General features: G+C 43.8%; 2 protein-coding genes across 4 annotated transcripts; both read left to right on the top strand.

Moving 5' to 3' along the window:
- Positions 1–3,516: 3,516 nt before the first annotated feature.
- LOC308256312 (uncharacterized protein C20orf96) lies at positions 3,517–28,245 on the top strand. Of its 3 annotated transcripts, XM_080684553.1 has the most exons (11): positions 3,526–3,683; positions 3,954–3,987; positions 5,006–5,123; positions 16,002–16,105; positions 22,227–22,385; positions 24,694–24,793; positions 25,718–25,875; positions 25,957–26,058; positions 26,198–26,284; positions 26,956–27,074; positions 27,669–28,236. In XM_080684553.1, the coding sequence occupies exons 1-11, from the start codon at positions 3,664–3,666 to the stop codon at positions 27,727–27,729; spliced, it is 1,062 nt and encodes a 353-aa protein (XP_080540679.1). In that variant the 5' UTR covers positions 3,526–3,663; the 3' UTR covers positions 27,730–28,236. The 3 variants fall into 3 exon arrangements, with proteins under 3 accessions (XP_080540681.1, XP_080540679.1, XP_080540680.1); XM_080684554.1 differs by lacking the exon at positions 24,694–24,793 and having other exon boundaries at positions 3,561–3,683; positions 16,002–16,127; XM_080684555.1 differs by lacking the exons at positions 16,002–16,105; positions 24,694–24,793 and having other exon boundaries at positions 3,517–3,683; positions 27,669–28,245.
- Positions 28,246–37,343: 9,098 nt separating this feature from the next.
- On the top strand, positions 37,344–41,832 carry LOC308257368 (small ribosomal subunit protein eS12-like; the record flags this gene model as incomplete). Its single annotated transcript, XM_080686867.1, has 1 exon — positions 37,344–41,832. Exon 1 carries the CDS (start codon positions 41,434–41,436, stop codon positions 41,830–41,832), a length of 399 nt encoding a protein of 132 aa, XP_080542993.1. The 5' UTR covers positions 37,344–41,433.
- Positions 41,833–63,504: the final 21,672 nt, after the last annotated feature.

The raw sequence follows: 63,504 nt of genomic DNA, 5'->3' as shown, positions 1-63,504 counted from the left end.
ATTTCAGAGAGGAAGGGAGAGGGAGAGAGAGAGAAACATCAATGATGAGAGAGAATCACCTGTCCCCCCACCGCCCAATCGGGATCAACTGCGACGCAGGCCAGACCAAACACATAGGTCGAAGCTCAACCACTGAGCCACTGGCCTGGCTGTAACGTCTATTTTTTTTTAAGTGTGATGAAAATCTTTCCCAAAAGTCTCTAAGTAGACTTCTCACCCTATTCTTTGGCCCGACTTTTATCAGATGCCTATGACTAAACCTAAAACTGGCAAGAGAAATGGACCCACCAAACCTAGCTCAGACCAATCATGACTTCTGGAGAGGGAGCTGGGACTAGGGCTGGGGCCTGCCTCCTCTAAAGACAGTGCCTATCTGAGTAAGAGCAAGCTGAGATGCACCGGGAGATGGCGGTTGGGTAGGCAGCCACCCAGATTTGCCACATATTGCTACCTCCTACTTTTTAACTGTTTGTGGTACAGAGCTTCTCAGCTGGAGTTGTGGTCCAGTGGGCTTTGTAAATGGGGGTGCCTGACAGTGACTCCTTCAGCCCTAGGGGCAGCCAAGAAGATCCTGGATGGCCGGAGTACCCAGCTGATTGCTTTTACCATAGCAGTCTCTTCTGTTTACCATAGTGTGCAGTGCAATTTAAAACATTTTCCTGTGATTTTTAACAGGGGGAGAAAGTGGGGAGCTCTGGCCTAGTATTCTTTAGTAACATTCCCCTATTCAAGTTTAGGTGATTTCAAATTATTTGCTCCCTCCAAATTATTTTTTAAACTGGAATGTACTTTTATTTTATTTATTTTTTAAATATTTCATGCATTGATTTGAGAGAGAGAGAGAGAGAGAGAGAGAGAGAGAGAGAGAGAGAGAGAGATTTGTTGTTCCATTCATCCATGCATTCATTGGTTGATTCTTATATGTGCCCTGACCAGGGATCAAACTCTCAACCTTGGCCCTAGCCGGTTTGGCTCAGTGGATAGAGCATCAGCCCATGGACTGAAGACTGAAGGGTCCTGGGTTCAATCCCTGTCAAGGGCACATACCTGGTTTGCAGGCTCTATCCCTGGCCCTGGTCAGGTGCGTGCGGGAGGCACCCAGTTGGTGTGTTTCTCTCACATGGATGTCTCTCTCTCTGTCTCTCCCCTGCCTTCCATTGTCTCTAAAAATCAATGGAAAAATATCCTCAGGTGAAGATTAACGAACAAACAAGGAAGACACATTCACAACCTTGGCTTATTGGGACAATGTTCTAACCAACTGAGCTACCTGGCCAGGGCTGGAATGCATTTTTAAATTTATGTTATATAGCCCTAACCAGTTTGTCTAGGTGGATAGCGGACTGAAGGGTCCCAGGTTTGATTCTGGTCAAGGGCACACGCCTAGGTTGCAGGCTTGATCCCCAGTGGGGGGCGTGCAGGAGGCAGCTGATGGATGATTCTCTCTCATCATTGATGTTTCTTTCTCTCTCTTCCTCTTCCTTCCTCTCTGAAATCAATAAAAATATATTAAAAAATAAATAAATTTATGCTATATATAGCAAATCTGGAGTGTGGAGAGAGAATTGGAGTGGGGCAAGAGTGGACTGTAGTCCAGGCATGAGAGGAAAGCAGGGTATATGTATGGGTGACAGTAGTAAGTGGCCTGATTCCAGATATACTTTAAAGGTATTGCTGACAGATTTGGATGTGGGATGAAAGATGAGTCAAGGATGACTTCAGGGAGAGCTGTCATTTTGAGTTGGGTGAAAATGTTTCTGGGGAGAGAATGCATGCTAGTTGCCTAATGGTGTCCAAATGGAGATATTGAGTAGACAATTGGCTGTATGTGACAGGAATTCAGGGAAGAGGCTGAAGATATGAGGCTGGGAAGCATCTGGGTAGATATGGGATCTGAAGTCATAAGACTGGAAGGGAGCACATGGAGTGAAAGCAGATATTACTGGGGCAATCCAGTAAAAAAGGGAGAAGAGGAGGGGCCAGCAAAAGAGAAGAAAAGGAGGTAGGAAGGAACTCCAAAGAGTGGTTTCCTGGATGCCAAGTTTAGAAAGTGTGTCAAGGAAGGAGTGACCCATTGTACCAAATGCTGCACATAGTCCAGGTAAGATGAGGTAAGAGGAGATTTAGCAAAGTGGAGGTCACTAGTGGTATTGATTGACAAGGGGAGTTTCCAGAGGGGGACAGTGAAAGCCTGGCAGAAGAGGCAGAAGGGAATGGTAAACAGAGTAGGCAAACCTCTGTAGGAGTTTTGCTGTGAAGTGATGCAGAAATGGGAGGGGAGCTGGATGGAAGTGGTCACTTTAAAAAAATTTTTTTAAAAATATATTTTATTGATATTTTACAGAGAGGAAGGGAGAGGGATAGAGAGCTAGAAACATTGATGAGAGAGAAACATCGATCAGCTGCCTCCTGCACACCTCCCACCAGGGATGTGCCCGCAACCAATGTACATGCCCTTGACCGGAATCGAACCCGGGACCCTTGAGTCCGCAGGCCGACGCTCTATCCACTGAGCCAAACCGGTTTCGGCTAAAAATTTTTTTAAAAAATATATTTTTATTGATTTCAGAGAGGAAGGGAGAAGGAGAGATAGAAACATCAATGATGTAAGAGTATCATTGATCGGCTGCCTCCTGCATGTCCCACACTGAGGACTGAGCCTGAAACCGGGGCATATGCCCTGACTGGGAATTGAACCATGACCTCCTGCCATAGATTGACACTCAACCACTGGGCCATGCTGGCTGGGCATGTTCACTTTTTTTTCCTTTAATATTTTATTGATATTTTACAGAGAGGAAGGGAGAGGGATAGAGAGCTAGAAACATCGATGAGAGAGAAACATCGATCAGCTGCCTCCTGCACACCTCCCAGTGGGGATGTGCCCGCAACCAAGGTACATGCCCTCGACCTGAATCAACCCGGGACCCTTGAGTCCGCAGGCTGACGCTCTATCCACTGAGCCAAACCGGTTTCGGCCACTTTTTTTTCAATAGAAGAAATTAAAATATGTTGGTATGACAATGAGAATAATACAGAGAAAAGAGTGATGGGAGAAAATGGGGTGAATTGCTGGGGAAATATCTTAGAGAAAGTAAGAGAGAATAGGATTCAGTGCATAATTGTAGGAATTGGTCTCAGTAGGCAATTTATACAGTCACAGGAAAGAGGCAAGCAGGTGAGTAAATAAGGTGATGTGAACTTTTGAGTTTACTGATCCCAAGATTTTCTTGAAATAGAAAGCAAATTCAAGAGTAAGGATTTGTTCCTTCCTTTCTTTCTTCCTTCCCTTCCCTTCCATTCCCTTAAAAAAAAAAAGTAAGGAAGGGGAAGGAAGTAATGGAGGTTTGATGAGAGTAAAAATATGACATAATTTTTTAGGCTGTTGGGAGAAGCCAGCTGAGGGATATTTGAAACCAAGTTGAATGTGTAGAGAGCTACATTTTGCCCTGCGAGATTAGTCCCTCTAGGCACCCCGTAGTCTGCGTCCGTTTCCTTGGAGACGTAGACCCAGATGAAGCGTCTGGTCTCTAAGGGAAGTTTGAGTGGCCTGAGTTACCACGCGATCCACGCTGAGACTAGGAAGTTGGAGAAGACGAACAAATAGGCATCCCAAGAGATCGGTGCCCCGGGGACTCCCCCGAGTTTTCTTCCGTTTCTCCAATGGCGCATGTCTTTCCAAAGTAGGTAAAAGGAGTAACGCGAGGTGGTGAAGTGCGCATGAATTTGCCTCCCGCCCACGCTGGGGGGTTCTCCGCGGTCTTTTGGCCCCCCTCTCTTCGCCCACATCTCCCTAGCCCCGCCTCTCCCCGGGTTCTGGCTTGGCTGCGCCCCTAGGGAACTGCGGTTTTGGATTCGAGACCCCACGCCTGTTTCATGTTTGCTGCTTGCATCCCATGGGTTGAAATGATGGAAGGTCTTTCCCGCCCTCTTTTCTGACCTACCTACTCTAGGAGTCGCTCTACAACCCACAAGTACCAGACTCTGGTGAGTACGAGGTGGGTGGGGGTGGGGGAGGAAAGGGCTGGGGGTGGGGTGGAGAGGAGGGGAGGCGGGAGGTTCTCTGATCCTGAGCCTGCAGCCCTCCTGCTCTCCATTCCGCTGAAGCGACAGTCTTAGGTGGTAGAGTCCTGAGATCTGAATTCCAGGCCCTGCTGTGTCACACATTTGCTGTGGGACCGCGGCATGCCTTTGAACCTCAGTTTTCTTACCACCTTATCAGAATGTAAGGGTGTGGGTATATTAAGCTGCTCTCTTTTTAATCTGTGATTCTATTCTGGTTCCCTTTGGGTCTTTTTCATGCCTTCTGTTTCTCACAGTTCTTAGCACCTCACAGCCTGGGTGTGCTTAGTAAATTCAGGCTGGCCGATAAAAGAGTGATAGCTGACATTTATGGAGCACTTACCACCTGCTTTACAAATATCTCTCAGAATTCTCACACCAACCTATGGAGGTAGGTTTATAATTAGATCCAGGTTACAGATGAGAAAATTGAGGCTCAGAGAGGTAAAGTCACTTGCTCAAGGTCACTGATATCTGTAAGGAGTGAAGCTGGAATTATTATTATTTTTTTGGGTTGATACTTTTTTCCAGTTAGAATAACTTGTCTGGCTGTTGAAATCAGCTAATCTCATTACTGCAAAAGGCTCCCTTAAATTTTGTTTTAGGAACAAACACATAAAAGCACATCAAGATGTTCTTCTGACCAGAATCCTCTCCCATTGGAATTTTTTTTTAAGATATATATTTTTATTGATTTCATAGAGGAAGGGAGAGGGAGAGAGAGAGAAACATCAATGATGAAAGAGAATTACTGATCAGTTGCCTCCTGCATGCCCCCTACTGGGGATTGAGCCCACAACCCGGGCATGTACCTTGACCAGAATCGAACCTGTTACCCTTAAATCTGCAGGCCAACTCTCTATCCACTGAGCCAAACCGGTTAGGGCTGAAGCTGGAATTTGAACCCATAAGGCTGTGTGACTGATTTTGTTTTGTCTGGTAGGATTATGTTCCATGGCAGCGGTCCAAACATAAAATCAAGCCATCCCCTGTGCTTCCAGTCCTACATACCAGTGGCGGTAAGAAAAGCAAAATGAAGACTTGGATTAGTGACCAGCCAGGTGAGCAGAGGCACTTTGGGCTGGTATGGGAGTTGGGGATCAGATAGAGTGAATGCCCTTGGCCCTTGGTGACTCCATTTATTTTAGGGGAGGCTCACTGCTTTAATACAGAAGCTTATATGTAATATATGTCAAAGGACATTTGTGCATCTGGGCAGGAGGAGGTAATCATTTCTACATGATTATTTAGGGACCTAGACTCCTTTAGCCTTGTGGCTATAACATTTTGTAAGGCCTTAAAGTTCTCTGCTGGATACTTCTGCATCCAGCTGGCAGAGCAGGAACAGAGAGAAAGCAAGAATATGGATGATTTTGTGGGCATTTTATTTTCCAGGGCCCAGATTTGAAGTGACACAGTATCACTTCCAGTCAGTAGCCATAACTCAGTAATCTGACCACTCCTAACTACAAAGGAAGAGGGAAATGTAGCCCAGCTGTGTGTTCAGGAGGAAAAGAAAATAGGGTTTGGTGAATTCAGGGTCATCTCTGCTACATCATTGTCATGCCTTCCAGGGGAGTTCTGAGGCCTTGGGCAGACAGACATGGCTTCAGATCTTGGCTCTGCCTTTTACTCTCTCGGGAAAATCATTTGTTCCTCCATGCTTACCTGATAGGATTGTTGTGAGAATTAAGTGAGATGATCTCTTTAAAGCATTGTTGCTCAACCTTGCCAGACTCAAAACTCCTTTTAATAACAAATATTTTGTAATATTCCTTTAGTCTCCTGAAATAAATTTCATAGATAATATAACCTACCTACATATATAACAAATAATATAATACCCTAACTATAAAGAAAAAGTAAAAGTTTTTTATAGTTTAATAATGTATTTCGCCCTAACTGGTTTGGCTCAGTGGATAGAACGTCGGCCTGTGGACTGAAAGGTCCCAGGTTCGATTCTGGTCAAGGGCATGTACCTTGGTTGCTGGCACATCCCTAGCAGGAGGCGTGCAAGAGGCAGCTGATCGATGTTTCTCTCTCATCGATGTTTCTAGCTATCCCTCTCCCTTCCTCTACGTAAATCAGTAAAATATATTTAAAAAATAATGTATTTCAATATGTAAATGCTCAGGTTGGACTCCACTAGAAGATATGATAAAGTCATCAGAAGCTTACTTATAGATATACAGCAAGCATGTCAAACCCAAAGGCTAACATGGGCCAAATAAACAAGGTTTAAGTTTATGTGGGCCGCAAAAAAACAGAAGCTTCAATTTTTGTAGAAACGTAGGATTATTTCGATAGAGACATGCTGAATACAAAGGGCTGAAATAAATGAGTAATCGTTAATGTAAGATAATAGTACATTTTAATAAAAATTAATATTTTTTCTTGAACATTAACTTACCAGACACTGAATAACTGCACAAATTAATAAGCGTAGTGCAAATAAACCTATTCTTGTTCCCCGAAAGGGAAATATTTCCTGTTGCGCACACCAAATAAGTTAGTCCAAGACTAATGACGTGGCAATCAGCTGCTAAAATATTCGCTGCTAGTATTAGTGGAGAGAAATGGTGTGCCTGCGCATAAGGCACATAAGGGAAATGAATGCAACACGATTATAGTAATCAGTCATCAGTGAACGTTGTAGTTCGTTATTAATAATTATGTATAACAGGATATTGTAAAAATTAAGTTATGAAATATTTATTAAAACGGTTACTGGCTGGTCCACAAAAATACTCGTTGTGGGCCACATGCGGCCCATGGGCTGTAAGTTTGACATGCTTGATGTAGAGAGTCCTGGTGAATGTAACAGTTGCAAAGGAAGGCAGACTGACATGTGGTAGGATACTGGAACTCTAATACGAGGGGGATTTTTCATTGCTGCCATGATTTACAAAGTGGTACCCATCTTTTGATAAATTCCAAACAAAACAAAGCATGATCTTTCTCTTGATTGTAGCTGCTTTCTTGAAAAATTCTGTATTATAGTAAACCTATGCAAAATATTCTCTCTCTTTTTTTTTTGGTCAATCCTCACCCGAGGATATTTTCCATTGATTTTTAGAGAGAATGGAAGGGAGGGGGAGAAACAGAGAAACATTGATGTGAAAGAGGCACATTGATTGGTTGCCTCTGGCTTGTGCTCAGATTGGGGTTAGGGATCAAGCCTGCAACCGAGGTACATGCTCTTGACTGGAATTAAACCTGGGACCCTTCAGTCTGCAGACCACTACTTTATCCAGTGAGCCAAACCGGCCTGGGTGCAAAATATTCTTTGTGTTTATATGTGACCCACAGTCAGGTTCTGGGATCAAACCATTATAAATAGCGTTTTCACCTACATCAATATCTGTTAGGACTTTGGAAAGTCAGGTAGAACATAGGAGAATTCTGTGTTCTATGGGGCTGTCCTGTTTGGGGGATGTCTAGCATCCCTGGCTCCCACCCACAGATGCCAGTTGGGCCGCCCGATATTTGTGAAAACTCTGCCAAGGTACCTAAAACACCACTTTTGAGAGTCATTGATGTAAAGTGATGAGCTTAAGGCCTGGTAGTGGTGATAGAATTTTTGTCTAGAGCCCTAGACTCTATTCAGACAGCATCTTTATTTTATTTTTATTTTTTTTAAAAAAATGTATTTTTACTGATTTCAGAGGGGAAGGGAGAGGGAAAGAGAGATAGAAACATCAATGATGAGAGGGAATCACTGATTGGCTGCCTCCTGCACGCCCCCTACTGGGGGTCGAGCCCGCAACCCAGGCATGTGCCCTTGGCTGGAGTCGAACCTGGGACCATTCAGTCCATAGGCCGACGCTCTATCCACTGAGCCAAACCAGCTAGGGCTCAAACAGCATCTTTAATGAAACTCTTGCCCTTTTCCTTTACTGAGAAGCCAGTGAGGTATATAACAGACACAACCACAACAAGAACAAGAGTAATTAACATATGTCAGGCACTTACTACATGTCAGATACTGTTCTCAGCACTTTATAAGTATCACTTCATTTAATCTTCCAAACAAACCTGTGAGGAGGGTGCTGTTATTTTCATCTCTTACAGATGAGGCACAGACAGGTGTAACTCCCAAGATCACTCAGTTAGGAGGGGCATAGCCAGGCTGTGACATTTGACAATTTAGCTTTAGGATCCACAGCCTTTTTTTCTTTTTTTTGTTAATCCTCACCCGAGGATATTTTTCCATTGATTTTTAGGGAGAGTGGAAGGGAGAGGGAAAGACAGAGAGAAACATCAATGTGAGAGAGACACATTGATTGGTTGCCTCCTGCATGTGCCCCGACCAGGGCTCGGGGTGGGGAGGAGCCTGCAACCAAGGTATGTGTCCTTGACCGGAACTGAACCTGGGACCTTTCAGTCTGCAATCCGATGCTCTATCCACTGAACCAAACCGGCCAGGGCAGGACCCCCAGTCTTAACCATACATATATAGCTGGAGAGGGTGTGGGCACTGGAGAAATATAGACCTGAGTTGGTGTTCCAGTTTCCCTTCTTGCTGGCAATTCCATCTAAGTTACCTGTCACAACCTCAGTTTCCTTCCCTGTGGAAATGGGCACAAATATTCCTGTCCTATGCAAGTGAAATAAACTGTATAAATAACACTAAAAATAGCTACCATTTGCTGAGGATTTATTTTGTGTCAGGCTCTGTAGTAGAGGCCTCATTCATTCATTCATTCATTCATTCATATGTTCATTCCGCAGCAGTTTTTCAGAGCCCCCATGTGCCTGGCATTGTTTTGAGTGTTGTTGACTCCTGGTGAAGAAGACAGATTGGGTTTCTAGTCACTAAGAGCTCATGGTTCCAATCTCAAACATGTAACTACACAAACACTTTATACTTGAGATAGAAGGAGATCATCATCTCGTTCACTCCTTACAATGACAGGAGATGATGCTATCACCATTTTACAGATGAGGAAACTCAAGCTTAGGTTGGTAACATGTTCTGTGCAAAGTTGTGTCCTTGACGACAGTTTTGTGTATTCAAGAGAAATCAATCATCTCTACCAAGATGGAGTAGCCCTGTTCCTTTCTATTCCTCCCCTTTACAACTAAAACATGTTGGATATAACACACAAACAGAAAGACTCTGAAAACTGGAAAGAAGAAGGTGGGCTGTTAGGGGGGTGAGTGTACACAATCATCTGGCGTAACAATGAATATGTGGAAACCAAATTTAAAACAACACCTTTACAATCACTCTAAAGAAAATGATTGGCCCAGCCTGCATAGGCATCGCTCAGTGGTTGAGCGTTGACCTATGAGCCAGGAGGTCACATTTCGATTCCTGGTCAGGCCATATGCCCGGGGTTGCAGGCTCACTTCCCAGTGTGGGGCATGCAGAAGGCAGCTGATCAATGATCCTCTCTCATTATTGGTGTTTCTATCTCTCTCTCCCTCTCTGAAATCAATTTAAAAAACAAAGGAAAAAAATGATATTTAGGTATAAAATTAACAAAACATATATAGGATCTGTATGCTGAAAATTACATAATGCTGGTGAAAGAAATCAAAGAACTAAGTGAATAGAGAGACATACCCTGTTCATGGATTGGAAGACTCAACATAGCAAAGATGTCAAATTGATGTATATGTTTAATACAGTTCCTATCAAAATTCCAGCCATGTTTTATAGACAAAGACAGGTTTATTTTAAAATTTATATAGGAAAGCAAGGCCTTAGAATAGATAAGACAATTTTGAAAAAGGAAGAATAGCATGGGAAGAATCAGTTTACATGATTTTAAGGCCAACTATATAGCTATAATAATAAAGACAGCATATTATTGGCAGAGAGACACATAGGTCAATGGAACAGAATAGAGAAACCAGAAATAGAGGCACACAAATATGCCCAACTGATTTTATTGGTTTGTTTTGTTAATCCTCACCTGAGGTTATTTTTTCTATTGATTTTTAGAGAGAGTGGAAGGGAGGGAGTAAGTGGGAGGGTGGGAAGAGAGAGAGAAAGAGAGAGAAAGGGAGAGAGAGAAATATTGATGAGAGAGAGACATCAATTGTTGCTTTCCACATGAGCCCTGACCAGGATCAGGGATTGAACCTGCAACCCAGGTACTGCCCTTGACCAGGAACCCTTGACCTTTCAGTGCATGGGCAGACATTCCAACCATTGAGCCACATTGGCCAGGACCCAAATGATTTTTGACAAAGGTGCAAAAGCAATTCAGTGGAGGAAAGAAAGCCTTTTCCACAAATGGTGCTAGAGCAATTGGACATCCGTAGACAAAAAAGGAACCTCAATTTAAGTCTCACAACTTACACAAAAATTAACTCGAAATGTGAATGTAAAATGAAATGAAAATTAAATGTAAAAGTGTAAAGCTTTTAGAAAAAATCATAGTTAGAAAAATCTTTGAGCCCTAACTGGTTTGGCTCAGTGGATAGAGCGTCGGCCTGCGAACTGATGGGTCCCAGGTTCGATTCCCGTCAAGGGCATGTACCTTGGTTGCGGGCACATCCCCAGTTAGGGGGTGCGCAGGAGGCAGCTGATCGATGTTTCTCTCTCATCGATGTTTCTAACTCTCCTTCTCCCTTCCTCTCTGTGAAAAATCAATAAAATAATTTAAAAAAAGAAAAAAATAGAAAAATCTTTGAGCCAAGTAAAGAGTTCCTAAACTTTACATAGACAGCTTGATCTATAAAAGAAAAATGAAATAATTGATAAATTTGGCTTCATAAAAAACATACCCTTTCGTTCTGTGAGAGACTTTGTTAAGAGGATGAAAAGACAAGCTTTTTAGACTTGGAGAAAATATTTGCAAACCACATATCTGACAAAGGACTGCTATGTAGACTATATCAAGAATTCTTAAAATTCAACAGGAAAACAATTCAGTTAGAAAATGGGCTAAAGACATAAAGAGACATTTTACTGAAGAGGATATACAGATGATAAAACACATGAAAAGATGCTCAATATCATTATCCATTAGGAATGTGCACATTAAACTACAAAGGGATGTCACTGCATACCTATCAGAATGGCTAAAGTGAAAAATGGTGATAACACTAAATGCTGGCAAAGGGGAGAAACTATATCACGCATTCATTGCTAGTGGGACGGTAAAATGGTGCAGCCATTCTGGAAGAGAATATAGCACTTTCTAATGAAACTAAACATGTAATTCCCATAATAATCCAGCAATTGCACTCTTGCACATTTATTCCAGAGAAATGAAAACTTACGGAGCATGAATGTTTCATAGCAGCCTTATTTATAATACTCCCAAACTAGAAACAACCCAGATATCCTTCAGTGGGTGAATGGTTAAACAATCTATGGTCCATCCATACCATAGAATACCAGTCAGCAATGAAAAGGAAAGAACTCTTGATACCTTCAATGATTTGGCTGAATCTCCAGAGAATTTTGCTGAGGAGAAAAAAGCTAATCCCAGATACATATCATATGATTCCATTTATATGACGTTCTGGAATGACAAAATTATGGAAATGCGGAACAGAATAGTGATTGCTAGCAGTTAGGGACAGGTGGGAAGAGGATGGTAAGGGGAGGGAAGTAGGCGTGGCTGTAAAAGGCAGCATGAGTGATCCTGTGGTTAGGGAACTATTCTTTATCTTGCCCTTTAAAAAAAAGGCCCCGCACTGGGGATTGAGTCCACAACCTGGGCATGTGCCCTGACTGGGAATTGAACCGTGACCTCTTGGTTCATAGGTCGAGACTCAACCACTGTGCCATGCTGTCTGGGCTATCCTGCCCTTTTTTTTTTTTTTTAATCTTGCCCTTCTTAATGTTAATATCCTGGTTGTGATACTGTTCTTCGTTTTGCAAGATGCTACCATTGTGAGAAACTGAGTTAAGGGTACATAAGATTTCTCTGTATTCTTAAAACTGCATGTAACCTGAACTTACCTCAAAATAAAAAGTTTAATTAAGCTCTAGCTGGTTATGCTTAGTGGATAGAGCATCAGACTGGGGACTAAAGGGTCCCAGGTTCGATTCCGGTCAAGGGCACATACCTAGGTTGCAGGCTCCTCCCCTGCCCGGGGCCCTGGTCAGGTTGTGCGCAGGAAGCAACCAATCAACGTGTTTCTCTCACTTCGATATTTCTCTCTGTCTTTCCCTCTCTCTTCCACTCTCTCTAAAAATCAATGGAAAAATATCCTTGGGTGTGGATTAAAAAAAAAGTTTAATTAAAAAGAAAAGATAAATCAGGGCTTCTACCATTAATGAAAAGAAATACCCATTATTAAAGCTACCGATCTTTCTAAGTACTTAAGTTCAAATTACAAATCTCATTATTTTTATAAATACTTATAAGAGGGATTTTAGAACTTGGTTAATTAAATTCCCCTATGTCCTTTAAGCCCCATTAAAAAATTTAGTATATTTATTTTCATTTCTAAATAGTTCACTTATCTGATTAACAAAAACCATTGGGTATTTAAACAATGTTTTGCGTCTAATAAATAAACTGCTAAATATGGGTAATCTTATGTTTTTTATACATACATAAATATGCATACATATATTTTTTATTGATTTCAGAGAGGAAAGGAGAAAGATAGAAACATCAATGATGAGAATCACTAATTGGCTGCCTCCTGCATGTCCCCTACTGGGGGGGGGGGGGATTAGCCCACAACCCATGCATGTGCCCTTGGTCAGAATCGAACCTGGGACCCTTTAGTCCGCAGGCTGACACTCTATCTGCTGAGCCACACCAGCTAGGGCACCATCAGAGATGTTTCTATCTCTCTCTTCCTCTCCTTTCCTCTCTGATATCAATAAAAATATATTTAAAGCAAAACAAAACAGTAATTACTACTAATAAAGTAGAAAAATCAGTGACAGGCAGCTGCTATAGTGAGTGGCAGCTACCTGGCTGGGTATTATCATGACAAGCAACTACAAGTGCCAGAGTATGTAGCAAGCTAGATTGTGTTGCAACACAGCCTCGCACATGGCCATTTCCATGATAGGTAATAATAAGGGACAAAACACAATATGGTCTCGAATGGAAAGAGCCTAATAATTATTTTTTTAATATATATTTGTATTTATTTTTATTCAGAGAGGAAGGGAGAGGGGGAGAGAGATGGAAACATCAGTGATGAGAGAGAATCATGATCTGCTGCCCCTTGCATGCTCCACACTGGGGATCGAGTTCACAACCCGGGCATGTGCCCTGACCGGGAATCGAACTGTGACCTCTTGGTTCATAGGTTGATGCCCAACCACTGAGCCATGCTGGCTGGGCGAGCTTGTTGTTTTTTGTTTTTTTTTAAAATATATTTTATTGATATTTTACAGAGGAAGGGAGAGGGATAGAGAGCTAGAAACATCGATGCGAGAGAAACATCGATCAGCTGCCTCCTGCACACCTCCCACTGGGGATGTGCCCGCAACCAATGTATATGTCCTTGACTGGAATCGAACCTGGGACCCTTCAGTCCGCAGGCTGACGCTCTATCCACTGAGCCAAACCGGTTTTGGCCTTAATTGTTTTTTAACCCCATATTTATTATGTTATATTTACTATGTCAATGCATACCAAAAAGTTTGTAGGAAAATGCAAAAAAAAAAAAAAAAAAAAAGAGCCCCCTACAATCTGGAGGAGTTGGACGCAGAGTCAGAGGCCAAGGTGACCTCTGTCCAACCCATCCCTGACAGGTGGACACCAGACCTGTATGGGAACTGCTGCAGGGATGGGAGCCTGCCACCCACCAGTGCCTGCCCTCATGTGCGCAGCCCATTCTGGGTATAGACAGCCCTGTGATTAGAAGGATCTTCATTTTATCGAGACCAAATTATCATTCCCTGTAATTATGACCTTTGGTTCATGATTTGCCTTAAGATTAGATACATATGTCTAATCCTAAGTGTATACATTCAGCTGGTCCTTACTTAGCCAAGGATTAGCTCCTGAGGGACCTGAAAACTGGATTGGGTGATTTTCCTGAAAAACACAGAATGACTATGCTATGGAAAAAGAAAAAAAAAAGTAGATCAAACAATATACTGTACTGAAAATTATGTGAGTGTGGTCTCTCAAAATATTGACCCTTCTTCTTGTGATAATGTGAGATGATACAATACCTACGTGATGAGGGGTAGTGAGGTGAATGAAGTAGGCTTTTCGAGGTAGCATTAGGCTACTACTGACCCGATGATATGTCAGAAGGAGGATCATTGAGCCACGATGATGTCATGTCTTCCACTCCCAACTTAATGCCTTTCCCATCCTGACTAAGCAGTCACCACGCACTGTGGCTGTACCTTGTGCAGTCTGAGGTGCGACAGCAAAAATAGCACAGGTTTATTTTTTCTTCATCACAGTTTCATGGATAGAAGATGCGTTGTTATCATAGACCTTAGCAACCTCAGCATATGATTTTTTTTTCTTTCCTTGTTGAGAATTTTCACCTTTTCACCTAAAGGAAGCACTGCATGGCTTCTCTTTGGCACATCTGAATTGGCAGCATCACTTCTAGTGCTTTGGGGCAATTGTTAAGGAAAGTAAGGATGACTTGAACACAAGCACTGTGATACCTCCACAGTGGACCTGATAGCCCGGATGGCTGCTAAGCGACTACCAGGCAGGGAGCATAAACAGCGTGGAGATGCTGGGCAAAAGGATGCTTCACGCCCTGGGCGGGATGGTCTGGATGGCGTGAGATTTCATCACGCTTCTCAGAATAGTGGACACTTTAAAACTTATGATTTCTCTCTCATCGATGTTTCTAGCTCTCTATCCCTCTCCCTTCATCTCTGTGAAATATCAATAAAATATATTTAAAAAAAAATCTCTGAAATAAAACTTATGAGTTGTTTATTTCTGGAATTTGCCGTTATGTATTTTTGGATCCTTGTTGACTGTGAGTAACTGAAACTACAGAAAGTTAAACCATGGATGGCAGAGGGGTGGGGGTGGATACTATGCAGGTAATTCCTAACGTTCACACAAAATTATTTTAACTTCATCACTTCAATACTTAATATTAAGCTCTCCCAGGGCTGAGGGTATTGATTCATTAAAGAAGGAATATTTTCCTGAAGTGAGCTGTGTTGCACGGAGGCAGGGTTCTGGTAGGGGCTGCAGCATTCCGGTCACTTGTCTCCTGCCCTGCGTGCAGGACATGCTGAGAGGACGCAGCGACTCTAACGACGTGCCCTCCACATGTCTTACTTTGATCAGAATTATTTTCCTATATTCCTTTTCTGGCAGGACCACACAGCTTTTATAGGTATTTCAGAGACAGCCAGTTGGAGTTTTGTGTAGCTTCTGTGCTGATGGCGTGATCCTGATCCCAATTCTCAGGTCATTATAATAATAGCAGTGACAGCTAATAATGTGTATTCAGTACTCAATGCATGTTTAGGTACTATTCCAAACACTTTAAAATGTAGTAACTTATTTAATTTCCATGACAACCCTATCAGGTAGGCATGATGATGATTTCTACTTCACAGATGGGGCCACTGAGGGACAGAGAGATCATGATTCATGCCCAAGGTCACACAGCTGATATAAGGCAGAGCCTGGATTCAAACCCAGGCTGTCTGGCTCATTAGTTCTTGCTCTTGACCCTTACCCTGTTTGAGCTTGCCACTGTCCAGGTTGGTGGGAGAGATTGGGGGCATATGGCTGTTTCCTGTTCCTCTCTCCCCCCTCTGTTTGTACCCATAGTCACTGGGTATGTGGAAGTTCCCTGGGCTTCTCCATCCCTTAATATCAAGGCTCAGAGTGGGACTTGGGAGCTTACTGAGGGATATAAATTTCATCCTTTGTCTCACTGTCACACATTATAAAGTTGTCAGTGGCTAGGGCTGGGGCTTGGACCATCTTTCATGGATGGTGCATTCTTTGGGACCTGACCCAGGCCTGCTTATACCCCCCAACTCTCTGCCCTGTACCATGCCCTAGGGTATTCCAAGTCTACCACGTTGATGACATGCCAGCTGAGGAATCCACAAGACCTGTGCAAAGGGAAGTTGGACTCTGGGAAGAACAAGTTCCGGCTAATGAGGGTATTTGGAGAATCCTCCCAAGGTGCTGGGGCCCATGGGGATGGCGGTAGCAAACACGGACCGGGCACTTGTGGAAAACAATCAGAATCCCTTTTCATTTCAGTGTGTTAGGGACGCAATCTGTGTACTCATTTAAAAATTTCCCGTAAATTCCTTTCATGGAATACACAGCATTTTGAAACAAGGCTTAGAAGCTTACTATTAATTTTTCTACATCAGCGGACACAATTTTGGATAATGAATTTTCTCATCACCCATTGTTTTTTTTTTTTTTTTAAATATATTTTATTGATTTTTTACAGAGAGGAAGGGAGAAGGATAGAGAGTCAGAAACATCGATGAGAGAGAAACATTGATCAGCTGCCTCCTGCACACCCCTCCGCTGGGGATGTGCCCGCAACCAAGGTACATGCCCTTGACTGGAATTGAACCTGGGACCCTTCAGTCCGTAGGCCGATGCTCTATCCACTGAGCCAAACCAGTCAGGGCATCACCCATTGTTTTGTATGGTTTGGGACAATGTGTCAAAGTATTTGAAATGACTAAAAGAAGGAGGGGGCTTTCATGTCTATAGCAAGAAGTAAAATACTAAGTACTGTAAGTACTATCGAATACTATAGAAGAATTCTTAACTTCTCCAGGGAAGTGTTTAATAGCTCGATGAGCAATGACTGCTAAATAAAGAAATAGGGGGAAATGTATTTGCTTTGAAACCTTTTTACCCCTTTAACCTTCAATTTTGCAAAATGATTTAGAGACCGCCCAGCATTCTTTTTTTTTTTTTTAAATATATTTTATTGATTTTTTTACAGAGAGGAAGGAAGAGGGATAGATATTCAGAAACATCGATCAGCTGCCTCCTGCACACCTCCCACTGGGGATGTGCCCGCAACCAAGTTACATGCCCCTGACCGGAATCGAACCCGGGACCCTTCAGTCCGTAGGCTGACGCTCCATCCACTGAGCCAAACCGGTTTTGGCCCGCCCAGCATTCTTAAAGGAGGAACTCATATTTCCGATGTTATTTTTATCCTGACTTTAGAAGGGTTCATGTATTTTTGTTTGATAAAAATTAATGAACTTGCACAATTTGGCTCTAAAACCTGTGCTACCAATTTCTGATACTGTCTCTTGTCATTCGTTTGTTTACTTATGGAAACAAATACAAATATTTATGGAACACCTATGTGCCAAGCCCTGTTCTAAGTGTGGGGATTCACCAGTGGAGTGGCCTCTGACATTAGATAGCTCACATTCTACTGGGGGAGACAGACAATAAACAAGACAAATATGGAATACTAGAGGCCCAGTCACGAAATTCATGCACGGGTAGGGTCCCTAGCGCTGCCAGCTGCTGGCCAGGCCTCCCTTCCCTGGCTGCTGGCTGCAGGCCAGGGCCTTTCTTTGTTACGTGTGCTGCGCCAGCACAGCCAAGGGTTTGGCGAGCCTGAGGGAGAGCCGGCGAAGGATGAAGAAAAGACAAAGAGAATGCGCTGGGTCTAGGTGGATCTCCTGTGCCTGGCTGAGGCCACAGAACAGATTCAGACTGCAAGCTGATGCTTTATTTTATAGTCAGAGGTAAACAAGGTAGTGGTCACCATAGTTACAATGTTCTTGTGAGTTTCACTTGTTTTGGCAGCACTTGCTGCACCTCCCACAGCCCATTAGCTACCCAGGAAGGATCTAGGGAGCATCACAAGGTCAAGCTTAATTATGCTAAGAGGGCTGTGCCCTCTAAGCTGGGACTTGTTTGTGGCTTTTCCAGCAGGTCAGTCTGAGGCTTAACCCTATAACCGCTCCCTACAATTATGTGCCACCCTCTGGTGGTCAGCGCACATCATAGTGAGTCATCAAACTCCCAGTTGGTCAAACTCCCAAGGGGACACTTTGCATATTAGGCTTTTATATATATATACTAGAGGCCCGGTGCACGAAATTTGTGCATGGGGGGTGTGTGTCCCTCAGCCCAGCCTGCACCCTCTCCAATCTGGGACATCCCTCTCATAATCCAGGACTGCTGGCTCCCAACTGCTCGCCTGCCTGCCTTCCTGATTGCCCCTAATCACTTCTGCCTGCCAGTCTGATCACCCCCGCTTCTGCCTGCCAGCCTGATCACCCCCTAACCACTCCCCTGCCAGCCTGATTGATGCCTAACTGCTCCCCTGCCAGCTTGATTGCCCCTAACTGCCCTCCCCTGCAGGCCTGGTCACCCCTAACTGCCCTCCCCTGCAGGCCTGGTCACCCCTAACTGCCCTCCCCTGCAGGTCTGGTCCCCCCCAACTACTCTCCCCTGCAGGCCTGGGTCCCCCCCAACTGCCCTTCCCTGCAGGCCTGGTCGCCCCCAACTTCCCTCCTCTGCCGGCCTGGTCACCCCTAACTGCCCTCCCCTGCTGGCCTGATCACCCACAACTGCCCTCCCCTGCTGGCCTGATCCTCCCAACTGCCCTCCCCTGCTGGCCATCTTGTGGCAGCCATCTTGTGTCCACATGGGGGCAGCCATCTTGTGTGTTGGAGTGACAGTCAATTTGCATATTACTCTTTTATTAGATAGGAATAGATGTGTGGTAATGCTAACTGCTATGAAGAGGCATAAAGATAAGGTTTTGGGGCTAGAGAGGCATAGAGGAGGGAGCGACTGTGACTGTTTCAGATGGGGTGGTCAGGGAAGGCTGCTAAGGTGGTAATATCTGAGGGAAGAAGGTTCCAGGTAGAGGAACCTCAGTGCAGGGGCTCTGAGGTTGGTGTGAGGTCAGTGTGGCTGGAGCAGTTGATGCCCTTGACCTGAATCGAACCTGCAACCCTTCAGTCTGTGGGCCAAAGCTCTAACCACTGAACAAAACTGGCTAGGGCGATAAATGAATGTTAGAAACCCAGAGAATAGGTCCTCATCAGTGTATTCAACTCATACCTCTGGAGATCTTGGTAATGTCCCATGTGCTGGCTGTGACATTTTATTTTATTATTTTTATTTTTTTAAATACATTTTTTTATTGATTTCAGAGAGGATGGGAGAGGGAGATAGAAACATTAATGATGAGAAAGAATCATTGACCGGCTGCCTCCTGCACGCCTTACACTGGGGATCGAGCCCTCAACCCGGGCATGTGCCCTTGACTGGAATCAAACCCGGGATCCTTCAGACCACAGGCTTATGATCTATCCACTGAGCCAAACAGCTAGGGCTGGCTGTGACATTTTAGTGGGGGACACAGGAAACAAGGTAATAAGAAAAATATCTGTTACGTTGATTGGTGATAAGTCCTAGGGGAAAAATACGTTGGAAAAGGGGAGACATAATTATAAACTATAATTAGTAATTACAGATTGGAGTAAGGCTCAGGAAGGAAGCAAAGAAGGGTTTCTACTCTAGATCTGGTGGTCAGAGAAAATCCATTTCTAGGGCAGAGGTCTATCGTGTATCTAAATCACTGGGAGTCCTAGCCAGTTTGGCTCAGTGGATAGAGCGTCGGCCTGAAGTGGGGTGTGCTAAAAGTAAGGTTCCTGGTGCCAACCCCAGTGATGCTGGCTTAATGGACCTGAGACTTGGAGACTGGCATTTTTCACAAGATGCTCTGATCCCTAAGGTGGGCCATATTTGGATATTTTGGTGTGGAGATGTGGAGGCAGGATAGTGGAGTGGGCCCTGCCTGGTGTTCTCAATGGTTAGAGCATTGGTGCATGGGTTTGATTCCCAGTTAAGGGCACATAGTGAGGTTGCAGGATCATCCCTGGCCCTGGTCGTGGCATGTGCGAGAGGCAACCAATCGATGTGTCTCTCTCACATCAATGTTGCTCTCTCTTTCTCTCTCTCTGTCTCTCCATCCCTTCCATTCTCTAAAAATCAATGGAAGAACTATCCTCGGATGAGGAGTAAGAACAACAACAAAAAGATTGTGGAGTGGTTAGGAGCCCAACTTTAAGGATAATAGCTCTGCTATGTGTGACCTTGGATAACTTACTGAACCTCTCTGAATCTGTTTCTGCTTCTATAAAGTGGGACTAATAATAGTGCCAAGTGAGATAGTGGGTATAACGTGCTTAATACAGTTTTGGGCACATAATAAGTACATAGGTTTGCCCTCTTACTCTTTTTTTAAAAAAATACATTTTTTTTTATTTTTTACAAAGAGGAAGGGAGAGGGAGAGGGATAGAGAGTTAGAAACATCCATGAGAGAAACATTGATCAGCTGCTTCCTGCACACTCCCTACTGGGGATGTGCCCGCAACCAAGGTACATGCCCTTGACTGGAATCGAACCTGGGACCCTTCAGTCTGCAGGCCGACGCTTTATTCATTTAGCAAACCGGTTAGGGCTGCCCTATTACTCTTATTATTATCTGAGGAATATGAAAGCTGAGGACTAGTAACACATGGGGGTTCTAGCAAAGGACAGAGAAATAAGGAAAAAGAGAAGGAATGAAGAAGAGGGCACATAGGTATGGCAGAGGTGGAGGGTTAGAGCTGGTGAGAATAGTATCAGCTCCTGTTCACTGAGTGCACTCTTTTGAGTACGTGAGACTTGCCACAAAGTGGCTTGATTGTGAATATGATCTCGCTGATTTTTTTTACAGCAGCTCTCTGAGTGGGTAGTAGTTATCTATGTTTGAAATCATAGTGGGGCTCTGGGATTCTAATTTGCCCGGTTTCCCTTAGGTGGTAAGTGCCAGAGCTGGGATTTTTGTTGTTAATCCTCACTTGAGGATATTTTCCATTGATTTTTAGAGAGAGTGGAAGGGAGGGGGAGAGAGAAAGAGAGCGAGAGAGAGAGAGCGCGCGTGAGGGAGAAACATTGATGTGAGAGTCACATTGCTTGGTTGCCTCCTGCAGGAGCTCTGACTGGGGGGCCTGGAATAGAACCTGTAACCCAGGTATGTGCCCTTGACTGGGAATCGAATCCAAGACCCTTCGGTGTGTGGGCTGTTATACTCTAACCACTGAGAAACTCTGGCTTGGGCCAGAGCTGGGATTTGAAGCAAGGTATGTCTTGGCCTAACATCCACGTCTTAATCATTTTGAGGTTCAGCCACGCCTTGCAGCTTTAAGCCCATTCAGTTCCTTGTCTTAGTGTAGTGAAAAGACAGGCATAGTCAGAAGTCTGCCTTTCCAGTTCCGGTGACCCCACTTCCTGGCTGTGTGAGTTTGGGCAAGTCACTTAACCTGTCTGAGCTTACACCTATCAGTAAAATAGAGTTAGTAAACATAGGTCTGTTAGAGGATGAACTGATACCATGTGCCATGTACCAAATGAGGCACAACGTGCAACCCATAGTAGGTCCTCAACAATTGTTATTGCTGTTATTATTGTGATTATTGTACTTGCTGGGGGTGACTTAAGCCCTTATACCCTCATTGTTTCCCCAGGGGTATTGTATGAAATGAGAGATTACTCAGTTCAGCTGCCTAATGAAAAATGTTAGCAATCATCATCCACTCTGCCTCCCTGCTTCTCCAGACATGGCCCATTATCTCTGCCACCTCTTTACCTACCTGGGGCATTTTCTTTTTTTTTTTTAAAATATATATGTATATATTTTATTGATATTTCACAGAGAGGAAGGGAGAGGGATAGAGAGTTAGAAACATCGATGAGAGAGAAACATCGATCAGCTGCCTCCTGCACACCTCCCACTGGGGATGTGCCCGCAACCAAGGTACATGCCCTTGACCGGAATCGAACCCGGGACCTTTCAGTCCGCAGGCCGATGCTCTATCCACTGAGCCAAACCGGTTTTGGCTGGGGCATTTTCTATTACAATAATTATTACTACTATATTTCATTGATTTTAGGAAGCCACTGATAATAAACCGCACCTTTATTTTATTTATTCACTAATAAAATATTTGTCAATTAGATTGAGACAGGCATCAACTGTAAGATGCATTCCCAGTTCAGAGAAGTAAAATTATGGGAAAATGGCTATTTCAGAATGGATGAAATAGTTGGCGGTGCTGTGACCCGCTGACAATGGGGAACCGCCTCCCAGCATGGGTCGCATTTACCAGTCGAGGCCACTAGGGGGCGAGCGTGCGACCGGAGGGAAGTGGTCCTTAGGCTCAGGGATGCGCAGGCCGCCCCGCCCGGCGCAGCACCACCTCACATCCTCCTCCCTCCGCCCACAGACGTTGCTCAGGAGCCGGAGAACCTCACTCCAGGAGCTCTGCAAGCAGGAGGACTTTCTCATCAAGCTCAATCAAGACCTGATCAAGACCATCAAGGACATGGAAGACAGCTCAGCCCTGAAAACACGCGGGATGCTGCAGCAGCAGGACATCTTTGGGGTGAGGCTCCACCTTGGCCCTGCAGCCCCGCCTCTGCCCTCTGCGCCTCGGTCCCGCCCACCATGCCGCCTTCCTGGGCGCTTTGGCGCCCTCTCCTGGTCTCCTGGCCGGTTGCACAGCTGCTGCTTCCATCTGGAAGATACATCTCTTACACACTTGGCCCCACCTACCAGGGCTTTGAAATCAGACCTGGATGGGGGGCTCATCCTAACGTCAGTACTAATTAGCTGAGAGACTTTGAGTTAACCTCTGAGTGGTGTAAAATAGGGCTCAATAGCACCCATTCCAAGGGGTGGTTGTGGTGTACTTGGTACACACACAGTAGATGTGCAGGAGAAAGTAGCTGCTGTCATCACCAGCAGCAGATACTTATACAGTGCAATACTAAGTGCTTTGTATATTCTCAAGTAGCCTTACAACAACCCTGTGGGCTGGGTATTATTATTATCTTTATTTTATATATGAAGAAATAGAAACATAGGCTAGGTGACTTGGTCAAGGTCAGTTTAAGTCACCCAGCTAGCAGGATCTGTATTCCTTCCACCAGCTGTGATTACACTCTCATCCAGTGGTGGCACTTCCGGCCCATGGGTTAAGAGTGAGTGGCTTTGCAGAGAGCCCAGGGAATGTCCTCAGCCTCCTTAGGAGAGGCTAGGTAAGCTGCGGTGAGAGGCTGAAAGTTCACAGGAGACCCAGGAAGTCAGGATGAAGAAGAGTCGGAGAAAATGGTTTAATGGAGAAGTGATTCTCCTCTCTGACTGCCGTCTGCCCAGGGAGAAGAGGGAATGGGCTTGCCTGAGCCTGTGAGATGAAGAGAAAATTAAGTCTTGTGAACTCGGTTGGTCTGCTCAGGCTGCCATAATAAAATACCACAGACCAGGTGGCTTAAACAGCCAAAATGTATTTCCTCATAGTTCTAGAGGCTGGAAGTGTAAGATCAAGATGCCAGTGGGTTGATGTCTGGTGAAGTCTGTCTCCTGGGGGTGTAGACGGCTGTCTTGCTGTTCTCTCACATGGCCTTTTCTCTGTGCTCACATGGAGTGAGAGAGGTCTCTGGCATCTTTTCCTCTTCTTATAAGGATACTAGTCCCATTGGGTTAGGTCCCCACCCTTTTGTTCACTTATCCTTAATTACTTTCCTAAAAGCCTTATCTCCAAATACAGTCACATTAGGGATTAGGGCTTCACTTTATGAATTGGGGGTGGGGCGGAGATACACAATTCAATCTATAACAGAGACCAAGGACATACAAGGTATTTGGCCCAAGGAAACTTGGTAGAATGTTCTCCATACCTAAAGTCATTGTCCCTCTCCTATGTCATGGATTAATTAATACATTTTTACATTAATTTTACATTAATTAATACATTTCCTTGAGTATTTGGAAAACAGTGATCAGTGTACCATCTTGTCCTTCTCAAGCTCTCATTCTAGTGGGGTCCCAGGCAGTTAGAAAGCCATTTGTGTGTACTGATGGGGATGAGGGACTCGAGCTTAGTGGATCTCTCTAACCCAGACCTGGGAGGATTGGGAGGGCTTCCTGGAGGAAGTGGTGCTTGGATTGAAACATGCAGCCAAGGGTATTAACTGGTAGAGAGCAGAAAAGTGTCCCAGGCAGAGGAAATGGGTATAAACGGCCTGGGGTGAGAAGGAACATAGCCAACTCAAGGAGCCACATGTTGCTTAGTGTGGCTAGACAGTAAGATGTGAGGAAGGGATCAGGGAGAGAGGAGGTTGGCCCAGGCAGGGGGGGAGGAGGGCTTTGCCAGACAAGGTAAGGGGGTTGGGCCTTATCTACAGGGCAGAGGGGAGCCATTGGAAAGTTCTAAATAGGAGAGGGACAAGGTCACTGTTTTTTAAAGAAAGATCATTCTGACTGCTGTGTGGAGCATCACTCAAAGGAGAGGACCAGTTAGGGGTAGCTGTTGTCATATTTCAGACAGGAGTTGGAGAAAACTTAAGATAGTGGCAGCAGGGATGGAGAGAAGGGCATGACTGTGAGCGCTCTTTGGGGTATAAAAACCATACCACTTGGTGACATTTTGAGTGAGAGAGGGGAGTAGAGGCTGATGCCTGGGTTTGGGCCTGTGTGCCTGGGTGTGTGGTAGGGCCATTGGCTGATTGGGTGGTAGGAAAGGGGAACGTTGGGAGGGGTAAGGTAGTAGGTGACTGCTTTCTAGCCTTGGAAAGGTTCCTGGGCCTGGGAGTGGGACTGGGTTTGAGGACTCCTCGGAGGCAGTGCTGAATTCCCTGAGAGGCCATGCTCTTGGGGCTGGGGGAGGCGAGCTAACCCCACCACTCCCACAGACCATCATCAACAGCTTGGGGTACTCAAACAAGAAGAAGCTGCAGCAGATGACGTGTGAGCTGCAGGAGTGGAAGGAGAAGGAGGAATCCAAGATGAGCTGTAAGAATCCATGAGGCAAACTCCTTGATCCTCCCCTGGCCCTCTGGGGAGGTCAGCTGCAGGGCACTCACCTTGTGCCTGCTGTTCTGGAACCAGCAAGCCCATCATCTCCCTTCTTAGGCAGATGGAACTGTTAACATCCAGAGCTAATAGCTTGCTTATGGAGCGTTTAGCACTTCCAGGTCCCATGTGTCTTCATTTTTATGAGCGCACTCTCAGTCATTACAACTATCTGTAAGGGAGGGAATATTCTCCCATTTTACAGATGAGGAAATGGAGGCTAAGAGAATTGAAGTAGCCTGCCAAAGGTTATACAGCTAGGAGCCAGAATCCAATCCAGGCCTGCCTCTGTTTCCTGATAAGTTCGCTGTGGGCGTTGGGGCCTGGGCCAGGTCCCAGGTCTCCCGGTCTCTCTCCTGCTGAGCCTGTGGCTTCATTCCCCTGAACAGACTAGAAGCTTTCTCAGCAGAGGGACGGTGTGGTGTGTCAGAAAGCATCAGATAGTGGGGATCCCCTCCAAGGAGGACGGCAGGATAGACTTTGTCTTAATCCTACTGTGGCTGTGTCTTGGGAGCCAGTGTTGCCCCATCTCCCTGGGCTTGTGTTGTAGGTGTGAGTACGAGGAGACGGAAGTCCAGGGAGGGAGGTCTTGGTGAGAGTCACATAGCAAGTTGCTGATAGAGCTGGGACTAGTCTTGGGGTCTTGGGATCTTGCACCAGCTTAGTTTCTGTTTCCTACCCTGTGTTGCTTCTTCAGTGGGTGAAAGAGTCTCTGGGGCCTTAGTTTGTCACCACCTCCCAGCCTTGTGTGAGCTCGCTTCAGCCCAGAACCCAATCCATTGGCCAAGGAGAGCTTTGCCTCCTGGAATCCTGGGAGGGGTCCTTGAGGGAGGATCCTGCCTCCTGTTCCCCTGACTTCTCCAGACCTGAAGCAGCAGGTGGAGCAGCTGAATGACAAGATCAAGAAGACCCAGGAGGAAGTGAATTTCCTGAGCACTTACATGGACCATGAGTATCCTGTCAAGGTGGTCCAGATTGCCAACCTTATGCAGCAGCTGGAGCAGGTGAAGGACAACCAGCAGGTAGGTGAGCCCCTGGCTTTGCCCTGATAGGACCAGGGGGGAGGCAGGGCCAGTGGCCAACATGCTCTTGCTGTCCCCCAGGATGAGTTGGATGACTTTAATAAGATACGCAAAATGGTCCTGGAGTCTTTGTCTGATCAGATTCAGATGAAGAGAAAAATGCTTCTGCACTCTCTGGTGGCGGTGAGTAGCCAGCTCCGGCACCCAGCCCTGCTTTCGTTCCCATCCTCTGCCTCCAGGCCCCCTGCGCCCCCACCAGCCTCTCCCGTGCACGGCTGCCCAGGAAGAGGCACGTGGGGGCCAGACACTCCTTCATTCACAGAAAATCCAGCATCCCAGTCAGGGAGTTCTTCTGAAGAAGACCTGGGAAAACCAGAGCATGGTGAAGTGCACGGACAAGTACAGAGAAGTGAGTGGGCCAGGACGGGATGGTCCCCTGAGGGAGCAGAGGGGTGGGCAGTCCCCAGCACCTGTGGGAGACAAGCTTGTCCTGACCTGGTGCTCAGGAGTCATGGACTCTGGGTTGGCCTTTCTCCTTGCCAGTGCCATTACTGTCACTTGTTACTCATCTGAGAAGGGGATTTGTGGTGGCCTAGGCCTTGCCTCAGAAACCAGCATCACTGGGCACGACCCATTAGCAACATCACCAAGCATTGCCCACTCAACCATATTTTACTGTCACTAGCCACCCCTGTCTTCACCCTTTAATTCTTATCATTGACCCTCTATCATTACCAGTGTTAATGAATTTCACCATCACCACCCTTTTGTGTTAATTTTCATTACCTTCACCATCTCCGTCAGCCCTCATTAATCCTCATTATCAAGCACTGCCCTCTGCTCTGCAACCTGTATCCATTCTCCATGGTCCCCTGACCTTTCTCAGGACCATCAAACATTGTCACTAATTTGTGAGCCAGCCCTGCCCTGCCAGAGAAGCCCCTCTCTGGAGTCCCAAAGTCCCTGGGACAAAGCCCAGGCCATTTCCCTAAATGTCTTTACTCCTCACCCATTTTGCCCTTTCCTACCTTTGGTTGGGGTCATATGGATTCTCATTTTCCCCTGCTGTCCCTTACTCAGTTTGTCAACCAGTTTGAGGAGGAAATTCCCAAATTAAGGGCCGAGGTGGAACAGCTCCAAGTCCAGACCCAGGAACCCCGAGAGATTGCGTTTGCAGATGTTCTGCTTCGGAGACCCAAGTATGTGATCATTTTGCAGCTTCTCAAACTAGATGGGAGCCCCTGCCTCTTGCTACTGTGTGGAAAGAATAATGCTTGTCATTTAAGAGCATTTATTGCATGCCAGCCTGATCTCATTGTTCCTGCCAGTGACTGAGGTTGAAATTATTACTCTCCTTTGATCGAGGAAACTGAGGCCCACCTGCTGTCTGTCACATAGTGAGTGCTTGTTACATAGGTTCCAACAGGAGGACCAAGGATCTGAGAGGGCAAGTAGGAGGCTCAAGGTGACACAGAGCCAGGTTTCCAGAGGAGTCATCTGACTTCAAAGAGTGCTCGCTCTGAGGGGCCCCAGCATCTTAGAGCTGAGTTCCTGCTCCCTCTTGACCTTAGACCTTTGTAGGGGAGCATCAGTCCTGTCAAACCCATTCCTTTTTAATTTTTGAGTGTGTGTGTGCATTCTTATGTGGTTGGGCTGTGAGGTTACAGATAGGGCTCCCCAAATAAGTACCAGTGTTCTCAAGAGCAGGGCTCCCCTGAGGACATGCTTCCCCACCCTACAACTCTGGTGCCCCTACTTGGCCTCTCACACCTCTCGTTGCTCTTCCTTACCAGGTGCACCCCAGACATGGATGTCACCCTCAACATCCCTGTGGAAGAGCTGCTACCCTTCTAGATGGCAGGGCCATGGCCACCCTTCCCTCCCTGCTCTCTTCCCCACACCTGGAGCCTGAGTCGTCTCCTTCTAAGACCATATTCCCATTGGTACCCTCCTTGTCTGCCTCTCCTTTCCTCCCTCTGTCCTTTGGTTTGGGGCTACCACTGGGCCAGGTGGGAATTTCTAGTCAAGTCCACCATTTCCTTTTACCCATAGAGCTGGATCTGCATTTGTTCTTTGCCAGTGCCTGGGGGAATGGACTTTGTCTTCATATGAGGGCAGCTGTGCTGGCTGCATCTGGGGCTCAAAATTTCTCGAGAAATGCCAGACTGACCCCCAGCTTGAATATCCGTGGCTCTGTGGCTCCAGGCCGCCCCCTTCCTGGTTCAGTGGAAGCCCAGGTTCCCTCCCAATTTGTGCCCAGTCCTGTTAGGACCAGTGCCAGGGTGAGTTTAATACACTTGGAAACTTGCTGGGCCTTCATTGACAAATGAGCCCCAATAAAGCTAAACGTAACAAAAAGGCCATACAGTGACAGTTCGTGGTCATGGTCATTGTGGCTGAATCCCACCATTGTAGGTGCGTAGGAAGGGGGTGGAGGGAGGGAGTTGCCCATGGGTTAGCAGGAGTGTAGGTCTGGGTGACAGCACTTGGTAGGGAGGGACCAGCCCACATACATTTGAGGATATTTCTCATGTGTGTCCATTTTAAGCTACTCTGCCCACAATTCACTATCCACACCATATATTTACCTCCACCTCCTGTGAAAGTTCATCATTATTAGCTGAGTTGGCTCTTATATCCGTGGAATTTTGGCAAAGTTTCTGCCTTAGGCAAATTAGGATTATCAGGATTCCAAATCAGCATATTTGGGATCATGGGGGTGGGGGTGGGGCACTAGATAATGAAAGGATCCCATCCTGTTATCTGTCCTTAGTCTGTCCACCATCCTTTATTGGAGCATTGGAGGGCGGCAGGAATGAGAACGGTGTATGGGGATGTGGAGGAGGAGAAGGGGGAAATCAGCTTGCTGTTGCCTTTAATGGCAAGAATAGGTGTCTCCAGAGCATTTTGCAAACATGTAGAATGCCCCAAAGGTGGAAAATTTAGCATAATAAAGGTAGACAGGCATGACCCAGGCACTATTAGATGACCAGGCATTATTTTTTTCTCTTTTTTAAAAAATATATTTTATTGATTTTTTACAGAGAGGAAGGGAGAGGGACAGAGAGCTAGAAACATCGATGAGCTGCCTCCCGCACACCCCCCACTGGGGATGCGCCCGCAACCAAGGTACATGCCCCTGACTGGAATCGAACCTGGGACCCTTCAGTCCGCAGGCCGACGCTCTATCCACTGAGCCAAACCGGTCAGGGCAAGGCATTATTTTTAAATTTTAGTAGGGGATGTTTGAAAAACCTATTCTGGCATTGGGGCCAGCTAATCGAGTAAATGTAAGTTTCTCGTTCTAAGGCCAATTTCTGGTATCTTGTGAAGTTCCTTGATCTAAATCTGATTTAGGACACCAGTAGGAATTAGGAGGGCTTTGGCCCTGACTGGTTTGGCTCAGTGGATAGAGCGTCAGCCTGCGGACTCAAGGGTCCCAGGTTTGATTCCGGTCAAGGGCATGTACCTTGGTTGCGTGCACATCCCCATAGCGGGTGTGCAGGAGGCAGCTGATCGATGTTTCTCTCTCAGCAATGTTTCTAACTCTCTCTCCCTCTCCCTTCCTCTCTGTAAAAAAATCAATAAGATATATTAAAAAAAAAAGGAATTAGGAGGGCTTTGGTATGGTCCTGGGCAGCAGAGTCACACAGTGTCCTGGTTATGCCCATGTTGTGTGTAGACTTTGGTGTGGGCGTACCAAGTATAACCAGAAGATGGCAGTAAAGGGCTAATAAAATTAACCTGTCAACAACTTTAAGGCCTGGCGGAGGGGGGGGAGGGGCGCGGGCGGGGGTGGGGTGGGGTGGGGGGAATGGATCCCCAGCTTTTAAATCTCCAGTGTATTTTTATTGTAGAGTTCACAATTGGAGAAGATCCTTTTGGCCATTAGTGTGTGAATGGGAGGCCGTTGTTTTGCTCCTATTGCTATTCCTTGCTTCCTGTCCACCTGAGCTGGCCAGCCTCCAGACTCATCTCACCAGTCTCCTCCTGTCCCTATTTCTTAGTCCAAGGAGCCTTCCTTACTCTGCCAGATGAGCTCCTTTCCTGCTTAGCCTTTGCAGTGGCTAGTCCCCTGCTCTGAAGACTGTTCTCCAGGTCTTCATGCAGTTGAGTCACCTTGCCCTCTGAGTTCAAGTTTCCTTTCTCAGGGAGATCTTGCTTGACCATTTCTTTTCTTAAAAATATATTTCTATTGATTTCAGAGAGGAAGGGAGAAGGAGAAAGAGAGAAACATCAGTGATGAGAGAGAATCATTGATTGGCTGCCTCCTGCATGAACCCCAACCTGGACATATGCCCTGACTGGGAATCGAACCATGACCTCCTGGTTCATAGGTCAATGCTCAGCCACAGCTGGCTGGTCTCTCTTTTCATTTTGTGATGGTTTCTTTTGCTGTGCAAAAACCTTTTAGTTTGATGTAGTCTCGTTTATTTTTTCTTTTAATTCCCTTGCCTGAAGAAGTATATCAGAAAAAATACTGCACCCTAGCCAGTTTGGCTCAGTGGATAGAGCATCAGCCTGTGGACTGAAAGGCCGTGGGTTCAACTCTGGTCAAGGGCACATACCTTGGTTGCAGGCTCCTACCCGGCCCGGATTCTAGTCAGGGTCTGTGCAAGAGGCAACCAATCAATGTGTTTCTCTTACATCGATATTTTTCACTGTGTTTCCCTCTCTCTTCCACTCTCTCTGAAAAATCAATGGAAAAATATTCTCAGGTAGGGGGGTGAGGGCATGTATGGGAGTGGGGTGGGGGGGCAATGGGGGATATAGATATATGTAATACCTTAATCAATAAAAAAATCAATTAAAAATATCCTCAGATGAGGATTAAAAAGAAAAAATTAAAAAAGGAAAAATATTGCTATGTAATATGCTCAGTAAAATGCCTGAGATTTTGCTGCCTATGTTTTCTTCTAGGAGTTTTATGGTTTCGAGTCTTACATTTAATAATTTAATTTATTTTGAGTTTATTCTTGTATATGGTGGAAGAATTTGGTCTAGTTTTATTTTTTTCCACAAATGTTTCTAATTTCCCCAACCATTTATTGAATAGAGCCATCTTCACAGAGGTGTGTCCCCTGTTACACATTACATCATTTTGTGCAGCTTTTTTTCTGGTTGGATTGAACCTGCAAATTGTCTCCTGAGAATACAGCAGTAGCTAGTGTCCCATCTCCTTCCCCTTCCTACTCCCCACCCCTACCTGAGTAGGATTCAATTACTTCCATTTCCTGTGAAAGTTCATCATTGTTATTAGCTTTGAGTTGGCCCTAATGCTCATGGAATTTAAAAAAATATATATATTTTATTAATTTTTTACAGAGAGAAAGGGAGAGGGATAGAGGATTAGAAACATCGATGAGAGAGAAACATCAATCAGCTGCCTCCTGCATACACACCCCCTACTAGGGATGTGCCTTCAACCAAGGTACATGCCCTTGACCAGAATTGAATCTGGAACCCTTGAGTCCACAGGCCAACGCTCTATCCACTGAGCCAAACCGGTTAGGGCATGCCCATGGAATTAAGCAAAGCTCCTATCTTAGGCAAATTAAAATTTGCATAGGGGAGATAAATAAGGGGGGATAATGCAAGAAGGTCAGAAGATATAAGCTCTCACTGCTTCAGTCGGTGGTTTGGTTATGAGTCAACATCTTGGGACTGGGGTGAATTTTTGTTAGTACAGGCATATTCAGTTATAAGTTAAAATGTTTAGATAACTATATTTAACTTAACGCAGATTTGTGTAGTTATGGGCAGAGTCATTTTGAACAAGCCAATGAGAACACTGCTATAACAGTGACTAAACATTTTTTTCTTTTAAAATGTTTACTGTAAAAACAATTCTAAATTAAAAACAAATCTGAGCACATGGCGCTCATGGCCCTGAGTCATTCCTGAGAGGTGCAGGGTGTACTCCATCATGGTGCATCAGTGTGACTCTAGACTCATTCTCTAAGGCTGGCTCTCAGCTTTGATTTTGTTTTGTTGTGTTTTTAAATTTATTTTTATTGATTTCACAGAGAGGAAGGGAGAGTGAGAGAGAGAGAAACATCAATGATGAGAGGGAATCATTGATCAGCTGCCTCCTGCACTCCCCCTACTGGGGATTGGGCCTGCAACCCAGGCATGTGCCCTTGACTGGAATTGAACCTAGGACCCTTCAGGCCACAGGTCGACACGCTATCCACTGAGTCAAACCAGCTAGAGCTAGACAATTTTTTTTTTACAAATGGTCCAAGTGAACCAAACACTCAAGAAAAATAACCAACAGTATTTTTGGCAACGATAAAATTCAAAGTGTATCCATCACTGAGTTTGAAGCTTCTCAGGTTTTAAAGACTTTTCTGATAAATGGTGATATTAATTAATATGATATTTTGATATTGTATAATGCACTCTTGCACATTTATTCCAGAGAAATGAAAACTTACGGGGCATGAATCTGGAAGATCTGTATAACTCTGAATCAATATTTTCCAAGGGACCAGTGCAGGAAGTGACTAAATCATGGGTGGGTAATAGATCCATTTAAAGAACAATATAGGCCAATGCATTTTAATGTAACGGAGGACAAGAAATTCCTTTGACATGGTTTCAAATTCCTTGTTGCAATTAACCTTTAAGAATTTACCACATGTTTGAGTTTTGGTGTAATATCAAAGAAGACTATCTACAAATATCTGAAAAGGTTATTAAAATACTCCCCCTTCTTCCAACTATACACATTTCAACCATAGCAACATATGGCAGCAGGGTGAATACAGAAACAAATATGAGAGCAGTGATGTCTTCCATTACTAGTAAATCTATGAGATTTGCAGATATTAAAATAGCCACTTTTCTTATTCAACTTTTTCAAAATATAATTATTTTTCATAATGTATTTATATTTGCATGTAATGAGTTTATTACTGCTATTTTAAAATCAATTAATAGCCCTGGCTGCTGTGGCTCAGTTGGTTGAGCATCGTCCAGTGCACTGAAAGGTCATTGGTTCGAGTCCCAGTCAGGGCACATACCTAGATTGCAGATTGTTTTCTTATTTTTTTTAATTTAACGAATCTTTATTGTTTAGATTATTACAATTGTTCCTCTTTTTTCCCCCCATAGCTCCCCTCCACCAGGTTCCCACCCCACCCTCTGCCCTTACCTCCCCCGCACTGTCCTCATCCATAGGTGTACGATTTTAGTCCAGTCTCTTCCCGCACCTCCCACACCCCTTTCCCCCCAAGAATTGTCAGTTCACTCCCTTTCTATGCCCCTGATTCTATTATATTCACCAGTTTATTCTGTTCATCAGATTTTTTTTAAAAAATATATTTCTTTATTGATTTCAGAGAGGAAGGGAGAGGGATAGAGAGAAACAACAATGATGAGAGAGAATAATTATTGGCTGCCTCCTGCATGCCCCCTATTGGGGATCGAGCCCACAACCCGGGCATGTGCCCTTGGCTGGAATCCAATCTGGGACCCTTCAGTCCGCAGGCCGAAGCTCTATCCACTGAGCCAAACCAGCTAGGGCTCATCAGATTTTTTATTCACTTGATTTTTAGATTCACTTGTTGATAGACATGTATTTGTTGTTCATAATTTTTATCTTTACCTTTTTCTTCTTCCTCTTCTTAAAGAATACTTTTTAGCATTTCATATAATACTGGTTTGGCGGTGATGAACTCCTTTAGCTTTTTCTTGTCTGTGAAGCTCTTTATCTGCCCTTCAATTCTGAATGATAGCTTTGCTGGGTAGAGTAATCTTGGTTGTAGATTCTTGCTATTCATCACTTTGAATATTTCTTGCCACTCCCTTCTGGCCTGCATAGTTTCTGTTGAGAAATCAGCAGACAATCGTATGGGTGCTCCCTTGTAGGTAATTAACTGTTTTTCTCTTGCTGCTTTTAATATTCTCTTTTTGTCTTTTGCTCTTGGCATTTTAATTATGATGTGTCTTGGTGTGGTCCTCTTTGGATTCCTTTTGTTTGGGGTTCTGTGCGCTTCCTGGACTTGTAAGTCTATTTCTGTCACCAGGTGGGGGAAGTTTTTGGTCATTATTTCTTCAAATAGGTTTTCAGTATCTTGCTCTCTCTTTTCTTCTGGCACCCCCATAATTCTGATGCTGGTACACTTGAGGTTGTCCCAGAGGCTCCTTACACTATCTTCAAATTTTTGGATTCTTTTTTTTTTCTTTTTGCTTTTCCGGTTGAGTGTTTTTTGCTTCATTGTATTTCAAATCATTGACTTGATTCCTGCGGTTCTCTAGTCTGCTGTTAGGTCACTGTATAATATTTTTTATTTCAGTCAGTGTATGCTTAATTTCTAGTTGGTCCTTTTTCATATCCTCGAAGGTCTCGCTAAATTTATTGGCCTTTTCTAGGAAATTCTTGAAAAACCTTATAACCATGGTTTTGAACTCTATATCCAGTCGTTTGTTTTCCTTCATTTCTTTCATTTGTGATCTGTTTCTTTGTCTCCGCATTTTCGTTGCTTCCCTGAGTTGGTAGAGTAGCTTTGTGTGGTAGGTGTCCTCTAGGGCACAGTGGCTCAGCCTCCCCAGTTACCTGAGGTGGACACTTTTGGTGCACCCCTTTGTGGACTGTGTGCACAGCCTTGTTGTAGTTAAGTCTTGATTGTTGTTGGAATCACTGGGAGGAATTGACCTCCAGGCCAATTGGCTGTGAGGATTGGCTGTGTCTATGCTGGGAACACTTCTGTGCTGGAGACACTCTTATGAGACAAGACTTGCAAAATTGCAAAAGCCTCTGTGCTCAGCTTGGATGGGGCGGAATTTCAGGGCTGAGCAGACAGCATGGGTTTCCCGTCAGCCCTGCCCTATGAGGCCCCTGGGTCTCAGTGTCCCTTGGTAATCGCTGCAAGCACCTCTGAGAGAAAGCCGCCCTCGAGTTTCGCCCGCTGCCAGACAGTCCAGTTTCTCCCCGAATGAGTCGGGGTTCCCAGAAACTTGCCCAGAACTGGAGTTCAGTGCAGTTGGGAGCTTCCGTCTCTTTCCCGCTTTAGAAAGCCAGCCATGCACTCAGCCGCCCATGCATTCAGCAGTCAGTCCTCTCTGCGTGCGCGTGCCTCCGGACCTCTGCCTTCCGCTGCTCCCGAGTCTCATTGTGCTTTCTCTTTTCCTGACAGTCCAGATTTCCCCCCGAATGAGTCTGGTTTCCTAGCGTCTTGCCCAGGACTGGAGTTCAGTGCAGTCGGGAGCTTCCTTCTCCCTCCCGCTTTAGAAAGCCAGCCGTGCACTCAGCCGCCGTGGACACAGCCGCTTGTCCTCTCCTCATGCGAGTCTCCATACCTCAGCCTTTTGCAGCTCCTCTGAGTCTCAGTGTGCTTTCCTCTTTCCTTCTAGTTGTAGAATTTCCACTCAGCCAGCTTTCCTGTGGTTCTGGATGGTGTCTGTTTTGTCTTTTAGTTGTAGTTTCGATATTGTGCGAGGCAGCAGTTTAGGTGTTTATGCCGCCATCTTGGTTTCTCCCCTAGATTGCAGGTTTGATCCCTGTTTGGGGTATGTACGGAAGGCACCTATCAATGTTTTCTCTCTCTCTTCCCCCTTTCTCAAATCAATAAAAACATTTAAAATCAAATAAATACTTAAAATTTCTTAGTTTTAACTTCAAATGTAGTAATTATTGATAGATATAACATACATAAACAAGCTCGCTAAGGTCCCCTATAATTTTTAAGAGTATAAAAGGGTCCAGAGACCAAAAATATTTGAAACTGTCCTAGCTTATTTTAACTGATAGAACTGTAAGTTTTAGCTACATTGTTTAAGTATTCTTTTATTTGGTCATTTATGTATTAATTCAACAAATATTCATTGAGCACTGCTACATGCCAATCATTCCAGGCCCTGGGATTTCAGCAATGAATTAAATACATAAGACTATTCACTTTTATGGAACTTACGTTCTAGTGTGTCAGGAACAAAAAATCCCCCAAGTAGACATGTAATATTTGTAACATGTTAGATAGCATTGAACCTGTGGAAAAGAGGATAGGAAACTCCTGGGATTAGGGTATTCGATTTTAAATATGAGCCGTCAGGAAAGGCCTCACCTAGTGACATTCGATGGAAGACCTGAACACAGCGAGGAAGGGAACCATGTGGATGTGCAAGAAAAGGTCACTTTAGTAACAAGGAATTGTTACTGTGCAAAGGCCCTGAGTAGGAGCGCCTGTGGGGTATGTTCAAGGAATATCCAGGGACACAGTGCGGCTGTTGTGGTGTATTGCAATCAGCACGATAGGATAGATGTGGATCCTCACTGTTTATATGGCATAATCAAGTGGATATAGGCTATTTTGCTGGATAATTTTGGTTGGTATCTTCAGAATGTGACCTATAATGTTTGTTTATTGCTCATATTTTAAATTATTACTCATATTATCTCAGACAGCAGGTATGTCCTAGTGAGGATTTATCCCTATTTGCAAGGCCCTGTTCTAGGCTCTTTTTATTTTATTTTAAATAAATCTTTACTGTTCAGATTATTACAGGTGTTCCTCTTTTTTTCCCCCTATAGCTCCCCTCCACCTGATTCCCCACCCCACCCCATGCCCTTACACCCCGCCACTGTCTTCATCCATAGGTGTAAGATTTTTGTCCAATCTCTTCCCGCACCCCTCACACCTCCTTCCCCCTGAGAATTGTCAGTTCACTCCCTTTCTATGTCCCTGATTCTATTATATTCACCAGTCCATTCTGTTCTTCAGATTTTTTATTCACTTGATTTTTAGATTCAGTTGTTGGTAGGTATGTATTTGATGTCATTTTGTTGTTCATAATTTTTATGTTTACTTTTTTCTTCTTCTTCCTCTTCTTAAAGAATACCCTTCAGCATTTCATATAATCCTGGTTTGGTGGTGATGAACTCCTTTAGCTTTTTCTTGTCTGTGAAGCTCTTTATCTGCCCTTCAATTCTGAATGATAGCTTTGCTGGGTAGAGTAATCTTGGTTGTAGGTTCTTGCTGTTCCTCACTTTGAATATTTCTTGCCACTCCCTTCTGGCCTGCATAGTTTCTGCCGAGAAATCAGCTCACAGTCGTATGGGTACTCCCTTGTAGGTAACTAACCGTTTTTCTCTTGCTGCTTTCAAGATTCTCTCTTTGTCTTTTGCCCTTGGCATTTTAATTATGATGTGTCTTGGTGTGGTCCTCTTTGGATTCCTCTTGTATGGGGTTCTGTGCGCTTCCTGGACTTGTAAGTCTATTTCTTTCACCAGGTAGGGAAAGTTTTCTGTCATTATTTCTTCTAATAGGTTTTCAATATTTTGCTCTCTCTCTTCTTCTGGCACCCCAAAAATTCGGATGTTGGTACGCTTAAAGTTGTCCCAGAGGCTCTTTACACTACCTTCATATTTTTGGATTCTTTTTTCTTTTTGTTTTTCTGGTTGGGTGGTTTTTGTTTCCTCATATTTCAGATCTTTGGTTTGATTCTTGGGGTATGTTGATCTACAGTTGAATTTCTGTATATTCTTTATTTCAGACAGTGTATGCTTAATTTCTGACTGGTCCTTTTCCATTTTTTTGGCATTCTCATTAAGATCCTTAAAGGTCTCACTAAGTTCCTCAGCGGTTTTTAGAAGATTCTTGAGTAACCTTATAAATGTGGTTCTGAACTCTATGTCATCCAGTAGTTTGCTTTCCTCCATTTCTTTAATTCGTGACATGTTTCTTTGTCTCCGCATTTTGGTTGCTTCCCTGTGTTGATGGAGTGGCTTTGTGTGGTAGGTGACCTATAGGTATATCTGTGAACAAAACAAAGATTCCAATAAATCACCTGAGGTGGACGCTCTTGGTACACCCCCTTGTGGGCTGAGTGCAAAGTCTTGGTGTAGTTAAGCCTTGATTGCTGTTGGTACACTGGGAGGAATTGACCTCCAGGCCAATTGGCTGTGAGAACCCGCTGTGTCTATAATGGAAGAACTGCTGCACTGGAGACACGCTTATGGTGCAGGACTTGTTTCAGTGGGGCTTTGGTGTTCACTGAGTCTACCTCTTGAATGTGTCACTTATGGATGTGAGGAGTTGAAATCTGGTGTCTCACACTGACCACTAGGTACACTGGCTTCTGGATCTCCAATGGGGTGCAGGTCAGCCACTGTCTGAGGCCACACAGCAGGTGCTACAGCAAGAACTAGTTTTTCTCCTCTTTGCTTGGGGTTTGGAGGTTTTGGAGCTGTCTGACCTGGGCTGCAAGTTTGCTAGGTTAAGCTGCGATAGGGCAGACCATTCATATGCTAAAGCTGCTGCTTGGAGCTTGGGTGGGTTTGTAGATTGTGCGGGGTGGGGTCTCAGGGCATCACTAGGCTAGGGCGTGGCAAACAGCGATGGCTGCCAATTAGCCGGCTCTGCGTCTCTGACCACGTCCCAGTGTCCCGCGCCCCAGCGCAGTAAACAATTATTCCTGCACGCAGCCCTACAAGCAAGCCACCCTCACTTTCGGACCCAATGGCAGACAGTCCAGCTTCTCCCTGTAGGACTTTGGGTCCCCGCGTCTCCCCAGAAACTGGAGTTCGGAGTAATTGGGAGCTTGTCTCCCTTCGGGTTGAAAAAAGCAGTGCTCCCAGTCTCCCGCCGCCAGCCCGATTCGCGCGCCTCCGTACCTCAGCTTTTCAGCGCTTGTGCATGTCTCAATGCTCTTTTCTCTTTCCTTCTAGTTGTAGAACTTCCACTCAGCCAGCTTTCCCGTGGTTCTGGGTGATAGACGTTTTGTCTTTTAGTTGTAGTTTTGAAATTGTTGTGCGAGGCAGCAGTTTAGGTGTTTACCTATGCCGCCATCTTGGATCCTCCTGTTCTAGGCTCTTGAGGTATATCTGTGAACAAAACAAAGATTCCAGTCCTCAGGAAGCTCGATTTTTAAGTAAGGGGAGGTAGAGGCTAAGCAATAAATGTCACAAGTAAGTGAATTGTATGCTTTTTGTTGTTAATCCTCACCCGAGGATATTTTTCCATTGATTTTTAGGGAGAGTGGAAGAGAGAGGGAAACACAGTGAGAAATATCGATGTGAGAGAAACACATAGATTGGTTGCCTCCTGCACTAGCCCCCACCAGGGCCCGGGCCAGGGAGGAGCCTGCAACCAAGGTATGTGCCCTTGACTGGAATCGAACTTGGGATCCTTTGGTCCTCAGGCTGATGCTCTATCCACTGAGCCAAACTGGCTAGGGCTATGTTGGAGAAACTTATGGCCTTGATTGTGGTGATGGTTTCATGGGTGTGTACTTATCTCCAAACCCATCAAGTTGTATACATTAAATGCCTACAGCTTTTTGTATGTCAATTATACCTCAGTACAGTGATTTTAAGAAAAGGGAACTGATAAGTGCCATGGGAAAAAGGCAGAGTAGGGGTCCTGACTTAAATTTTTGTAAAAAAATTTGACACACAAAAAGTTTGTGGCAAATGCTTTTTTACTTTTAAATTTAGACTCACATATTCTACCTAGGTAGTGACCTATGAGGGTGGATGTGACCCCTGGTGGTTATCAGGCTAATTTTTTTCTCTGTGTCTAGAAAATTTTAGTGCCTGTTATTTGACACTCTTCTTCAACGAAGGAGAGGTTAGGATTGTAAATATTTATCTCTATTTCTTGTCTCTTTATTGGTATTAGGTCATATAACAAACAAACGTTCCAATTCAGCTGTTCAACCTCATAGTTTACTTCTCACATACATTCTAATCCATAGTATGAGGTGTGGTTTGCTCCTCTGTGAAATTAGTCAGAGGCCCATGCTGGTGGAGGCCCTGACATCTACATGTGTCTTCCAAGGTCACACTGGGCATTACCATCCCCCTGAAGATATTCAGTGAGGGAGAACGGGATACTCTGCAGGAGGATTTTATAGGTCACCAAGAAGAGGCATAATCATTTCCACCTACATTCTGTTGGCCAAAAAGAACTCAGTCACATGACCTCCTTAACTGCAAATAAGTCCGTGAGATGTAGTGTAGCAGTGTATTCAGGAGGGAAAGAAATTAGTTTTGGTGACCAGCTACCCTGGTTCTATTTCTTTCCCTATGGAGAAAGATCATTGTCATATCTTTAGTAGGGAAAAAAGGGCAGTGTGTTTTTTCTGCCCTAGAAGCTGTAATCTCAAAAAAAAAAAAATACAAGCTATAATCTCATATTCAGCTGCCCTGTGGCCAAGACTGTGCTAGTAACTGGAGAAACAGATATGGAGATGATGACATTTCATATGGTCAGAAGCTGCAGGTGCCTCTCGTCCCATGTAAAAAAGTTTGCCAACAAACAATTGGTTACAATTTAAAAAATTATCCAAATATTAAAGCTTATCAATTACTTTTTTTCCCTTTTCTGATTTTCCTCAGTCTTTCTCTCACTTATAACTGGTATGACAATCTTAAATCTTAGTTACTACACTACACTTAATAATGTTAAGATAATATTACCTATATTGTCATATCAAAGTATGTTTAAATTGTAACATTATTTAAAATGACAATCTTAATTAAAAACAATTAAATCTAACAAGTATATTATTAAGATCTTTAGGTATACATGAGTACTTACCATTATATTAAAGTCTCAAAAGGCATTTTTAAAATATCAGAAAATACAACATGCCAATGCAAAGAATATCAATGTTAAGAATTACTAGAAAAATGTTATTCTGTTAAATCCACACAGAAAATTTTAGTGGAATTTTAGTTCACAAATTTTTATAATGTAATCTGGGTATACCCAATTTGTAAGTCATTAATTCATAAAATCAAAACCCATTTTAGCTGGAAATCTGTATTGGTTCCCAGTGCTGCATAACAAATGCCCACAGAGCTAGCAGCTTAAACACCACATATATTTGTTTGCTCACACATATATTTATTAGCTCATGGTTCTTGGGTCAGAAGTCCTGGTGGGCTCGGCTAAGTTCTATGCTTAGGGTGTCACAAGTCTGAAATCAGGGTGTCAGCTGGGTTGGACTCTGGGCAAGAGTCAGCTTCCAAGCTCATTCAGGTTGTTGACAGAATTCAGTTCCTTGGGTAGGACTGAAGTGCTTTCAGCTTCTAGAAGCCACCCACATTCTTGGTCATGGGTTCCCTCCATCTTCAAGCCAGCAAGGATGCATCAGATCTTTGTCATGCTTCAAATCTCTGACTCCTACTAACCAGAGAAAACCCTGCTTCTAAAGAGCTCCCCTGAAGGCAGGCCCATACGGATAATCTCTGTATATGAAGGCCAGTTGACCTGAGACTTTAATTATATATCTGCATACTCCCTTCACAGCAGTACTTGGATTAGTGTCTGACTAACCAGGGGACAGGAATCTTGAGGATGGGGCAACGTTAGAATTATGCCTACCACAAAACCCATGTTTACAGTACACTTACATGTCCTCAAAGTAATGGGAGATCTAATGCTTTATAGAAAGGCAAAGGAAATTAAAATGTTTATAGATAGATTTGCTTTGGTTTAAAAAACTCATTAAAAAAAAAAAAAGTATGGCTCTTTCCCTGCCGCTGCGGAGTTGCAAGGAGGTGGAGGCTTGGGTGCGTTCAAGATTCTGCTCTATCCATAACCCACCGCCATGGCCGAGGAAGGCATTGCTGCTGGAGGGGTAATGGACGTTAAAACTGCTTTGCAAGAGGCGCTGAAGACCGCCCTCATTCCCGATGGCCTCGCGCGCGTAATTCGTGAAGCTGCCAAAGCCTTAGACAAGCGCCAAGCCCACCTTTGTGTACTTGCATCCAACTGTGATGAGCCTATGGACGTCAAGTTGGTGGAAGCTCTTTGTGCTGAACACCAAATCAACCTAATTAAGGTTGACGACAACAAGAAACTAGGGGAATGGGTGGGCCTCTGTAAAATCGACAGAGAGGGAAAACCCCGTAAAGCGGTTGGTTGCAGTTTTGTGGTGGTTAAGGGCTATGGTAAAGAGTCTCAGGCAAAGGATGTCATCGAGGAGTACTTCAAATGCAAGAAATGAACAAATAAACTTAGCTTTTGTTTTAAAAAAAAGTATGTCATGTCTTTATTTTAAAAATTTTCTACATTATGTAATCAATGCACTATTATAAAAGAATTGAAGCAGGTCTATATTCATTCTCTCAAAACAATTACAATTACAACTGTGTACCAATAGATATGTTTATTTCTGCTAATTGGTAATATTAAGTATTGTAATTCCCAAACTGAGTGTTATGAACTGAATGTTTCTGTCTCCCCCAAATTCACATGTGTTGGTTCACAAACTTAAGGAGTTCCCAGGGTGAAGTCTGAAACTGGCCTCCTGAACATGGAGGGCAAGGAGAGATGGAAGACAGATGCAGACCACTTTAGGTTGGTGGGTGGCAGTTTATTTTGTTTTTAATATATTTTTATTGATTTCAGAAAGGAAGGAAGAGGGAGAGAAAAATAAAAACATCAATGATGAGAGAAAATCACTGATTGGCTGCCTCCTGCACGCCCCACACTGAGGATCCAACCCACAACCCAGGCATGTGCCCTGAACGGCAACCTTCTGATTCAGAGGTTGATGCTCAACCATAGAGCCACACCGGCCAGGCGGTAGGTGGCAGTTTAATAACCAAGGGAACTTGCAAACGATGTTTGTCTTGGGGGGTCACAAGATGAGACCCCTTCACCCAGCTGCCAGAATCTTAAACGGCTAAGATTCTGTTTAATAAAATAAGTAAATAGACGTTTAATAAATAGGGACCTTGCCCAGCTGGTGTGGCTTGGAGGTTAAGCATCAACCTATGAACCAGGAGGTTGCAGTTCAATTCTGGGTCAGGGCACATGCCCTGGCTGGGGGCTTAATCCCCAGTGTGTGGTGTGAGAGAGGCACTGATCAATGATTCTCTCTCATCATTGATGTTTTTATCTTTCTCTCCCTTCCTTTCTGAAATCAATAAAAATATGTAAAAAAAAAATAGCCTTTATGGGTTCAGTCGCTTATACAGTTCAGATGGTCTGTGCAACACATTGCTCTTCCAAGGCTGTGTCCTGGAAAATGACTCCCGCTGTGGTACGGGTGGGCGGAACGTAAATCCCAAGGAACATACATTCCGAGGACCCGGCGGGGAGTGAGGAGCCTCTGATTGCCGAGGTCCAGCGTCCGGGTCAAGCTGGGGTCACGTCCTCGGGGTGAGGAGACGCTCTCTCCACCATTTGAGGACCCACAAACCAAGGAGAGAGCTCTCACCATAAACCCACCCTGCCAACACCTGACCCAGGACTTCCCGCCTCCAGGACTGTGAGCAAATATATTTCTGTTGTTTACGCCCCCCAGTCTATGGCGTTTTGTTAGCCTGAGCAGACTAAGGCACTGAGAAATATTAAACTTTACAGTATGATTATTTTATTGTTTGCCTTTATACTTGGAAGTAAGATAATTATTAAAATTTAAAAATCAATCCTCATATAAGTTATACGACAAGAGTGGTGGTTTTATTCTTTTCAGCTTAATAATTAGGGCCATAAGATTTTTTTTATTTTTACAAAAAAGGAAAAGAAACATTTTATTTTAAAAAGCCCCAGGATTTCAGCCTTGGAAAAGAATGTCTTGACAGAAGCTACTGTGCCATTTTTTTCTGGGCATAATGCCATGGTAAATACATTATTTTATCAATTTCGTCCCTGTCTGCCAGTTTGCAGTTTTGATAGCTCACAAGTTCAGTTTCCCCTGTGAATACGATTATACTTTAGGATAGAATATTGAGGACAATTTAATTTCATAATAGCATTTGGTTTTATTGGTTAAAATTCCTGTTGAAGTGGGTTAATAGTACAACCTGTTAACACATCTCTCCCCTCTGTCTCTCCCCACCCCACCCCCCCTTCCTTCTTGGCCAAGAATACAATCATCAGAAAATTAGCTTTGAAAGAACAAGATTCAGAACTGTTTTTCTTTTTCTTCTTTATAAGAAAAACAACTAGTTAAGAAATAGGAGCAAGCTAAGCACATACCTATTAAAATAGTTATTGAGATTGAACGTGTTTAAAGCTCTGTTTTCATCTTTTCCAGCATTACCTGCTCCTCACAATTACTGTTTCTGTTAAGCTTTAGGACTTTCTCGTAGCAAAACGAGAATGGGAGAGGAAAAGAGAAGGAAAGAGTCATTCTTCTCATAGGAGAGTTGTTTACTTAAGTTATATGATGGAGTTTGTCATAGTTCTTGAAAGTTTAGATTTTAATATTTTATATTAACATTTTATTTTATGAGAGTCACGTTTGTATAAATTAAAAGTTCTCTATTATCTTGATATATTAAAGAAATTTTTCCTGTGATAATGAGATTTTTGTGATTGTATCTTACTTTTTAACTTATAAAATACAGTAAGATGGACTATATTTTGGGTGGACGGTTGCATGAGGTTTTTTTTTTACTCTTGTCAAAAAGGTTTATTAACATGGAATTACTTCAAATACAGATAAAAGCACCTTTCTGTTCAAGTTTGAATATTTTCAATATACAGGAATTTAAATGAAAAAATTCTGAATCTTCATGTTGCAGTTTTATTTCATTTTAATTTTTACCTTTTAAAAAGGTATTGGCACTGCCTGGCTGGCATGGCTCAGTGGTTGAGCATTTATCTTTGAACCAGAAGGTCACAGTTCAATTCCCGGTCAGGGCACATTCCCGGGTTTGGGGCTCGATCCCCAGTGGGGGGCATGCAGGAGGCAGCCGATCAATGATTCTCTCTCATCATTGATGTTTCTCCCTCTCTCTTCCTCTCTGAAATCAATAAAAACATATCTATTTTTAAAAAAGTATTGGCACTACAAGGTTTTATAAAAAATAGAAGTGACAAATTTAAAACACATGAAAATCTTTTCTTAAATGAGTTTGAACTATCATGGAAATCAGAATGCAGAAGAGTTCTATCACCTCCCAAAATTCCCTTGGCATCCCTGATGACCACAGAAAGGAATTCTTGCATCTCCTGCCCAGGAAATCTAAGCCTGGCTGCCAGCCTATTTAAAGCTGAGAAGGGGAAGGAACCAGCCGTCTTATAGTTCAATAGATGTGTTCTTTTTTTCCTTTTTTTAAAAAAATTGAATTTATTGGGGTGACATTGGTTCACAAAACCATACAGGTTTCAAGTGTATAACTCAACAAAACATCATCTTCACACTGCATCTTGTGCTCATCACCCAAAGCACAGTCTCTTTCCGTCCCCAATTATCTCCCTTTGCCCACTTCCATTTACTCCCACCCCCTTTCCCTCTGGCTATCACTATACTGTTGTCTGTGTCTATGTGTGATATGTATATATATTATTATTATTTTTTTGCTTAATTCCTTCACCCATATTCTCTGACAGCTGTCAGTCTGTTTCATGTATTCGTGCCTCTGTTTCTAGTTTGTTAGTTTATTTTGTTCATTCGGTTCCATATATATGGTATGTGACAGCATATGGTATTTGTCTTTCTCTGATTGTTGTATTTCACTAAGCATAGTAATCTCCAGGTCCATCCATGCTGTCGCAAAAGGTGTGTTCGTATGGCTTTCATTTGACCTGGTGTCCTTGAATCCAGCAGCTCCTTTTCATACTTTCAACGGAGACGACATTTGGTTTTCTCTTTATATTAATTTCTCTTATTTTGCTCTGAGTAAAGACTGTGTAGTATTGAATTTATGCTTTTAATTTTTAAAATTTATTTATTTATTTATTTATTTATTTATTTATTTATTTATTGTTAATCCTCACCCGAGGATATTTTTCCATTGATTTTTAGAGAGAGTGGAAGGGAGAGGGACAGACAGAGAAAAACACTAATGAGAGAGAGACATCGATTGATTGCCTCCCATATGCCCCCAGCCAGAGTTGGGAGTCAGCAACCGAGATATGTGCCATTGACCAGAATTGAACCTGGGACCCTTCAGTCTGTAGGCCGATGCTCTATCCACTGAGCAAAACTGGCTAGGGCTTAATTTTACTTTTAAACATTTTGATTCCTACCTGAAACTTTGCTAATTTTTGTGACTCTTCCATAGGTTTTTGAAAGAAATGCTTATTTTTTCTAATCATGCAGAATCTTCTTTCTTTGTATTGATTACTTCAAGTTTGTTGATTGTTTAGTACAAGTTCTCTGTGTTCTTATTTTTCCCTCTTTGTACTTGATTTCTAATAAAATTGGAGGTCATTTACTGGACAAAATTTTAGAGAGACATTCTGGCTGGGAAAACTATAAATATAAATATTACAGCACCTTTTTAGTATCCTCTCAATTCTGCCTTTCTCCCTTCTCTGTGGATGAAGGGGATAAAAGTGAGGTGTGGTATCGTATCTTTTCCAGGGGTTCTGTTTCATCCTTTGATGGTTCACCATTGATAGCACCTCAAATAATTTTTGGATTGTGCCTTGAAGAAACTATTTACCTAAATCTTATGTATCAATGGAACTGTTCCTTTTTATAATTATATTCTTTAATAAATTATCTATATAAAAGGCTAAGCAACTGTCCGACCGGCCAGTAGCTGTGATGCACACTGACCATGGAGCAAAAAGAGTACCTGTAGATATGGCCCCAGCATTTTGGGTATCTGACTCTGTGTGTGCATGTATTTTTATTATAAAATGAGATTAACCCACCATGATTCTAAAATTTTTTTGAATGATAACATGACTAGATTTATTCTATATGATTGAAGAAACTCTAAACTTACATTTTTTTAAAATATATTTTATTGATTTTTTACAGAGAGGAAGGGAGAAGGATAGAGAGTCAGAAACATCGATGAGAGAGAAACATCGATCAGCTGCCTTCTGCACACTCCCCACTGGGTATGTGCCTGCAACCAAGGTACATGCCCTTGGCCGGAATCGAACCTGGGACCCTTGAGTCCGCAGGCCGACGCTCTATCCACTGAGCCAAACCGGTTAGGGCTAAACTTACATTTTTTAAAAAAATATATTTTATTGATTTTTTACAGAGAGGAAGGGAGAGGGACAGAGAGTTAGAAACATCGATGAGAGAGAAACATCAATCAGCTGCCTCCTGCACACCCCCCACCGGGGATGTGCCCGCAACCAAGGTACATGCCCTTGACCAGAATCGAACCTGGGACCCTTCAGTCTGCAGGCCGACCCTCCATCCACTGAGCCAAACCGGTTAGGGCTAAACTTACATTTTTTAAAGGAATGCATAGCGTTCCACATTATGAATATATTTATTTATTTATTTATTTATTTAAAAAATATATTTTATTGATATTTTACAGAGAGGAAGGGTGAGGGATAGAGAGCTAGAAACATCGATGAGAGAAAAACATCGATCAGCTGCCTCCTGCACACCTCCCACTGGGGATGTGCCCGCAACCAAGGTACATGCCCTTGACTGGAATCGAACCTGGGACCCTTCAGTCCACAGGCCGACGCTCTATCCACTGAGCCAAACCGGTTTTGGCTGAATATATTTATTTAACAATCCCCTCATATCTGGACATTTAGGTAGTTTTTAGTTTTTCACTATTTTAAACTATGTTGCTAGGATTATTTTTGTGCATTATTTTTTATATTGGTTCTGCTTATTTCCTCAGAATATATTTATTCCTAAAATTAGAGTCTCTGAGCCAAAGAACATCAACATTTTTAAGTTTTTTGAAAAGTGTCTTCCAGAATTTACCCATTTACTCCTAATTAGGAGTGTTTGATGACAAGACTTGTTTCTGTTTATACCTGTCAAACTTGGGTTTGCAAATCTTTTGACTCTCTGGAAATCTAATAGATAAAAGAGATGTCATAGTTTTAATTTGCATTTATTTCCTTATAAGTAAGATTTTATTTTTTTGCCTATGTTTTTTGGGCATTTTAGTGGTTAAGTTGCTACTTCACATCACATTCATTTTCTACCTGAGGTTTCATGTTTTCCTTGTTACTTTATGTTAACTTGTTAGGTTTTGGGGGTATTAACACTTCATTTTAAGATTTAAAGAAAATTGATTTCAGAGAGGAAGAGAGAGGGCAAGAGAAATAGAAACATCAATGATGAGAGAGAATCATCAATTGGCTGCCTCCTGCACTCTCCCAGGACATGTGCCCTGACTGGGAATCAAATCATGACCTCCTAGTTCATAGGTTGATGCTCAACCACTGAGCCATGCTGGCTGGGCTCTTTTTTTTTTTTTTTTTTTTTTAACTATGACACTTTAAATTTTCTGTTTCACTTTGAGGTTTATTTTAATAGCTTTTATTGAGATACTAGATGCCCGGTGCACAAAATTCGTGCATGGGTAGGGTCCCTAGGCCTGGTCGGTGATCAGGGCTGATCAGATTCCCTGCCTCTTCCTTCCCTTGCTATCCGTGTGCTGCCACCATGTGGTTCCCCCTGTCTCCCCACCTCCCCACCTCCTCCTTCCCTTGCTCCCTCAGCACCCTGCTGCCTGTCATGTTCTGTGCCGCCCCCTGGTGGTCAGTGTACGTCATAGTGAGCGATTGAATTCCCGGTCTCCTGGTCAAACTCCTGAGGGGACACTTTGCATATTAGCCTTTTATATCCTATCTAATAAAAGAGTAATAGGCAGATTGACCATCACTCCAACACACAAGATGGCTGCCCCCATGTGGTCAAAGATGGCTGCCCCCATGTGGACACAAGATGGCCACCACAAAATGGCTAGCAGGGGAGGGCAGTTGGGAGGGAACAGGCCTGCAAGGGAGGGCAGTTGTGGGTGATCAAGCCTGCAGGGGAGGGCAGTTAGGGGTAACCAGGCCGGCCGAGGAGGGAAGTTGGGGGTGACGGGACCTGCAGGGAAGGGCAGTTGGGGGGGACCCAGGCCTGTGGGGGGGAGCAGTTGGGGGGACCAGGCCGGCAGGGGAGGGCAGTTAGGGGCAATCAGGCTGGCAGGGGAGCAGTTAGGCATCAATCAGGCTGGCAGGGGAGTGGTTAGGGGGTGATCAGGCTGGCAGGCAGAAGCGGTTAGGGGCAATCAGGAAGGCAGGCAGGCGAGCAGTTGGGAGCCAGCAGTCCTGGATTGTGAGATGGCAGTCGGACATCCCTTGAGGGGTCCCTGATTGGAGAGGGTGCAGGCTGGGCTGAGGGACACCCCCTCCCGTGCATGAATTCGTGCACCGGGCCTCTAGTATATAGATAATTAACATACAATAAACTGCACACATTTAAAATTTGGTAAATTTCTGACTTACTAGTACGTATATCCACGCTTAAGCCATCACCACAATCAAGACAATGAACATATCCATCATCTCTCAAGGTGTTCTGATGCCCCTTTGCATTTCCTCCCGCCAGTTGTTTCTACCCACCCTCATATCCACAGGCAATCTGCTTTCTGTCATTAGAGCTTACTTTGAATTTTCTAGAATTTTATATGTATGGAATCATATAGAATATACTGTTTTGGGTAATTAGTTATTAAAGAAATGCAAATTAAAATCACAATGAGATACCATTACACACCTATTAGAAAGGTTAAAATTAAAAAACTGATTGTACCAAATATTGGTGAGGATGAGAAGCAACTGGAATTTTCATATGCTGCTGGCAGGAATGTATAGTGATACAACTCTCTTGGAAAACAGTTGGGTATTTTCTTAAAAGTTAAATATTCACCTACCATATGATCTAACCATTCCATGCCTAGGTATTTACCTAAGAGAAATGAAAACATGAATCCATACAAAGACTTATATATGAACGTTCATAGACACTTTGTAACCGCTCCAAACTGGGACCAAACCAAATGTCTATCACCAAATCAGCGGATAAAAAAATTGTGGTATATTTACACAAAGGAATAGTATTCATAAATTAAAAAAAGAACTATTGATACATGCAAAAATATGAATACATTTAAAAATGTATCTTCTGACATATAGAAATTTATGCTATGTAATCAGTTTATTCTTACATGAGTTTTGCCTTTTTTGCCATACCTACTTAGAACTTCCTTGCTCCCAAATTAAATATTTAATTATATAATCTTTTAATACTTTATTTTTCACCCTTTCATTTTAAAACTACCTGGAATTAATTTTGGTCTTGTAGGGAACTGGTAAATTATTTTTGGTATGGTTAGAATGTTTGCAGAATTGCTTTAAATTGTTTAGGCTCAAGTGTTCTGACTTGTTCTCAGGTTGAATTTGGTACCTGTCACACAAATGTTATACAACATTAACGGATAGCAAACTTTAAGAGGAAATTTATACATCATCTTGCTGTCCCATTAAATAAGGAAGTCATAATTTTTATGAGTTTCATTGTATTGCTTGGAGGCAATTTTGCCATAATAGCAACCATATTATAAATGCTATTTTGAATAATATTACTAGTATGTATCAATATTCTATAAGCATTTCTTTTCTATTTGTCCATAATTATACATGTTACTTGTATATAATATTTCATCATTTAGAACGTTCTAATTTTCTTGCCATTTAAATAACATTGCATTGAACCCCTGTGTGCCCATAACTTTTTGCTTCTTTGGAATAACTTATGATGCATAGAGCCAGAAGTACTGTTAACTGTATTAAACAAATAGAAGTTCTGTTTCTTTGTACTTATTTCCACTCTGCTTTCCAACAGGGTTATGCCAATTTTATATTGTGGGTGGGCACATATGAGTCACCAGCATCATTTCAGCCTTGTTTTCAGAGTATTACCAATATTAGGTCTACGTACAGTGCGGGACAAAAGTACATCTACAGTTGTTCGTATGGAAAATAATACAATAATTAATAAATAGCAATACAAGAATAAACTGTGTTTTGTATACTCACAACTGTAAGCCTACTTTTGCCCCATCCTGTATTTTGTCCAGTTTATTACATGAATGAGTAAATGAATACCTCATCAGTCAATCCACTGGTCATGCATACACTTTCAGCTCTTTTCTCTCACTCCTAATGCTCTGTGGCAGCCATGAGGGTACACCACTCAGATCTCCCTTCAAGAGAACCTGTTGGCAGGATGTAATTGGTGGACAGCCCCTAGTTGCCATAACTCCAGAATTCCAGTAGCATTCACGCCAAGGCCATGCTCTCCCGGAGCTGCTCCCAGCTGGTGACAGCGGAATGCTAGGGTCTGGACATTCCTTCCCCTTGGTGGGGCTCCTCTGAGGGACAATCTTGCTTTGGGCCTCCCCACCCCGTCTCATGGCTGAGACTTCCTTAGATCTGCAGCCTCAGGCTCCTTCTATCCAGGCCTCCTCCTGTCCTCTCTCCTTGTACAAGTATCAGACCAGCATTGCAGTCTGAAGGCTCTCCTTGCCTACTGTTCCCTCTCACCTTTGTCCATCACAGGCGTTTCTCTTCAGTAAATCTTTCCAAGTCTAATTCTGTCTTGGAATCACTCTTGGGGGACTCAAACTGACATACCCTGTGGATGAATCCACATGGCATAATTCCTGTAGGGCAGATACAAACTCCAAATTCTTTTTTAAGTGAATGACAGAATGATGTAGAAAATAGGAGCTTTGAGGTTGGTCATAAGTTGAAGCCCCAGAAGGAGGAAGCCCCAACAATTCACTGGTAGGTGAACTGATGATGTATAGTTCTCTGAGTCACTGGAGGTGATAGTGGTTTTGGTGTTACACTCTTTCCTGGTGTTATACTTGTTCCTGGCTGCTGCTTTTTGCTTTTTGTGGTTTGTCTGCATGGGTGCCTATGGGCAGGTGGTGGCTTAATGGGCTCTGGCACCAAGCCATTCATGACACAACATAGTTTGTACCTGCCACACATGAACATAGATCTTTCAGAGGAGTGACATTGTAGCCTGCAGTGTCCGGGGACCTTACGCCCACATCTTGTTCCGCCCCCACTGGCTGCAGGGAGAGAAAGAGACCAGAGAAGTCAAAGTTAGAAGCAGCATAGGAACTACCAAGGGATGGGGGCCAGATGGGGACATTTGGATTTTTATTTTGAGATGTATGCTCGAGATATCCGGTGAATGAGACTTGGGAAGGGCAGTGAAGAGCAGACACAATCTTCCTTGATTGATGGCCTCTGGGAACTTTGAGGAGCTTTTTCTCTTTGCCAGTATCTGCATCTTTGCAGCTTATTAAGACCTAGCTGGTACTGCAGAATGTAAGGGTGAAAATGGGAGAAGGGGAGAGCCAGGTCATCATTGTCAGGGAGGCGCATGAACACAAATAAGGGGGAATTGGGGCTATTTCTACCCACCCACAGTCTCCCCTTTTATGGTGTTTCTGCTTCATTTGTTCTCAGGGAATATAAAGCTGTAAATATCAGTCAATCCGGGCCAAAAACCCCCACAAAAAAGTCATATCATTCTCCAAGAGCATTAAAGGGCAACTAATGGTAGCTACCAACAGCTTTTGTGTGTGTGTTTGCATTCAGACACTGCCCAGCACCGGAGACCATCTTCTAGCTAAACCTGGGGCTTTATCTCAGCTGTGTCTGCCATCGGCTTACAGCACTGGCATCTTCTGAATATTCCCTCCTCTGGCTGACTTCACACCTATTGCCTGGCTTTCTCATCTCTTTCTGTCTTTGGTTCTTCATTCTTTCCTTGTCCCAGGGTTTGAGCTGAGCACCTTGTTTGCCATCTCTTGTGGAACTTGCCCTCTAAGAGGTCTCATCACCCTGCATGCCAGCACTCTGGATGGAACCCTAAGTCTCTTCCTCCCAGGCTCATTCTCACCTCTGAGCACTAACCAGGGTTGGTCTCAAAGAATGAAAATTGTGAAGAAAAATGCCTTCTCAGAGTCTTAGGAGCTAAAGGGAGGGTGCAAAAAGTGAGGAAAGATATTTTAGATGAGGTTGAGGCCGACTTTTGCTTTAGAACAGGAAAAATGTTTTGGGAAAGTTTTTTGTTTTTTTTTTTGTACAAGGTTGTATAGGATTGTGGCTGGGTATGGGGTATGAGGCCAATGGTGGATGTGGGGAGATCCTTAGCTTAAGTTGGAACTGAGTGGAGTGAGCCCTGCCTCCTTCCACCCTCACTTGTCTGTTACCAGAGCGACCACATCTAGTGTTTCTGGCCCCCAGGTCTCCTTTTCCCTCCTCCACCCAGTTTACCTGAAGTCACCAGGAATCCGAGGGCTGCAAAGACCAGGATCAGGAGCTTCATGGCCGAAGGGATGGATGGCCTGGAGAGCAGATGGAGTTTTAATGGAGTCAGGGACCTTTATGTAATGTGCTTGGAGCTGCTGCCTTTATAGGATCCACACGATGCCAGGATACTTGGCAGTGAACCAGAGGGAGAGGTCTCTGCCACCCAGATCAATCAGATTAGGTCAGAATGTCTACTAGTCTGCAGCCTGGATTGATTTATTGGGCACCTGTACTCTAGGCTGTTAGGAGAGAGAGAGGCATAACAAAGACATCAGTTCATAGTGCCCCATCTTTAAAACTATGCTTCCCAGCCAGTGATGGGGAGGGTGTGGGGAAACTGGTGTTCTCTTGCACTGGAGCTGGGAGTATTAATTGGTAACATTTTTAATTCTGGAGAGCAATTTGACAATATACATCAGAAGTAAAAAGTGCCTGCCTTTTTATTCAGAACCTTTATTCCTTGGACTTGTCTAATGGAAATAATTGAACAAGCACACAAAGGATTATCTCAACATTGCTTGCACTAGCAGAAAACCAAAGCTACCTAAATGATGGTATAACATAGATACAATAAAATATAACAGAACACTATACAGTCATTAAAAATGATCAAAATGTAAAAATACAGGCTACAAGATAATACATCTAGCATGATTTAATATCTGAGAAAGAAACTTCTGTGCTTCTGATCAAGATGGCGGAGTAGGTAAATGTGGTACTTTCATCCTTCCACAACCACATAAAAATTACAACTGAATTATAAAACAACCATCATTCAGAACCCCTGAAGTCTGGCTTAACAGAACTCCTATAACAAGGATATAAAGAAGCTACATAGAGACTGGTAAGAGGTGGAGACTTGGAATGGGCTGGTCACACACCCACATGTGGCTATTAAAAATCAGGAGGAATTTCTCAGCTGCGGAGACCCCTCCACCCACCTGAGGAGCTGGGAGTCCCAGCCCCACACCAGGTCCCCCAGCCCAGGGTTCCAGTGCTGAGAAGAGAAGTCCCCATAACTTCTGGCAATGAAAATCAGGGAGATTGTGGCTGAGTGAGACAGAGGGCTGTGGAGTCCCAGGCTTTCCCCTTAAAGGGGCCATGCAAGGACTTACTTGCTCTGAGCCTCAGTGCTGGGGTAGCAGCTCAAAAGGCACCAGGGACATATGGGGAGAGACTGGATTATCTGGCATCAGGGTGAGGGCTTGATGGGTAGCTTTCTCCCAGGCAGAAGTGCTGGCAGAGGCCATTGTTCCTTTGCTGAGCCCTCCCCTCACAGAACCAGCTGGCAGGCACCATATCTGAGTCTCCATCAACCTGGCTAACACCATTTGCCCCACCCTGGTGATTCCCTGAGACCCCACCTCACCAAACTTGCAGGCCACTGAAGCCTTTCCAGTGGTTTTTTCATACAAGTGGCTTATCTTGGCTCAAGCTGTGGACTTTTCCTAAAATTTCTCAAACAAGCAGCATCTGGCCTCGGTGTGCCCTGTACCTCTTGCTAAGTGGCCCCAGCTTGGCCTCTCTAGGGCACCTGTAAGCCTGGCACAAGTATCAGCCATTTGCAGATTGCTCTATAGCTCATGCTGGGTGGCCCTGGGCATGGCACAGGTGGCTGCTGAACTTGGTCTGCAGGTCCTGGGAGGCCCCAGAGCCAACGTACCTGGTGGCCAGCTTCAGACCACTATAAGGCACCACCCAACCACTTCCACGAGTGACACATTCAAGGAGTGACCTCAGAGGGCATTAGAGCTCTATCTAACACATAGAAAGGAACACAGGGAGGCAGTCAAAATGAGGAGACAAAGAAACATGTACAAATGAAAGAACAGAACAAATTCCGGAAAAAGAACTAAATGAAATGGAGGCAAGCAATATACCAGATACAGAGTTCAAAACACTGGTTATAAAGATGTTCTATGAACTTAAGGGAGGAGTGGATGAACTTAGAACTTCAACAAAGATATAGGAAACAAAAAATGGCGGTAGAAAACATAAAAAAGAACCAGTCAAAAATTAAGAGTACATTAACAGAAATGAAGAATACATTACATGGGCTCAACAGTAGAGTAGATAAAGCAGAGGATCAAATCAGAGATTTGGAAGATAAGGAAGCAGAAAACACCCAATCAGAACAGCAAAAAGAATAAAAAAATGAGGATAGTTTAAGGAACCTCTGGGACAATTTCATGCCTACCAACATTCACATCATGGGGGTGCCAGGAGAAGAGAGAGAGCAAGAAATTGAAAACCTATTTGAAAAAGTAATGACTGGAAACTTTCCTAACCTGGTGAAGAAGTAATCATACAAGTCCAGGAAGTGCAGAGAGTCCCAAAATGATGAACCCAAAGAGGCCCACACCAAGACACATCATAATTAAAATGGCAAAGGTTAAAAAAAATGCCAAAGGTTAAAGACAAAGAATTTTAAAAGCAGCAAGATGTAACAGGTAAAGTGAACCCAGCTTTTTAACATAATACTTGCTTAAACATTCCAATTTTCACAATCTTATTAACCATTACACTTTCACATTCTTTTGATCTAATTGTAGCCTGAGTTAGGGCTTTACCAATGGATTTTTGGTACCATAGTTAATGGGATTTCTGTGTCAAGGAGTTTTGGAAATTTCTCCACCTCTTAACCATTTTACCCATTCTTGTGCAAAACAAGAGGTGGAGCCAAGGGACCCTGTCCCCCCTCTTTTAAACAGAAAAAATTTGCTATTGTGGTTGTCTTTTTGTTGTTGTTGAGGGTTTGCTATTTATTTTTTAATAATTTTTTTATTTTTCAATTACAGTTGACATACAATATTATATTAGTTTTAGGTGTATAGCATAGTGATTAGACATTTATATAACTTATTAGAGGCCCGGTGCATGAAATTTATGCCCGGGTAGGGTCCCTAGGCCTGGCCAGCAATCAGGGCCGATTTGTGGGGAGACTGGAGAGGTGATCAGGGGGACCCTGCTGGTATCCACCTTGGAGGTGACCGGCGGGGCGATTGGGGGGTGGGGAGCGGCACTGGCCTGCTCGCCAGCCAGTCCCATCCTCTGCTGCTGCCGCTGCCGGTTGCCTCCCTCTGCGGGTGCGAGCGTGGGGCCAGCGCTGCCAGTGGTTGCGAGTGGGGCCGTTGCCGGCAGCGGGTGCGAGAGGTGGCTGCCAGCCCTGATCTCCCCTCAGGAGCAGGGGGAGGTGGAGAAGCCCTAAGGGGCGATCAGGGCTGGCAGCCGCTGCTCGCACCCATTGATGGCGCTGAGCTATTGGGGCTGGCTCTGGGTGCCAGCAGTGGGTGCGAGTGGTGGCTCTGGTGCTGGCAGCGAGTGCAAGTAGGGCCGGCACCGGTGGCAGTTGCGAGTGCTGGGAGGGACCGTGGTGTGTGGGAGCAAAGAATTTTCAGTAACCACCAGAGGCTTGCCTTGATGACAGCGACTGTGTCCCGACTTGGTCTGGTGCCCCCGCTCACCTGCTCCACTATCCCGCTGTGGCTGACACCCACATGTTCCGCACACGCCCCATGGTGGTCAGTGCACGTCATAGCGACTGGTTGTTCTGTTCCAGTTGTTCACCGATCGGTCTATTTGCATATTAGCCTTTTATTATGTAGGATGTAAGACCCCAGAGGGGAAGTTGTGACAACAAATTTGATTTTTAGTTTTTTAGTTTTGCAACAATAAGATTATATGGGGTGTCCATGTGAAAGGGGCCCTCTTAACAGCATTTACCATGACCTGGATAAAGGGCATATTCAGCAGGTGACTATCCTGGTTATCATAAAGCTACTCCCACATGGCTTGCATACAAAGCATAGCAGCTGGGTGTTCCATCTGGCATTCACAGGGGGAGAGGAATAGTCCACATTCTCAGGGTAAACATGCCTTACTTCTGTCCAGTGTGTTAGGCTGGCTGTTCCATCAGGAATAACCTCCTGTGTGTTTGAAGCATATATAGCCATCTGTGATTGTTCCATAGTGAGCTGTGGGTCCTGTACAAACCCAACATGCTTTTCCACACTGCAGCATTCAAAACCAAAGACACAGCCCCCAAATTAGTTACTCCCGCAATCCATTTTAGTAAAGGTTCTTCAGGAAGCTCATGATACTAATCCAAAATGAAACAACTCCCTCACACTAATACCCAGGTTTTTTTCCTCTTTCCGAATGTTGATTACCTTCTTGTTTCTGCATAATTGGGAGTCAGTTTTGAGGCTAGTGGTGGAAGGTCAGACTCACCGAAATCTAAGCTTGGTCTAGCATGAAGATCTGATGCAACTTTTTTTTTTTTTTTTTGAGAGAGAGAAAGAGAGAGAGGTGAGAGAGAAACATTGACTGGTTGCCTTCTGCATGCGCCCAGACCAGGGATCAAACCCACAACCTAGGTGTAAGCCCTGGCTGGGAATTGAACCCAGTAACATTTTGGTATACGTGATGATGCTCCAACTAACTGAGCCACCCAGCCAGGGTTTCTTAACTTTTAGTTTAGCTATTACAGATAACGATAACCAAGGGATTGAATATTTTGCTTATTTCTTATTTGTTTGCATTTCTTTATGCATCCAACTTCCCAGGAGTTGGAATCATCTCTAAATTCCATTGGTAACTTTTACCTTGACTGATTGCAGCTCAGCTGCTGCTCCATACCATGGGGGACCACATCAAAGGTTCCTCATCCCATGCCCTTTCATACATTTTCTTCCCAAACTACATGTTTCTATGAGCTAGGATAGTTTGAGCATATCCCAATTCTGACACTGATTTGAATGTGTGTTTTCCAACACCAACAAGCAGTCAACTCAGTCTGACACTATCTACTAGGAAATAGCATCAGATCCCACAGTTTAAGAGCTCAGTCTGAAAGACTGGCCCTCCATCCCCATCAGGTATCAATCGCAAGTCTAGGTTGTCGCTAGTGCTTCTGACAAACTGGCTAGACATCAGAGGTTTCCACAGCCTCCTCCTTTGGTTCAATCAGTTTGCTAAAGTGGCCCACAGAACTCAGAGAAACATTTTGCTTACTAGATTACCAATTTATTATAAAAGGATATAACTCAGAAACAACCATATGGAAGAGATGAATAGGGCAAGGTATTGGGAAAAAGGGTGCAGAGTTTTCATGCCCTCTCTAGCCATGCTATTCTCTGAATCTTTTAAGTGTTCACCACCCGGAAGCTCTCTCTTTCTAGTCTTTTCACAGTGCTGGAAGCTGGCAATCCAAGATCAGGTGTCAGCAAGGTCAGTTTCTGATTAGAGTTCTCTTCTGGGCTGTTAAAATGGTTGCCTTCTCACTGTGTCCTTACATGGACTTCTTGGTGTGCATGCATGGAAAGTGAGTGAGCTCTCTGGTTTCTCTTCTTATGAGGAGACTAATGCTATCAGATCAGGGATCTATACTTATGACCTCATTTACCCTTAATTACTTCCTTTGAGATCTCATTTCCAAATACATTCACAATGGGGATAGGACTTCAAAATATGAGTTTTTAGGAGACACATATATTTAGTCCACGACACCCAGTAAGACCTATTTCAGTTTGTTTTGCCTCTTTTACTTCCTTTAATTTGGAATATTTATACATCATTTCTTTGTCTTTATGACATTGTAATTTTTTGAATAATATAGCCCTTCCTATTTTGCTTTAATAAAATGTTCCACATTTGTTTTTATTTGTTGTTTCCTTGTGATTAGATTGCACTTAGGCATTTTCAGTTGGCATTTAGCATAGATGATATTGTACCCTTCTCAGATATCACATCTAATGTCCATCTGTCCCTTCTAGGCAATGTTAATTTTGATCAGATGTTGAAGGTGTTGCCCAATTTCCCCACTACTTTATATGTATAGTACTGTGATGTTTCTCTCATACTCTTAAGACCTTGCAAATCTCTGCTCATGATAAAAATTTCATCCTAGATTTAGCAACCATTGGAAATTTTTTTAAAATTTAATAAATCTTTATTGTTCAGATTATTACAATTGTTTCTCTTTTTTCCCCCCATAGCTCCCCTCCACCCGGTTCCCACCCCACCCTCTGCCCTTACCTCCTTCCAACTCTCCTCATCCATAGGTGTACGATTTTTGTCCAGTCTCTTCCCGCACCTCCCACACCCTTTTCCCCCTGAGAATTGTCAGTCCACTCCCTTTCTATGCCCCTGATTCTATTAGATTCATCATTCCATTCTGTTCTTCAGATTTTTTATTCACTTGATTTTTAGATTCACTTGTTGATAGACATGTATTTGTTGTTCATAATTTTTATCTTTACCTTTTTCTTATTCTTCCTCTTCTTAAAGAATACCTTTCAGCATTTCATATAATACTGGTTTGGTGGTGATAAACTCCTTTAGCTTTTTCTTATCTGTGAAGCTCTTTATCTGCCCTTCAATTCTGAATGATAGCTTTGCTGGGTAGCGTAATCTTGGTTGTAGATTCTTGCTGTTCATCACTTTGAATATTTCTTGCCACTCCTGTCTGGTCTGCATAGTTTCTGTTGAGAAATCAGCTGACAATCGTATGGGTGCTCCCTTGTAGGTAATTAACAGTTTTTCTCTTGCTGCTTTTAATATTCTCTTTTTGTCTTTTGCTCTTGGCATTTTATTATTTATTTATTTATTAAAAAAATATATTTTATTGATTTTTTACAGAGAGGAAGGGAGAGGGATAGAAAGTTAGAAACATCGATGAGAGAGAAACATTGATCAGCTGCTTCCTGCACATCCCCCACTGGGGATATGCCCTCAACCAAGGTACATGCTCTTGACCAGAATCCAACCTGGGATCCTTTAGTCTACAGGCCGACGCTCTATCCACTGAGCAAAACCGGTTAGGGCTACTCTTGGCATTTTAATTATGATGTGTCTTGGTGTAGTCCTCTTTGGATTCCTTTTGTTCGGGGTTCTGTGTGCTTCCTGGACTTGTAAGTCTATTTCTTTCACCAGGTGGGGGAAGTTTTCGGTCATTATTTCTTCAAATAGGTTTTCAGTAACTTGCTCTCTCTCTTCTTCTGGCACCCCCATAATTCGGATGTTGGTACGCTTGAGGTTGTCCCAGAGGCTCCTTACACTGTCTTCAAGTTTTGGATTAGTTTTTCTTTTTGCTTTTCCAGTTCAGTGTTTTTTGCTTCTTTGTATTTCAATTCTTTGACTTGATTCTTGCGGTCCTCTAGTCTGCTGTTAGGTCACTGTATAATATTTTTTATTTCAGTCAGTGTATGTTTAATTTCTAGTTGGTCCTTTTTCATATCCTCGAGGGTCTTGCTAAATTTATTGGCCTTTTCTAGGAAATTATTGAAAAACCTTATAACCATGGTTTTGAACTCTATATCCAGTCGTTTGTTTTCCTCCATTTCTTTCATTTGTGATCTGTTTCTTTGTCTCCGAATTTTCACTGCTTCCCTGAGTTGGTAGAGTAGCTTTGTGTGGTAGGTGTCCTCTAGGGCACAGTGGCTCAACCTCCCCCAGTTACCTGAGGTGGACACTTTTGGTGCACCCCTTTGTGGACTGTGTGCACAGCCTTGTTGTAGTTAAGTCTTGATTGTTGTTGGTATCACTGGGAGGAATTGACCTCCAGGCCAATTGGCTGTGAGGATCAGCTGTGTCTATGCTGGGAGAACTTCTGTGCTGGAGACACCCTTATGAGACAAGACTTGCAAAATTGCAAAAGCCTCTGTGCTCAGCTTGGATGGGGCGGAGTCTCAGGGAGGAGCAGACAGCCTTGGCTTCCCGTCAGCCCTGCCCTATGAGGCCCCTGGGTCTCAGTGTCCCTCGTAATTGCTGCAAGTACCACTGAGAGAAAGCCGCCCTCGAGTTTCGCCTGCTACTAGAGAGTCCAGTTTCTCCCCGAATGAGTCTGGGTCCCCAGAAACTTGCCTGGAACTGGAGTTCAGTGCAGTCGGGAGCTTCCATCTCCCTCCCGCTTTAGAAAGCCAGCCGTGCACTCAGCTTCCCGTGCATTCAGCAGTCAGTCCTCTCTGCGCACGCGCGCCTCCGGACCTCTGCCTTCCGCTGCTCCCGAGTCTCATTGTGCTTTCTCTTTTCCTGACAGTCCAGATTCCCCCCGAATGAGTCTGGGTTCCCAGAATCTTGCCCTGGACTGGAGTTCAGTGCAGTCGGGAGCTTCTGTCTCCCTGCCGCTTGGGAAAGCCAGCCACGCACTCAGCCGCCCGTGCACTCAGCTGCCTGTCCTCTCCACGTGCACGCGTCTCTGTACCTCAGCCTTTTGCAGCTCCTCTGAGTCTCAATGTGCTTTCCTCTTTCCTTCTAGTTGTAGAATTTCCACTCAGCCAGCTTTCCTGTGGTTCTGGATGGTGTCCGTTTTGTCTTTTAGTTGTAATTTTGATATTGTTGTGCGAGGCAGCAGTTTATGTGTTTACCTATGCCGCCATCTTGGTTTTTCCCAACCATTGGAAATTTTGGCCTGATATAATCTCTACCCTGATGGTTTCAAAATCACTCAATCTACTTTTGAATGTGCTCAGTCTTTATGACTTACTAGAGGCCCATTGCATGAAGAGATTCGTGCAATAGGCCTTCCTTCCCTTGGCTTCCAGTATTGGTTTTCCTTCCGCACTCGGGACTTAGGCCTTCGCTCCGGCTGGAGTCTGCCATCTTCGTCTTCGCTGCAGACTCCGGAGTCTGCAGTCTTTGTCTTCGCTGCGCTGGAGTGCCGCTCCTGTAGATCCTTTTGCCCTCGCCCTCCCTCTCATAGCAGGAGTCCTGCCCCACCTGGCCACTCCGTACCTGGAGCAGCTGGGCAGCCGGCATATTTGTCCTTCTAATTTGCATATTCCCTCCTGATTGGCTGGTGGGCGTAGCGGAGTGATGGTCAGTTTGCATGTTTCTCTTTTATTAGTGTAGATGATCACAACCTTCATTTCCTTAGATTTCTTCATTCACATATGAACATTAGAAGTTTATTTTTTTTTAATTGATTGATTTGAGAGAGAGAAGGAGTGAGAGAGAGACAGATCAATCTGTTGCTCCACCTATCCATGCATTAATTGGTTGCCTCCTGCATGTGCCCTGACCAGAGATGGAACCTGAAATCCCAGCACATTAGGAAAATGCTCCAACCAACTGAGCTACCTGTCCCAGGCCAGAAGTTCATTATTCTTTGAAGTTATGTTTCATGAAGAAACACAATTTAAAAGTCAGTTTAGAAGAGTTATCAGTTATCGTATAAGCAGAGAATAATAAAACCACTATCAACTGAGGGCATCAGCAGTTGCCTGGATTTCTCCTATATTGGTAACCTAAATATGTGTGTGCCTCAGAAAAATGAATAAAGCCATAAATTTCAGTGGTCTGCAGGGTTGCCCACAAATTATGGAAGGAAAATTTTAATGTATGAATTTGAAGAGTAAAGTATCTTTGTACTTTTATTAGTAAAACCTAAAACTTCACTTCCGCCCTGACTGGTTTGGCTCAGTGGATAGAGCGTCAGCCTGCGGACTGAAAGGTCCCGGGGTCGATTCCGGTCAAGGGCATGTACCTTGGTTGCGGGCACATCCCCAGTGGGAGGTGTGCAGGAGGCAGCTGATCGATGTTTCTAACTCTCTATCCCTCTCCCTTCCTCTCTGTAAAAAATCAATAAAATATATTTAAAAAAAACAAAAAAAACTTCACTTCCTTTTTTACTGGCTACTCTTTGTTCATAAAAACTCTATACATTTTGCAAATGGGCTACTAATAGAAGTCTCCTTGTCTTCGTGTGGATTATTTTTAGATCAAAGTCCACGGACATTTCAATTTTCTCTTCATTGTGTTGGGTTCAGTCCATTGCTATAGCTAGTTGAAATTTCCAACTCTGTCTTCTTGCATATTTATTATTCTTTCCAGCTCCATGTCATCATCAAATTTTGTAACCATGTTTATTCTTGCTTCTTCCAAAAAACTAGTTAAAAGTGAAATATATATATATTTCAGGCAGTTCTGAATGATGGTTGTTCTGCATTTTAATTGTAATTTTGATGTGGTTGTGGGAGGTGGTGAGTACTGGTGTTTACCTACTCTGTTGTCTTGGTTCTCCTTTCAATTATTTTAATTCGTTGTTATTTTTACCCAAATAATATATATTTTTAATTTCTCAGTTTTAAATTCTAAAAAATACTTTTGGGATCTCAATATATAAGTTTTCTCTCTCCCTTTCTCCCTCCTCCATCAAGACTGGTAGGAGGGGTAGAGTTGTGGAACAGGCTGGTCCAAAAGCCAAGTGTAGTGTTTTCTTAATTGGGAGGGATATATCTGCTGTGGAGGTCTCTTGTGAGAAGCAAGGGGTCCCAGCCCCACACTAGCCCCCCAGCCCAGGGTTTCAGAGCTAGGGAGAGAAGTCCCCGTAACTTCAGGCTGTAAAAACCAGCAGCAGTTGTGGCTGAGTGACATGGAGGCTGCCAGAGTCTCAGGCAGTTCCTCTTAAAGGGCCAGTGCATGAACTTACATGTATGGTCCTGCTCGCTCTGAGCTCCAGTGCTGGGCATTGGCTTTGGGGAATCCAGGGCCATACAGGGAGGAACTGGATTGTCTGGCATTGGAGCAAGAACTTGGAGGCAGCTTTCTCCCAGACAGGGGTGCTTGCAGGGGTCATTGTTCCAATGCTGAGACTTCCCCCATTGTAGAGCTGACTGGC

Source organism: Plecotus auritus (assembly GCF_963455305.1).
Source record: "Plecotus auritus genome assembly, chromosome: 8".
Classification (NCBI taxonomy): domain Eukaryota; kingdom Metazoa; phylum Chordata; class Mammalia; order Chiroptera; family Vespertilionidae; genus Plecotus; species Plecotus auritus.
Note: the sequence above shows the minus strand (reverse complement) of the source record. Positions and strands in the feature narration are given on the sequence as shown.

Bases quoted from the DNA above. Each gene is read 5' to 3' on its own strand.
- LOC308256312 (XM_080684553.1), top strand. From the start codon at position 3,664: ATGGCGCATGTCTTTCCAAA. The intron at 3,988-5,005 runs GTGAGTACGAGG...TTTGTCTGGTAG, and splicing joins CCCACAAGTACCAGACTCTG to GATTATGTTCCATGGCAGCG. The intron at 22,386-24,693 runs GTGAGGCTCCAC...CCACTCCCACAG, and splicing joins AGCAGCAGGACATCTTTGGG to ACCATCATCAACAGCTTGGG.